General features: G+C 46.9%; 1 protein-coding gene across 3 annotated transcripts; it reads right to left on the reverse strand.

Moving 5' to 3' along the window:
* Positions 1 to 9,077: 9,077 nt before the first annotated feature.
* Positions 9,078 to 42,972, reverse strand: LOC144175164 (uncharacterized). 3 transcript variants are annotated; one of them, XM_077704264.1, is made up of 9 exons: positions 42,486 to 42,969; positions 31,640 to 31,790; positions 30,072 to 30,175; positions 28,744 to 28,946; positions 20,433 to 20,601; positions 18,532 to 18,807; positions 14,635 to 14,779; positions 11,489 to 11,761; positions 9,078 to 9,344 (listed from the first exon to the last, which is right to left on the reverse strand). In XM_077704264.1, the coding sequence occupies exons 1-9, from the start codon at positions 42,609 to 42,611 to the stop codon at positions 9,217 to 9,219; spliced, it is 1,575 nt and encodes a 524-aa protein (XP_077560390.1). In that variant the 5' UTR covers positions 42,612 to 42,969; the 3' UTR covers positions 9,078 to 9,216. The 3 variants fall into 3 exon arrangements, with proteins under 3 accessions (XP_077560390.1, XP_077560389.1, XP_077560391.1); XM_077704263.1 differs by having other exon boundaries at positions 31,640 to 31,841; positions 42,486 to 42,952; XM_077704265.1 differs by lacking the exon at positions 11,489 to 11,761 and having other exon boundaries at positions 31,640 to 31,841; positions 42,486 to 42,972.
* Between the last annotated feature and the right edge of the window lie 24,127 nt (positions 42,973 to 67,099).

Consider the following 67,099-nt stretch of genomic DNA (forward strand, 5'->3'; position numbering starts at 1 on the left):
AATTTCGGACACACGAACGTTTTCGCTTTTCGCTTCCATCAGAGAAGTGGTCGCCGCGGCCGGGAATCTAAATCGCGTCTGTGTGCTCAGCAGCAACGCCTTAGCCACTGAGCCACCGCGGCGAGTTTATCTAAAGTGTTGAAGAGCGCCTTTAACTGTACCTGCAAAATGTTTTCTATGGTAGTGTGACGAGTATGTGGCGCCGACTGCCAAGCGTGGGAGGTGGCATTTAGAGAAATTTCCTTCTGCTCCTCCACATCTTGGCGCGCATGTTGCACAAGGCGAAGCGGGAGCTCGGCGAGGCCGAGGTCCGGAGGCGATTGAACAACAAGTACCTGCCGGCCACCCCACCGGACCCCCTCCCGAGCTACACGGGCACGGCCAACAGCCAGCTAGACGCAGACATCGAGGAGTGGGAGGTCCGCGCGGTGATCCAAACAATCAACGGCAGATCGGCGGCGGGGCCGGACAAGGTGTCGAACAAAGCGCTGCGGAACCTCGGCGACGCGGCGGTGACTGCACTGACGTGCTACTACAATAAGTGCTGGCGCGCAGGCAAGCTGCCCAAGAGTTGGAAGGACGCGCGGACGGTGCTGATCCCGAAACCGGGCAAGCCGCCGCACATTAACAACCTGCGACCGATCTCGCTGACGTCGTGCGTCGGGAAGGTCTTTGAACACGTGCTACTGAACCGCTGGCAGAGGTACCTGGAAGAAGAAGGGCTCTACCCCGACACAATGTTGGGCTTTCGGGCCAAGTTGAGCACGCAAGACGCGATGCTGTTGATCAAGCACGAGGTCCTGGACCAGCACACCCGTTCCTTAGACAACAAGGCGGTGCTGGGCCTGGACTTGCAAAGCGCGTTTGACAAGGTCCATCACTCGGCAATCCTGAAGCAGGTGTCTCGACTGAACATGGGAGAGCGCACGTTTTCTACATCAAAGACTTCCTGACCGACCGCACGACGACGATCGTGGCGGGCGACATCGAACTACCGAGCAAAACGCTGGGGAGCGTGGGCACGCCGCAGGGCGCCGTGATCTCGCCGGTGCTGTTCAATCTGGTAATGATCGGGGTGGCCGAGCGTCTGCAGAGCCTCCCGGGAATCAGCCACACGATATACGCCGATGACATAACGATATGGATGACGGGCGGTAGCGACGGCGAGATCAAGGCATCACTGCAGCGGGCAGTCGACGAGATCGAGGACCAGCTACGGGGCACGGGACTTGTGTGCTCGCCGACAAAGTCGGAGCTGCTGATCGTGCCGCCGCGAGGAGTAAGAAGGAGCAGGACGGCGGAGCCGGACATCACACTACGAACGAGCTACGGAACGACCATCCCGAGGGTGAAAACGCTGCGAGTGCTCGGGCTACACATGGACGCCGGGCGCAGCAACGGACTAACGATTGCAAAGCTGGACGCGAAGGTGTGGGCGGCGATCCGACTCATCCGCAGAGTGTCGACGAGATATGCGGGCATGAAGGAAGCCAGTCTGCTGAAGTTGGTACAATCGTTTGCGGTCAGCCACGTGGCCTACGTCGCAGCTTTCCACGACTGGAAGGCGGCGGAGCGCCAGAAGGTGGACGCGGTTATACGCAGGGCATACAAGGCAGCGTTGGGGCTTTACACGTACACTAGTACGGAGCGACTCTTGGAGCTTGGGGTCCATAACACGCTGGACGAGGTGGCCGAGGCGCAGTGGACGGCGCAGCGGGTCAGGTTAGCGAGCACCAAGACTGGACGCTACATACTGAAAAGAGTGGGATATCGCGGAGGGCTGCAGGGAAGTGCGGGCCGATCGCCGTTGCCGCGCGGGTTGCTCAGCTCGTTGCAGGTGCCGCCGATCCCGCGCCACATACACCCAGAGGTGGATCGAGGGCGACGGCTGGCGAGGGCGAAGGCCCTCACGGCCACGCATGCGACGGACAACGGAGCACGATACGTCGACGTGGCGAGGTACCCGGACAAGCCGGGAGCCTACGCCGTGGCGGTGTGTGCGGCGACTACCGGAGAGCTACTAGCGTCATGCAGCGTGCGGGCGCGAAGCCCGGGACAAGCGGAGGAGCTGGCTATCGCGTTAGCCCTGACGGACCCACACTGTACCACGGTGCTGAGTGATTCGAGGAGCGCGATCATGAACTTTGCAACGGACAATGTGTCCCCGCGCGCGGCCAGGGTGTGCGGGGCCCTAAAATACAGAACGATGCCGGTCACTGTGAAGTGGTTCCCGGCCCACATGGGGCCGGTGAGCACCGGAGAGAACCGCAATGAGGGAGCGGACCGGGCGGCGCGTACGCTCACAAGTCGCGACGCGTGCCCGAGCCCCCGACATGCAGAAGACGAAGACCACGACGAGGTGCTGCCGATCACCTCCTACCGGGAGGTGTTGGAGTGGTACCGGGAGGGCAGGCGAGTGTACCCGCCGCCCCACCGAAAACTCACGAGGCAGGAGGCGACGACGCTACGTCAACTACAGACCCGATCGGTGTGGACACCGGTTGTTGCAAAACACGTGTGCCCTGAGGTGTACGCGAGTGATGTGTGCGCGGTGTGCGGCAAGGGCCGGGCGACCATGGCGCACATACTGTGGAACTGCAAAGTGAGCGAAGGGACTACGGACGCGTTGCCACCGAGACTGGAAAAGGCGGTGGCAAAGGTTGACTACGACGCCCAGCGCGAGGCCGTCCAGCAGACGTTGGTGGCCCTCGAGCGACAGAGGCCGAAAGCGCAGCCCTGCGAAGGGGCGGTGCGAGTAGGCAGCTGAAGCCGAGCGGCCCGCCAACGTGACGTTTAGGCCGCGTCACAACTTGCCGGAAATAAAGATGTTGTTTCTCTCTCTTCTGCTCCTCTTTTATCTGCTAACAGAACTGTTAGAAAGAAAGAATGGATACAAAGACTCATTGGACGGCGTGTATAGGACGGCATTGGATAGGGAAGCACCGGAGATAGGAACTTGCTAATGGCCCTTCAGCGACTGGTGACAGCAATTGGGCTCTAGGAAAGATGATAGCCAAGTGAAGTCACAAGAGAGAGAGAGAGAATGAAGTTTAATTCAATCGAGGCAAAGTTTCAGAGAGGCGACCTCATTCAAGGGGGCTGAATCGACAGCCGTTTCCATCAAGAGCAACTGATCTTCCAGGCCGGAGCTGGCCATGGCTGTCTCCCAATTCTCTATGAAAACGTGGAGATTGGATGGATCTACGGCACACTTGTCGCAGCCGCCTACTATGTGTATGATGTTCCCAGGCTCTCCAGAGAAGCAACAAAATGGGGAGAGTTGTGTCCCGTCAAAGAGGTGAAGTCTGGTGTTGTGTGGGAAGGTGCATGCCCACAGGGTGCGGAGTAATCTTTCCTGGTTAATCGGTAGCAATTTGTGCTGGGAGGAATACGTTCTATGGAAGAGGCCATAGTGCTGAGTAACTTCCTGGTCTATGACTGCAGGATGCATGCACTCGGGCCGGGCTTCATCAGCGCTGGCTAAGCGAGTCAAATCTCGACCCACGAGGTTTGGTGATTTTGTTTGCCGGGGATGCCAGTATGAGCTGGTGCTCATACAATCGTGACTGGTCGCGTTGGTGGTCTCTAATTTATCATCGGAAGTGTTGTAACATGCAATCGACCGTTGGCAAAGTTGGGCCATGCCTGCTAAGAGTCTGTTATGAGAGTTTTGGTGCCGCTTTGGCTAAGCGCACGTGCTATCGCCGCTTCCTCAGCTTAGAGGGGGCTGTGTTCGGGGGTTGAGATGCTACACGTGTGGGAGGCTGCAGAACGGTTACACAAAGAGAAGGTATTAAAGAATGCTATCGGGCGTCTTTGCATCAAACCAGTAGATCGTCCCTCCCTTTTTTTCTTGCAGTTTAGTTTCTTTCCAACTGTCTCCCCTCATATATACACACGTTTCGAAAACCATTTAATGAATATAAAATATGCATTAGGCAATTAGTTAGTAACTTTAGTCCGAGATGTCAATGTTAATATAGCAAAAACCTAATAGCGCAATACGGGCATAAAGAAAGACTTTTATCGCATTCCGGCGTTCGTCACATAACTTTGCGACTACTTTGTGCGTGACAAAATTTCCTGATTTGTCGAGAAGGAGAACGCTGCAAAATTTCTAAATGCCAAGGACCCCAAAGATATCATGTTTGGTCCGACCGTCGAATCCGCCTTAACTGACCCGCTAATTCCTTTATTCCAAATTAATCAACACACCAGTCCCACTAATTCACATTAGCTCATTCACTCACCTAATTCACCCCAGTCTACCCGCTAACCCACACTAATCGACTTCAATCCATCCGCCTCGTAAGTTTAAGGTTGAGCAGATTCAAGATAACATGAAAATGCTATCAAATATACTTTAAAACTGGAAATTAGGATTCCCCATTTTTTTATATCTCACGTTCTCTTAGAGCAGTAACCAAAGGACACAACGGCTCTGTGACGTTAATTTTGAGAACTGCGAGTGTTGGTGTCTCAGTGCTGTTTGTATATAACGGCCCATTCAAACTAGAATAAGTGGAAGATATGGATTTATTGTTGACGGTGTCCCTGAAGGCCTTCACAAGCGGACAGGTATGCCTGCGAATTAACAACACATTGAAAACTTTACACGATTTTAAACACCATGTAGATAGAAACCATGAAGAATATTCCATGATAGGTTGCCTCGCAATATGCGTTATAACTTAAGTTATGCTAAATGTAAAAGATAATTGGGAGAGATGGGCAGTACCTAACGCAAAGTGATTGTATATACGGACAACTTTACATTAAATTGAGGGCAATACCGTAATCACCCGATTCTAACGCGCACCCGATTTTCCTGGCAAAAAAAAAACAAAAACTAAAAAACTTGCACCTTCGATTATAATGAGCACGGAACTTTGTGAGCAAGAAAAACGAATGCGAGAGAAACGGGCGATTTATTTTCCGAAGTAATCTCACTCATCTCACTCCTCGCCGCTCTCCGCTGACCACAACATCTTGTCCTCGGTGCCGTCAAGCGCGTTCGCGACTTCTGAACGAACGTTCAACCATGGTCGATGGGATCGTGGCCCACGCCTCGCACGCCCATCCCGCGAGCTTCTCCAGAGGCGCACGCTTCAGCCGACCGCTCGTTTTAAACGCGTGAGAGCCGCTTCTGCCATTGCTGTTATCAAGCGCGCAAGTGGAACGATTTGACGATTTGTGTGAACGCCGATAGAAAAGCTTAGGCGCCTATGCTTCCTGCGTCCGAAAAATCGTTGCTAAAAGTAGCTTTGGCGCCATCTTGATATGGCGATGGCGATGGGTGGGAAAAAATTTCCGCTGTTTCGGCAGTTTCGGTTTCGTATCCGATTCTAACGCGCATGCGATTTTTCGACCTATTTTTCCGGAAAAAAGTGCGCGTTAGAATCGGGTAATTACGGTAATTAGAAGAGAACATGATGGGCCTTGGGAACTGCAGACTACGCAAAATATTTCATGGTTCTGTCTAGCGAGTGGCAAAATATCTTCAGACGCAAGGTAGGGTTCCGAAATGGAAAACTAGAAGTCGCATTTTTGAGGCCCCGGAACCGGTTCGGAACGGTTCCTTCGATTCCGTTCCGGTTCGGGTTCAGTTCCAAAATGGCGGAAAAAATACGGTTCCGGTTCAGTTCCGGTTCCGGGAGAAAATTCGGGTTCGGTTCCGGTTTTCGGTTCGGTTCCGGTTCCAGTTCGACACCCTGGTTTAGAAGAAACTTTTAATAAAGTGATATTCACCAAGCGACTTGCTTTGCTATTAGAGAGTTTTAGCAGAGCGGGCCAGCGGCCAGCGGAACGGAGCGGACGAGCGCAGCGCCAGCGGAACGACGCGCGAAAAAAAAGAGTTTTAGCTGAGCGATCGGCTGCCGCCTCCAGCGAAGCGTTGTACTGCGCCATCTGTCCGTTAAAAATTGAACTAGTCTGATAGGAATATTGAACTCCGCGGAGTGTCAATTCTCGGCCCACCGCCCGATTCACCGTGGCGACGACGCGAACCCATTTGTGGTCGTCGCCAAAAGGCCTCGTCGCGGCCGCCTCCCGCAAAATGCACAGGTCTTCGTACGCCGTGAAGCACTGCCGGTCTTCTTGACTTGCCGCATTTCGGTTGCGTCCGTGCGCGATGACGACGCACCGCCGCTCGCGCTACAGGCAGCCATTTTGAATGCCGACGCTCGCTCGCCGGGCCGCTGGCGCGCTGCGTTGGGATGACCGAACGAGCGGGCGAGCTCGCAGCGTCGTAAAGCCGCTGGCCGCATCAGCGTACTAACGCATGCGCAGTGGCGACTCCGCTCGTCCGCTCCGTTCCGCTGCCCGCTGGCCCGCTCTGCTAAAACTCTCTATTATCTATCACGCGTAGAAAAAGAAACTAGCGCATGGATAGTGGCCAATGGCCGGCGGCCCTTTTGGTCGAACCTTTTGCGCGATTACGTAACTGCTTCCGGTGATATCGCACCACGTCAAACGACGCGCGATTCTCCCATGCAACTGCTCACGGCTGGAACCGCGCCAGGCAAGTGCTCCTCGTGGCTGGTGGCGTCTGAAAAGTAGACGGACACATGCCAATCGACGACCGGACCGAGCCTGTCCGAGGGGCGCGCATGCGCAGTTGGGAGCTGTCTCCAACCCAGCCGCTATCAGCAGATGTCGCCAGCGTGCTCCGCAGCCGCGCGCTCCTTGCCCTAGAAAAGCCTGACGCGCGCTGTACACGTCTTATTGACAAATGGAAGGAGAAATTTGTGAGGCTTTTATAAGCAGAGAAGGGTAAAGATGCGTCAGTTCACCGTCCTCGACGCTGTCCGCAAATTAAATCTGGTTTTTGGAGAGGGGCAGCCTGGCGTGCATGGGCGATGGGTGAGAGACGCATACACACGTGTATGTTTAATTTAGGTCGTGTGATATCGGCCGGCACTGTGATGTGGCTTTGTGATATGAGCAAGTGTGACATGTGCGAGACCATTTTTTGGATGTATTTTCACCCTTTACAAGTTTCATCTACATATAAACGTTTTGCGCGTTTTCTTCTGCATAAACTGAGCTGAAGTTCTAGCATGTGTTGTGGCTCCTCTTTACCTTTGCCTATGTGGTATTGCTCGTTAGTATGAGGAATTCCTTAGCTTAGCCATGACTGTGGAAGTCTATTTACAGGGCCGGTTTTGCACATCACAGTTTAAATAAAACTAGCATGTCACACTACAGTCATGGACAGCCTAACCGAAAATCGAAAAGTAGGAGATGACACCTACGTTTGGATGTTGAGATGTACGACGCGATAGCATCACTTCGACGCCCAGGGAGTGCTTTGGAATGTAGTTGCGGCTTTTATGATCCTTGATTCGCGAGCACTGAAGGTCATAGTAAGGGTTTTTATCGCAGTGGCCAAAGAAGAGACAGACGGACTCTGCACTTCTGCAGCGTCAGACCTGAGCGAGAAAGGTTGCAGCCGGCTGCGGGGTGTTTGTCAGTCTGAGCGACAAGGAGAGAGTGTCAGTGTTTCAAAGTGTTCATTCTGCACTCTCTTAGACGGACTGAACGTTTTCGCTTTTTTTGCTAGCAGAGAGAGAAATAGGAAATATCTTTGTTCAGAAAGAAATAACTGAGATATGGCAAAAGGAGATCAACAGATGGTACGAAGCTCAAGAGTGCAACCTGAAGTCCAGGGCACCATACGCACAAGCTCCATTCCTTGCGGTCTCGATCAAGACACGTTGAACTTGAGGTAACGAGCTGGTCAAAGCTGCCTCCCATGTCTTGACCGAAGTGAAACATGTAATGTTTCAGTTTTTCTCCCCTTCGAAATAGCTAGCCTCAAGGAAATGCCCCGTGCTCCCACCGAACGTCTTCCTCCGCATAACCTGTAGTGGTTTGTCCTCCACAACGTTTTCAATTCTTCGTCATTCAGAACCCCTTGTTTTTCTAGCGATGTTATTTCCGTGACGGACATGACCTCAGCTAGATCTTGCTGGACCCCGGAATAAAACATTTTCGTGTTAAAAAAACGCCTAATATAGACAGACAAAAATTTCTACGGTGAAGTAGCCCAAGAAAGACTTCAGTATTTAAAACACTATGGATTGATGTGTTTCAACGATAAGAATTTCGCTAAGCCATTCGCTCAACAGCCTTTGTTAGATGCTTGAGTTCAGCTTTTCAAATGAGACCACTCTCGGAAATGCAAGAATTGGAGACTATTTTACAAAAATTGCGTTGGGTCATGTATCTGGAGCGAAATTCGAACCATTTAAGTAAAACGTACTTCTTAGATGCACTTTTGAGCTCTTAGAAACATCCGTATTACAGCGCCAGCAATCCATTTGCACTGGAGCGCCCGACAGATGAGAAGCCGAGAGCGAATTACGGTGATAGCGAAGACAGCACGAGTAGAAAAGCGGAAAAGGGTACAGCGGAAGTGAGACGAAAACATCGATGATGTAGGGTAACGCAGTCGCTCTTCACGTGGGCGACCGGCTGAGGGAAGGTAGCAGTGAGAGGGTGAGCCCATACCACATTTGGAAGCATACGGCAGTAGATGTACAAATTTGTTCGACGACTGCTCTGCAGTGAACAGGGACCTCATCAACGCACCCGCTTCCCCAATAGCCCGATTAGTATAACAGTCGCGCAGTACTTGGTCAGGTTGCACCAAGGGACAATGCAGTTTCTGTGCCAAAAAGGCTTCTCAGTGCATTTACTTAGACATAAAAATTGTTTGCCTAAATATATTACAAAAGAAAAACATTAGCAGCTTGGCTACGATGTCGCCCTACGCAGAGTTGTCCATAATTTTTCCTCCAATCTAGATGCCTGAAACGGGAAAAGAACTGGTGACACCTTTACCACCCGCAGAGACTATCGTACTTGCAAATCGCAAAATCTAATTACTCGGACTTTTAAGGAACACAACCAGTGGAGTTTGCATTCAGCTACGTTTCAATGCGCGGATATTTTCATTTTTTCACAGCTTCGTACTATAGCTGTATACCTACGTTTTGGTGACTTCGTGGATAAATAAAAACAACTGTACGGAGCTCCATACGTAGTCACACCCGACTACAACGTGTCCCTCTTCAAAGTGCTGCAATACAAGTGCAGTCTTTATTATTTCTTCTAACAGACAGAAATACTGTGTACGTTACAAAAAGAAGAAAAGAGCCAGAATGTTTTAATATTGCCACCACAGTGGAAGTAAAAGTAGAATCACTAGTACATCTAGGTGAAAGCTTTCTCTGCGCATGTTTCTGCGAGAAGACTTCGGTTAATTTTTCCAGTTTCCGTTCTTGGCAGTGAGTCCAGGAAGAAAACACCTCCATACAGATGCTTGTGGAGAGCCAAGTTTTCTGCGAAGGACATAAGACAAGATAAGCATCTTTTTTGGTACTCCTATATAATCTTGTACTTCGCGTCGCGAACAACATGCAAGAAAAATAGTGTAAACAAAGCATATTTTTATCACCTCTTTATCCTCAGTTACTTCGTGTGGCTCAAAAACTACGGTGTTGTGCCACTGTTTCTACAGCAGCAACTGTGATATGGTTGAACGATGTTGATACCCTTTAACGGTAGGGTAAAATGATGAAAATCCAGCCTAGATATTCGCTTTCAAGTTGAAAATGCATGAACATGGCCATAACCAACGCGTTTTATTGTGAGCATAACATACCGCCTAAAAGAAGCTAGTGGTCAATGCCATATAAATATCACCATAGGCACCTGTAAATCCTTCGGAAGAGCACAGAAAACAAACAAAAGACGTCCCATTAGTTATATTACTGAGAGAAAAAAGCAAGTGTCATGAAAAAAAAGGAAACGTGCAAGCTGTGGGGAAATCAGGCGACCGTACAGTTAACTCAGACATGTAGCGGCGGTATAAAATATGGAAGCCTGATCAAACTTTTTTACAACGCGCCGCTTTCGAGATGCCCCTACTCCTGTCAAAAATAATAAAAACTGTTGCAGTAATATTGAGAATGATTCTGCAGCCACAGGAAACGCTTGGTTATGGCTGCGGGCTCACCGATCCCAAGAGGTGCTTCCCGCTACCAACAATCACTTCGCATTCATTCTGTAGCTTAGAACTTGCACCTCCATTTGTATTTGTGACGCTATGAAATGCTGCCCATTCCAGTCATGCAAGGTGTTGTGGAGATGTGTATGATAAGCGGATTGGCCGCTTATGTAATGTGTGCTGCCGTCTGTCACAGGAGTTATTTTAAGAGTGTGCTCTTGAGGTACGTATTGCGAGTGTGGTGATGCTTGAATTTTTGCCACCTGCCCACCTCGCCTTACAATATAAATAACAAGTAAGCATTCGCATGACATTTCAGAGCTGCCAGAAACTGAAGATGACACGGTATGAAAATTTCAATTAGGTTTTTAATACGGTGAAAAAACAGTTGTCTAGTCAGAGTTCAGCATACCTCAGCTGCAGCAGCGCTCGTGTGAACTGCCAATATTGTAAAAAAAAGTCCAGTTAAAGCAGAGAACCACAGCGTGGTACAAATGCCGACTGCTCAGTCCATCAAAACTGCTCTCTCAAATGAGTTTGTGCGTGTGAAGGGTGCAATCTAGCAAAACTAGGTGACCTAGAAACTTCAACCGTGTAAAGTGGATTGCTTTGCACGTAAAAGCTCAAACCGGGCAGAAAACTAAACAATCAGGCAGCGTAATTTCAATTAAAAGAGTGAAATATGGGTAAGCTGCCACTCCGGCACCGGAATTGCTTTTGTGTGTAAGTTTTACTAGACATAACCTACAGCACACTGAAAGGCTGAAACCTTTCCAGATATTCATACATGATCGCCAGCGAGTTTATATCTGTCTCTTATACTTGTGAGACATTTCAAAGATGCATCTTTTTCTAAGGAAGTGAGCTGCTAAATTCAGTCATGTCTTTCTATGTACCAGCGCATCTGTGCGGGAATGCAAAGTATATAAAACGAACGTGGAATGGAAATTGTTTCAAGATGGGCATCACGCATATTTTTGTTGATACGGAGGAGAATACATAAGAGACAAAAGAAACGGTGTGAGTTGAGAAACAGAAGGATCAACCCCTCGTACTTCTCAAAAGGACACTAAGATTTGCTGCGGTCAGCTGGGCCTGACTATCTCTATAGAAACACTACTCAACTCCGCCGCTAAAATCACAAGGATGCCCGGGGCATTCGCCAACCTGCATGACTGTTTATGAAAACGCTTACTTAGAATATGTGGCTAAAACAAGACTATGGTCTGAATTGGTCTGCGGGGTGGGTTGGTAGAGCAAATGTAAAAACAGTTTTGATGTGGGCGCGCATTTTGTCATCAGTTCGGCTGTATTACAGCGCTGTTCGAGGGGGCACTTTCTCGGGGGCCGTAACGATGCTCACGTTTGTGGACATTAACACTACCGGCAAACCTTGCAGCTGTTTAACTTGACTAGGAGTTGGACCAGAGTTCGTTTTGCTTAGATGTCTTTCACCGCAGTTACAATAAAACGCACCTTTTATGGTGGTCTTGATTTGCGAGGCGATATCATCTAAGTCTGGTTTAATGCAGCTGCCATCCTTGAGTACAACAGCCGCTGCTGGAGCCTCTCCGTACTGCGGGTGTGGAAGTCCAACAACAGCAACTTCGGATATGACGTCGAAGTGTTTCTCCAGCAGCAAGTGTTCGAGCTCAGCAGGAACCACCTGATTATCCATGCATTTTATCATCTCCTTCAGGCGCTGCACGAAGTGGAACCGCCCATCTCGGTCGTAGTAGCCTGCGTCCCCTGTGGTTAGAAGTAAAACCGTCGGCGCCAGTAGTATACTGCCGCTTGCGGTAAAATGATAAAAATCTACTTAAGCTGATCTCTACAGTGGACACACAAGTAATAGCAGGAGAATAATTTTCCCGGCATCGCCAGAATCACCGTACGATCGAAATGTCAGCATGAGGGCAAGGGTTAAAATGTTGAACAGCCAGCAGAAATGCCTGCAAGCCAAAACGTACAAACAAAATTATCATCATCATCACCACCAGCCTGTCTACGCCCACTGCAGGGCAAAGGCCTATCCTATTATTCTCCAATTACACCGGTCCTGTGCTAACAGCGACCAATTTATCCCCGCAAACTTCTTGATCTCATCTGCCCATCTAACTTTCTGTCACACCCTGCAACGCTTGCCTTCTATAGGGATCCACTCTGTTACCCTTAATGACCAGCGGCCATTTGGTACAAACCAAATGTGCATTGCTAAATATGACGCTAGAACAGCACTCGCACATACGTAACCTATCTTGAGCTCCGGCTACAAAAGTCGATAATATTCAGCTCGGGTGCTCGTTCCGATTTCTATATGCGTCGTGATTATTAAAACGGGGGAGGCATTCCCACCGCCAGTGAAGCTCGAGGTCCCTCCATGGTTATGGGTGATTAGATTTGTTTTGTGGAGCTCTTTTTAAGCGCGGAAAATTGGCTAATTTCTTCTACAGTTCTTTTCTTGAGCCATTTTCTTCTACGTCTTGCTTCGCCAATGAAACGTTGGTTCGATCATAAACGAAGTCGCACAGCAGGAACCGACTATTCTGCCGCAACACTTGCAGTGGTGTCTGTGTCGTATTCAAAAATATGTCGGTTAATGGGTTCGTTATCGCTAAAGAAAGGGTTAGTTTCTTCACTACAAACACGTTTTTAGTAGCACGAAACTTTGTCTTTGCTGTAATAGGGGTAGTCGTTGCCGTACCTGTAACTTCTCAAGCTACCATGAACGTGGAAAACGCCTTCAACGGAATCGCGACTTATTTTAGTACGATACCTGATCCGTTCAACACTGAAAGGTCGGCCATCGAATTTTACTGTTTTATAGTTCCCCTTGCCCTCATTCCATGTCACTTAGGGGGCATACGACAAGGTAAAATTTCAATTTCTTTACCCGACGTGAAACTTTGTGCTGAGCTGCATTTTGAGCGTTTTCATTGCAAACAAATCCCCTTGGAAGCGACTGGAAGTCACCCGTCGTCCTTAGCCAACTTCTGACATGCCGACAAAGCAACCCAGCTATTTTGCAATGGCATTATATTTGAGTAATGCCAGCTGTTCGTTCTTAAAAAAAACTAATGACGATCAGCAATGAAATCACTTCCCGACAAGCTGATTATCGATGAGAAATCTTCCGAACAGTACAAAATTGGTTACATTCAGCATCGTTTGAACGAACGCATGCCCTAGTTTAAAAATAGTGACTGCTGACAGGAATGAAAGCGCAAAGCTAAGCCGTATCGCAATGGCCGTGAATAAAGGCCAGTTATGGAGGTACTGGCCACTTATGATACTTATGATACTGCCCACTTACAAGCAGAAGCCTGGGGTGAAGTGATATAAATGTGTGCAACGCTCTATTTTTATGAGGGAGAAGCCGCCAGCCGATAAGACAGTTAAGAAGGTGAGTAAAGAACTCATTCAAATTTAAATGCTTAGATCTGAGCGACCTTACTTTTTTGGGTGGCAACATGTACGAACAAAGATGTTCGATATCAAGCAAGAAAGTAATAAAAGGACACAACATACTGTAAGGTAAAAAACCGCAACGCAAAACAGCTATTATTTTCAACACGTTCCTAAAGATATACTTGCAGATATTTGCCACCAAACCGTATATCGCCTGCATTATTGATATTTTTGTACGTGACTGCCCTTGCCACACGTGTAGATCAATATTGCTTGCCTTCTCATAATGGGGTTAATATCAGCACTCCAACGGAAGCCTAGACATAAAAAAATACTGTCGATAGTACGCACGGTCTCATAATCGTATCTCGACCCTGTTCACACCAAGGTAAAATTGCGTTCGGTTCTATAGTTGTTACCATGAAAATTGCTTACCATCTGGTAAGTTGGCAGAAGTAGGAAGATTGTCTTACGGCGCATGAGATGCAAGCATTAGGGGTTGAGATGAAATTGCTGAATACTATCACAAAATGAAACTCCTGTGGTGGTCCTAATAGCCTAATGGTGCTAATGGTGCCTAATGGTCCTAATATGGTGGTCCTAATGGTGGTCCTGTGGTGGTCCTAATTTATAGCGACGTCACATTGCAAGGTGAGCAACCTATTTGTGCAAATAATCTTCTGTTTATTTGTTGCAAAATATTTATGAGCTTTAATTTAGTACTTCGTTATTTTACTGGTTCGTGATTTGTTCCGCGTCATTGGTATGACATTTCATTTATTTGGACATGGTATACCATAGATACGACCAGAAATCCGGCCAAGTGCAGCAGAGAAATACTATTCGGCAAATCATCCCGGTAGCACATTAGTACCATACTAACGTGAACCTCGTTCAAAAGAGATATCGCCGACAGACCCAGGCTCACAATACAAAGACCTTTCACGTAAAAAAACATGTGACTATTCGACGTTTATGCGGAAAACGAACTATATTTCTCGGTAGAGCCAAGGCGAATACTTTTAATGGGAAGCTCAAGTTGAAATCAATCGCAGATACATCATGCACCGAGGAAGGTGGCGTGATAAACTGTTGGCGAGTATTCTGAGCTCGAACTACCCCGAATATTTTCTGGGCCATGTTTAGTTAAAAATAAAGAGTATATACAGGCATAAACGTACCTCGACTGCAGGGTAAACTATACGCGCACATACCTGACCTGCACCAGCCATCGTCTCCGAAAAACTCCGAGGTTTCTTTTGGCCTTTTGTAGTATCCTCGCATGACCGTCGGAATGCGGAAGCAGAGCTCGCCGATCTCATTGGGTCCCAACTTCTCTCCCGACTCCGGGTGTACCACCTACGAACGAAGCGTCCAGTTTGCTACAATGCACACAAACACTCGGCTGCCCTCGCGATGACGACAGCAAGGCGGCCAATACAAACGCTTTGTTTGTATTACACATAATGTACACCTCGTCCTGTGCAATCTAAGGCCTCATGAACACCAACAATGTATCCTGGCAGATTACAGATTTCAACAGACGAACTACGCACCTGAACGTTCTACGACGTAGCTGGGCAGCTCTATTTTCAGTGAAAATCAAAATGTTCAATACATTAACATGGAAAAGTGGGCGTGTTATGCCTGTGCTACACGGCTGTTGCAAAGGCCTTCCGAAGGCCGTTGAACCAGTTTTCTATCGAGAGCCCCATTGTAAATACTGAAGGCGAGTAGTGGACATGAGTCCAATTGTCAATTAAAAGTTATCGTGTAGCACTGGCATTATTCCGCCCAGTCCTTGTCGTCCTCGCTCTGGCTGTCTTTTTCGCACTTTTGTTCTGAGATTCAACACAAGGTCAAGAATCGTTTTTTGCGATTCTTTTTGCGCCTTTACGGTGCCTTCTATATTCAATATCGCCTTACTGTACCACTACGAAAAAAATACCATGTAGACTTCTCTTTCGACCTTCGCTAGTTTCTGTTAAAAAGTGTACCCTGTAACCACTACATTAAAAGAGTACTGGATTTCCAGGTGGCTACTGATTGGTGGCGCCTCTCCTGGCGCACACATTTTAGATCATGGAGACAGCGCACCGCTGTTGGAATTGGTGAAAACTGCAGCCATTGCACAAAAAAGTGTTTGCCCTAGTGTCGCGCGCCGATTAATATGTAGACACTCATCATGCACACGTACAGACGTACTTGCAAGCAGTTTTATCTGGATTTTATGTTTTTCAAGGGAATATCGAAGAACAATTGTACACCAGAAATCACGTGTACGTTTTAGGAAAACTGTAAATTTACAAACCTCTAACAATACAAGTTTTTCGTGCAGGTGGCTAACAAAGGGAGCTCTCACGCTGTTTTTGTGACTTAAAGAGCGATTTATGTTTCCCTACATTTATAGTACTCACCAAGCCACTAAAGGAAGTCGGTAGAAGTAATTCTAGGACTAACTGTTAGGGAAAAATGTTAGCGCGATGTGCAGACTTCTACCGGTATGTTCGCTGCACCGCACGTTAGCTCAGGCACGTTAGCGTCATCGTGCATCACACCTCCTCTCGTATATATACGCACAATCTTACATGAGTGTTTACGCACGTGTGCCTCCCTTACGCACTCTGGTACTTTCGAGATCTAGGCCAATGTGCGCAAGGTCAATTTCCGCATTGTAAGTTCGCTCGCGCAAGGCGACGTGTGATGTTACCTTGTTACGTTCCTGAAGTGAAATGCCTTTGTGGTTGTTTAAATCACATTTGTTGCAGTTTAGCTTGCAAGATAGACGCTTTTCATAGGGAAGTAGGGGACACAACAAAAAATTCAACCAACGGATGAATCTTACTGCATCACACTCTTCCCATTTATTTGTGGTTAAACTGCGCTTGTAGTAGTATAAACGGGCAGTCCAACCACTTTTACAAAAAAATCAGGCAGACACAAGAGACTTGCTATGCCTGGGAAAGTGAAATAGTTAAATTGTATACCAGCTATGTGGTACATGTCTAATGCCGATTCAGTCGCGGTTATATCATCTTCTGCTGCGACACTGTCTACGTAAAAGGGAAAAGATACATCTGTAGAGAAATTTTTACGCCGTAACTGTAGGGTTTCTCGTCAGCAGACGCGAGCGGCTGCCTCTTTTCTCGACGTGCGGCGTTTCTGGCTTTCTACTGTATTCTGAGGCGTACTTCCGTGGAAGACCATGTTTCACAGCTGCCCCAGTCGAGAATGCTCGGACCGCCAAGAAGTGTCCCGTGGTGCGATTATGTCCTCTCACTACCGCAATCATGGGGTTTTTCTTATTTCGCTGTACTCTTGCCTTCTTATTTCGCTGTACTATCACTTGAAAGGCTTGGCCTATAGCCTTTGTTAGCCCCAGTGTTAATACCGGTTGTCCCATCTATTCCTCTTTTGTGTCCCAATTTCAGCACTAACAATATATCTTACGATGCACGGAAGAGCCGGTGTGGAGGAGGCACGTGCTTGACTCGCCCTTCATAGGCCCTGCGTTTAAATACCTGCACAAACTTCGCTAAATTTGCGTTTTCATTTTATTCTTCTCGCGGCGTCAACCATTTCTTGGAGCCGCCGCTCATTTACATTGCTGTGGGTTGGGGCATTCGATGCTTTAAGATTTAAATGCAGATAAAAGATATTGCAGGTAATTCATTTTCAACGGTTAGATACGATGTAAGTATAAATAATTGTATCGGTAGCGAAAAAAGTTAAACTCTAATAAATAAAGGGCAGGCGAAAAAATATCGTTTTAGGAATGTGTAAATCATCATAAAAAATGTTCTTTAGCCGTTCCTTTGCTGCAATTTCCTCGTGATTTTTTCTCACATTGTAGAGGAAGCACTTTAAATCAAGGAGAGAAAATGTCTCATTCTACGTAGACTGCGCGCGCCAAGAGCAGCTCTCTCGGGTGCTCAAGAGTGGACTGGCAGAACAAACACTTTGCGAGGATTAAGAGAAATGCACTGTTAACTATGCTCGTCGGGAGGCAACTTGGCGGCATCACTCTGCGATGCCTTGAGCTATTGCTGATAGCCCAAGTATGAAGACTCTTGTATCTCAACGCCATGTTTATTCGCATCTTCGGCGTTCATGCGCACGCACACGCCTGAGAGCACAGCTACGGCTGCGGGCAAGGGACATATTGGGATGATGGTTGGTATTACTGGCATTTTTTTCTGTCGTAGAAAAATATATTGCTTAATTCAGCAGCGTGTAAAAGCTATGAAACTACATATTTTTGGAACACTCTGAAATTGATAATTTTTCTTGTTTTGAACAGGGTAACTGCTGCCCCAATGTCCTCATTAGGTTTAGAAAGAAATACAGACGGTTTGGCTGTTCAACCTCACCTAATACTCGCTTGGCACCAAATTTCCTCCAAAGGTAATCAGACAAAACCGGCCACTGCAGCCGCTTTTCTGGTGGAGGCAAAAAGCGAAAACGCCCGTGTTTTCGAGATTTCGGCGCACGTTAAAGATCCTCTGCAGGTCGGCGAAATTAATCTGGAGCCTTTCGCTACAGCGTGCGTCGTCACCTGTGTTGCGTTGGCGCGTTAAACCAACAATCAATCAATCAATCAATCAATCAATCGATCAATCAATCAATCAATCAATCAACCAATCAATCAATCAATCAATCAATCAATCAATCAATCAATCAATCAATCAATCAATCAATCAATCAATCCAATCAATCAATCATCAATCAATCAAAACCTAAAAAAAACAGGCAAATAAGTTGGGGTATAATACGTTTTTAACGGCTGTGCATTGTTGCAAACAAATTGTGTCATATATTAGAAGTATTGAGTCCCAAATTTCTTTTTACATTACCTGCACTGAAAATCTAAGACAATACAGTCAGCACAATGCACAAGTCGGAATTGAAAGCACACATTTGGAAGATATACGTCCGGTTGGGACGTGAAAAATGAGAAATACATATACACTCCAATCACCCCTGCAGAAAATGGAGATCCGACGTTTCGAAGCCGGCTTGGGTCCTTCTTCGGGGGTGACTGGGGCCCCCGTGGAGTGTAATAATATTTCTAATTTCTGACAAGTCGGAATGCATGGTGTGTTTTTAAGCACCTTAAGCTGCACGTTGGTGCCAGGAAACCCCATGTCTGTGCCGCTGGCACCTTCCATGGTCGGAGAGCAGATGATGCCGCCACTCTCCGTCATGCAGTACATGTTCATGAGGCACTCCAGGCCGCCGAACACTTTGAAAGCCTCGTCATAGGTGGCTCGTTGGAGCGGCTGCCCGGCGACAGCTATTCTCTTCATGGTTGGAAGGCGCTCTCCGGTGCGCCGCATTTCCTCAATCAGGGTGCGCAGATATGTCGCGAAAAAGAACGTGGATGTCACCTGTAAATGAAATAGAACGGGAGGCGAAATGTATGCGAGCTTCAACTATAGGGGACAGCAACGCCGATTTGGACCCTATGCCCCTGCCTACATAATCATATCGGCGTCTATGTCGCACCACCACGAACAAAATCTAATTGGGCCATTATGACAAGCTGTTACATGAAGATATGGTGGTTGTGTTTTTCGTTTCTACCAAAAAAAGAGCTGGCTAATCAGAAGCTGAAACCGCAAAGCGTAATTACTAACGCAAGGCTTGGACTTGCATTACTAAGGCAACAAAACTAACCACAGCGGTGTTTTGTGTTGGTTAAAGGCACGAAATAGCGAAGAAAAATTTGACAACTCTGGCGAGTTGGTGCCTGTCTCCATCTCTTTCTCTTTATGTTTTTTTTTTCTTCCCGAGTGTCTGCAACCATCCCGTTTCATTTCAAGGAGGTGGTGTTTTGCAAGAACTATAATACCCCACTCTGAAAGCACCGGCCAGCTAAACGAGCACTCGGAATTTGCGTGATCGGAATTTACGGCTAGTTTCTTTCAACGGGGCTTTCTCACAAGTGTGGCAGCCTCCAAGCGCTCGGTACTACCCCACTATTTTGCATTTTAATGTAGAAATCATAACCCTAGGACTGTCGATTTGAGCTTCCCCCACATTAAACGTAATGTAGCTAACTAGAATCATGGTCAAGCTGTGAGGGTAAATGGCAAAGCCTGCTTTATACAGCTGTATTTTTGAAGTTTTCTTTATTAGTGGCAGACAGAAACTTATTTATGGTCCATTTTTCTGCAGGATTTCAAAGAATAACGCACTTGGGCCAGTGCGGTACTGTATATTACAAAACTGGGCATTTTATTCGGTCAAGTTGGGGTTTACTGCGGGTCTAAAACTAAGGAAGACGTCTACGCGGCTTTGTTGAACAATAATAGGTCACGCAGCGACAACCTCTACGCAGGGCACCCTGTTATGGATATCGTTTATTTCTCAGGAACAGGATTGTCGTTCTGAGAGCTTTGGCTGCATGCATATTTAGCCCCGACCTGTCAAAATGACCGTGTATCTGCTTGCTTCAATGAGCATGCGAAAGATGACAGCGTTCCTGGTGCCGCTGCCCCATGACTCCCTGTTTAGTCCCTCACGCTCCTCACGTCCTCTTTCGTTCCTTGCATGCGAATCACATTGAGAGTGGTGGCGTTACGGTGGTTGTTTAGCGCGCTCAGTTGCCTCCGCGCACCGCGCACGTTTGCGCTAGTGTTGAACGGCATTTTAACCCCAAAGAGCCACTTGGGTGAGTATCCAAAAACGCGCATCCCTAAACGTCAGAAAAAGCCGTGCACGGAAGGCATCATATTTCTCTCCTATAGGGAAGCGTTCCATATTTCACATTTCCCTAGCTGTTAAGTCAGGCTTTGTTGATTTCCCAAACGCGGAGTTAGTACAAAATTCTTTAATAATGTGGTTGGGCGGCCATTATTTCCTTGAAAACCATTTCCATGGCCTAAGAGTAGGGTACATTGGCTAAATGCTCCCATGCCACCAGAGTGATATTCTTATATACATCCTCAACCAAAAACTTAGCAAAAAGCATTACGAAAGCGCTCCTAGCTTGTTTTAAATTCTTGCTTACCTTGTGCTTTTGGATCACTGCCGCGAGCTCTTCCAAAGTGAGTCGTGGCGGAGCGATGACGCACACAGACCCGTCGAGCACTGTCATCAGGGCGAGCGTGAGTCCGGACGCGTGGGCTATCGGACTCATGGAAAGTACCACGTCGGTCTCGTCTGACGACATGCATGGTCTGAAATGGGAAGAAAGCCAGCGGGCCCAGCTTCATTGGTTTCCTCCGCCCTTAATAAATACCAATGCTTCGGGAGGCCGGACTTTCACAGTTACAACTGAAAACATGCATGTCACCTTGCCACCTTGTCACGTAACAAGAACTAAACTGTGTGATTGGTGGATGCCAAGCAAGATTTTTTGCCACTGAACATGACAGCAACTTTGTAACTCTGTCGGGTTCGTTTTATTGCGCCGCACTTTTGCTCCATGTGGTTCAACGTGTATGGCGTAGAGATGTTATTTTGTGGCAACAAGGTGAGCTTTGTGAATGCTTGTGACTTTTATCAGTACTAACGAAAATTGATTGATTGATTGTAGGGTTTACCGCACCAACGCAACGCAGGCGATGAGGCGCGCCGTAGTGGAGCGCTTCGGATTAAATTTGACCACCTGGGGATTTTTAAAGGAGCCATGAAGACAAAACACAAGTTTGGTTCATTCAAAAGATTGCGTCGTTAGAATCATACTGACACCACTTTTCACGTAAACTTCACTCAAAGAAGCTACATAATTAGGGGTAAATGGAATGACCATGCGACCCACTAGCTCATTTCCCGCAACATTACCTATGATGTCATACCAGACAGCTCTGCGATGGGCGGAGGGCGGCAAAAGCAAACGCAAATCAGGCAGAGCTGATAAGCTTGCAAACGAGATATGTGCGCTTAAATTTCGGGCACATCCTTTTTAAAGCTTTAAGAATGGTGGGAGAAACAGTGGAAGTTACGAAAGCACACGTAAACATAGAAGTACCGATGCGTTCTCTTGGTACTGAGAGCACTGTGCTTGGTTTAGCTACACAGGACTGCGGGGCTTTGGGGTTGTTTCAGACGACACTGCCCGATTGACGCAAGCGGCGATGTCCTACGTGACCGTATTTGTCGAGCGAGCACCATGTTTCACAAAACGATTGCCTCAATGAACCTAAACACCAAGGTACATATACGTTTACAAACAAACCAAAGGCAGAAAACGGCTTGCCGCGGTGTGGTGGTGCCATCTAGGTTCACTAACAGTAACCAGGGCCCTGTCATGTCATTGCAGAGCACGGGAAACCAGGATGCAGTGGGAAAATCAAAATTTTAACAAATTAATTTCTCAGTGAATAAAGCATCGTTTGCATTCGGACAAGCGCTGGGGGCACCATAAAACACGAATTCTTTTGAATAACACAAACTTGTGTTTTTTCTTCATGGCTCCTTTACGTGCGCCGAAATCTCGTACACACCGGCGTTTTTGCTTTTCGCCTCAATCAGAAAAGCGACCGCCACGGCCGGGAATCAAACCCGCGACCTCGTGCTCAGCAGCGCAACGCCTTAGCCACTGAGCCACCTCGGCGGGTTATCAACAGAAATGGATTATGAAACTGTCGCTACCTTTTCAGCATATCATACAAAATAAGAATGAATGCATCGTTACTGCCTCTTTTACCATAAATATACTTTTTTGCATGTTTTTGTTGTCACCATGAAAGCTTTGGTTGCTTTTGAATCGACGCTTAAATTTCGGAGATGCGGCCTACATGAAGTCCCATGTGCTAACAAAAGCAGCAGCTGAAATACATGAAAACAAAACAAATCAATAATCTGAACGCCTTTTTAAAAGTCTTTGATACGTTTTGAAGACGGTACCCTTTGCTTCGGAGGTTTGTGGCAGTTGAAATGTGCACTGTAGCATTTCATACACCATGCTGAAAGCGTCTCGAGCACCAGAAATTATCTGGGCCCATGTATATTACCGCTGTTGTACTGAGTGCCGGCTAAAGGTTATCAGTGAGGCACTGTTTACGGTTGCTGCGGTTACATGAAACTGCAGAATTTGCACACGTATTGCCACTCGTTTCAAGACAGAGGCTCAAACTTGTTCACTTTCACCGCAGAGAAGAAAAAAAACGCTGCAACAAAGACGCTGTAGTTTATCTCTAAGCAAGATTAAACCGTTGCGCCTGACAGGTACGAACAACTACTGGCAGCGCGGCTAAGCCCCTAATTGGGGTTGATAGCTCTATGCGTCAGGAGCAGGGCCAACAAAAGACCCGCTGTACGGCTTAGCAAATGGCTCATCCTGTAATAAAGTTTTTGTCAGAATTTGCTAACCGCAGCAGTTACGTTCGACGCATATTTTCTTCGTCCTGGCAACATATTTTTATGTCTTTATGGATGCATACTTAAAGCGCCTACGGATGTATGGCAGGTGGATCGTGAGTGTTTGGCGAGACGGCTGATATAATCGAGTTCAGGCGAGGCAAGCGCTTCGAAGACGGCTACCGCACCAATCGCAGATGAAAATACCCCTACACAATGTCTCCTGCTTTAAAGAAGCTGCGTTCAAGCCATAGGGCTGTCTACAACACGAGGCAGGTGCCCTCCATCACGGCAAATGCACAATGTTTGTATTTCTCATATTTCTCCACTGTCGCCTCTGCTGGCGCTACCGCGGCAGGGTGGCTGCAAGAAGCAGACGGTAGCACGTTCCGGAAAGGCTCTAGTAACCGCCGCCAAATCTCCGTTTCCGGCGCCGCCAACTCAAGTCACAACCGCATCACAACTCAAGGTTGGAGACACCTACAAGGCCATTGCGTCGACTTCGTTCTGCGTGAAAACCCACTGAGCTGAACTAGGAGTGCCCATTTGCGAGAATTTCATGCTAACGCAAAAATAATCTATGTTACTGCCGTAGTCTTCGTCAAAGCAGGCGATTTATCAAGGAGCTGTAAACCACCATTACTGCCTTTATTAGAGAAAGATTAGGGAAGGATTTTTTTGCACAGTATATTTATTAAGGGCAGCACTTGTGCTTGTAATTACTTGTAAAAATTGTGAATGAACCCTCTTTCATGGGAACCGGCAAAACACAAAAGTGAAAGGGGCCTTCACAGGAGCAGTTGAATGTTAAAGAAACCTCCTTCATGTGCGAAGGGTTTGAGAGCCTGGGCCCACCACACGAAGTGACGCCGACACGCAAGAAACAACAAACAGTGGATGGTGCCTCAATTCACGCGCGTACCCCGCAGACGAAGGCGCTGGCATCGAGGCGCCCACTGTCGGCGCTTCTTAGCGTCATGATGCGCTACTTCGCTTCGCCTCTCCTAGATGGCAGCACCATCTGAATAAGTCATAGGGAAGTACATAGATCGTGTTTGTGAAGCTGCTCATGTCTGTGTTTATATCTCAGTGGGTAGAGCGCCACGTACCTCCCGTTGTGGCGAGAAAGTTCGTGAGCTCGAAACCTGGCGCCGTCGAGCTAGTAGCACTTTTTCTGGCCATGTCACTTCCGTGACGGATATGACATCACTGAGAACTTGGTGTACCCGGGAATAAAACACTCTCGTGTTAAAAAATCAGCCGTGTATCCTGTTCAATCGCTGCCAAAACACTAAATTAATATACCACCCCTGACACCTAAAAAAATTTGTTCTGTTTTTACCCACCTTTCACACTCCTGCCCTCCCGCTGCGTTTCACGATGAAGACGGTGGGGGGTTGCGCCAGTCAATTCAATGGACATTTTTCCAGTACCGGTCCCTCAAGCGGCCACCACGGCGAACTAAAAATGGCAGTAAGGCACGCCCCCAACAATGTTAAGTTTTCGGAGACCTCGTGCACAAAATATCCTGGCGCTGCAGTCTCTCCCGCACTCACCCGTCACCCCTACCTTTCACACGAATGTCATGAAAGCAGGCGCACGTTCTCGTGACTAATATGCACTGTTCCAAGCGCCCCTTTGCTGGATTTTTTTTTTTTCATTTTCGTTACCCCCTCACTGGCAGCCATGTGCTGGCAGCGTGGTCAGCCTCAAATGTCTTTGCCCCTTTTCTTAGAAAGCCATTATTGTGTGCACGTCCGAACCCATCACGAGGTGTCGAAAGAGAGAGAAAAAAAGAAAACCTGCAGCCGCTCCCTAGGCAGAGAACTGAGGGGCGCCCTTTTGTTTATTTTGCCCGAGGCGCCTGCCAAGAATGGCACACCGGCAGCCCGCGCATGCGCAGATCGGTACTGGAAAAAGGTCCATTTGACCGCCTGCCACTGCTCGTACGCCATATATTGGATGCTCTTGCTATTGTCGGACATGAAGTGCTGCCAAGAGGTCCTGTATCAGGCGTGAGCTCTTTTCTGATTGTTGTGTCAAAATTTAGTTTTCGACGCACATACTTCCAATCACAAAGCAAATATGAAGGCCACAGCTATTTTAAAATACAGGAACACTGCCTATTACCAGGTATGTCTTGATGTTGTTAATAAATATGTTTAATTCATTGATTGTGCTGAGCACTGTAGACAAGTATGAAGTTCGGTACAAGATTTAGCCCTTGGAAAAAGACTGTTACAGGATAGTTGGTTCTTCCCAGGCAGACAGGTTTTGCCTAAAAAAATTGTTTCAGGATTCTTTCTAGAGGGACACGCAGATATCCCTTGCCGAATAGAACTGCCTGTTTGCCTGTCTAAAGATACAGCCAGATAGGCAAACCGACCAACCAAATTATTGTATTTAAGTAGCCCAAGGAAGGCTGTCATCATTAAAAACGTAATTTGCGTATCAGAAAAGTCATTGCCGGCCCTACGACACCGAATGTCCGGCTGAACTACACTATATGGTGGCACCCATGGTGGCATGAAGCGCTTAGTAGAATGGTGTCGACACGGCCACTATAGACAGATTCCACTCTAGGTAAACTATTCAGAAACTGTATGGTCAAAGCAGATGTCGGTGTTGCAGTGCCAATGTGATTACATTAATCTGTATAAAACAAACTGCGATTACATTGGTCGTGGGACTAGCGCGTGGGGACAGTAAAGCATGAGGATGGAGATTGGGAAATGCGACGCTCCTACGTGGCAGCGACAGCAGAGCGTACTTCCGTTCTACATTTGCAGTAAAACTAGCCGATACGTGGCCAATTATTTCTCTGCCCTCTGCCATGAGTCTAAATAAAAGATCTTGTCAATTACATTCGCAAAGCATTCTCGCAAGAATTGAAAGGAACAAAACGACCTGTATCCATTTCATGAGGGAATTTCAGCCACAGAAATTAACAACCTGTGCAGAGAACAAGATGGGAACACAGGAGTATATTTCCGGGCTTGTCTTTTAAACGAAGCTGTTGCATCATGGGTTTCCACCTATTGTTTACCCCAAAAATAGGCGTACGACAAACATTTTTAACAAAGTGCTATTTTTCTGTTGCCTTCTTGAATGGCTTGTGGGGGAAGGAGGGGAGTGTACGTTACAGCTGGCGTTTTTCTTGCCCGGCTTCAACAGCTTCCGGTGTTACATTTGGACCAGTGTCTGACGTCTGAGCCCGCGCACATCATTCGTCGCTGCTTTATCCGTGCACATAAACATGTGCAGCTTTCCCGCTCATGGCAGTCCTTTCAACAGTGATTACTCTGCAATGTTTTACCGAAATGAAAAGTTTTGCACAGCTAATATTTGGGGTGAATACTTGCTTTGTGCACAGTTTCAAGTCACGCACGTTGCGCGACTAGGTTCCTGAGCCATGGAAACTATCCCATAGAAATGCATGGGGAGTAAGATTTGACAGCGAATTACACAAACAGTGTTCAGTATCCTGGAAACTTCTTTTAGCCTTTTCATCTTCACGTGGACTTCTGACCTTATGCCAAATATCGCTTTCCTAAAATGGTTTCGCTAGGTTCCTTAGAGGTTCGAATTTTGAGCGAGAAAGCTGGGAATGATGGGGAGCGAACGCGCGGCAAGCCTTCACGTACTCACCAATGACATGCCCGTTGTGCAGGTGGGATATCTAAACTTGCACGTATCACGCCACGGCGTGACCTGACTGCTGCTCGCAGTGATAGAGTGGGTGCGGTTTCACAGTTGCACAGAGATTAATATGCCTACAATGCGGTAGGGATATGAGCAGTCCAACGTTCTTCCACCAGAGTTCTTCTACCAATTCGAGTTCTTCAAAGTTTCATTCAGCTAATTACTCAGGATAAGTACTTATTCGCAAATACCAAACAACCGACTTTTGTACGTGCAGTCGTTGGCCTGCGCCCAGTTTCACTGGTATTTGTTCTTCGCAGAGATGAGGGGCACAGAATTTCGTTCATATCCTCCAGTGTTTCAGAGCCATGCATATTGTGAAGACCTAAAAATTCCGTTCGCCGAGACTCAGGGAGACACGAAAGCGTCTTGTCGTTAACCGACACTTACGTCTTTTCGCCAAAATAGAGGAACTGCAGAATCCTCGCCCAAGTTGCCTAAGGTAATAAATTTCGCAAGGAATTCATTGCTGTTGCTTCTCAGTAAAGTGGACCAGTCACTGCTCGCCCTAGCAAAGGAGCACAAATATAAAGAAATGGATGACGATTACAATACCCTTCAATGCGAATTCGAACGCAGTGGGAACTGTTATCTTCTCAGTAACAGCGCGCTGCTGCTGCGCCTCAGGAAGTGAAAGTCTCATCCGCGAATGCACGAAGGCCCGCCCTATACTCTGGCTTCCTCTCGTAGTGTGTCGTTGTCGGGGAGCATCCCTCACGCCACCAATCCATTCCGCCCTCCCCCTCACGCTTTCGCCAATACTTTCATCATCCGCTTTTAACGCTCTATCTTCGGTGGCCTCTCCCTTCTCTCCGTTATCTTGTATGGCGTCTCTGCCGGGGACGAGGTCCCGGATGGCCTCAACCGCCTCCCTCTCACACCTTCGAAATTCTTTTTTTCCCCGCTTTACTGCTCTATGTATCTTCTGGGGCACCTTCATCCTCTCGGTTACGACGAGGCTGAGCCCAAAAGGTGACGCGAAAACACAGGAGCGTGCGCAATATAAAAACTTCAGGTAGGGTGGAAGGTAGGTGGCTTTCTTCGGAGCATAATACTCTCCACACGCGGTAGCGGCGAAATGAAACGAGCCACTATTGCACCTATTCTCACTTAAGACACCTTATATTTACTGATTGTAATGTTGGAAGAAGGATTACTTTTTCATCTAACGTGGGATCACGTTTTCGAGGTTACTGTTGAGCAAAACATTACAGTTTGCGTGTCCCTAGCGTGGCTAGTATAAATACTGCGAACTGGGACGCCCTGGTGTGTGACTATAATATGTCGAATATATATATATATATATATATATATATATATATATATATATATATATATATATATATATATATTTATATATTCCTAGTCAAGTTATTCTAGTTAAGGAGTTAAGTTCTAGTTAACCTAGTTATTCCTAAGCAGTCCTAGTTAAGCTCACATCTGCTGCCGCCATGGCAGCCTGTGAGTGTATCCTCGTTTATTTAGAAGGAAGGTTTCTGGTGGCGGCCAGTGCTTCGTGCAATGAACAGGTGGGCAGGGCGCCTCATACGCATCGTCATTACCACCAGCCTGTTAGTTTTTACTGCATAGGGAAAGCCTTCCTATGTTCTCCCAGACGTTCCTGTCTGGCAATGTTCTGGTTCATTCATCGCCTCTGATTTTTATGGTGTCATTCTCTCCGTGGTCATATTGGCCTTATACGTCTATTCTTGCCTCCAGGGAGCGCCTCTGTTACCACGATGGCCTACCGGTTGTCAGTATTCTGCATTACATACACAGCTCACGCGCAGGTCTTACTTATAATTTGTGCTCTGATGTCTTCCTTCAACGTTATGTCTATCATTATTTGCATTGCTGGTTGGGATGACGTAAGATTTCTTTGACCGGACTTAGTAAGGTGTGGCGTTTCTGCCTCATACGTCATCACTGACAGTACGCGAAGTTGTATATCTTTCTTTTCAGCGATAAAGGGCGCTCGATGTTTCTTGTTTGAGCGGAAATGTGCTTGCGAATATCGCTCGCTCACGCGAGTATATTTGAAACAGTGAAGAATGTGCCTGCGCAGTCAAAGATTTGCTCGTATTAAGTCACCATTCAGCTATTTCAGCTATGTTCCTTGTGACCGTCTTATATTTGACGATATCCAGGAAAATCGTAAAATGGCTGCCATGAACGCTCTTTAAAAACATTCCTTAAAACTGTCCAATTATCAAACAGTCGACTGAATGCACGTTTATATATTTTCCGTACATGCGGAAATCTAGATTGCGAAAAATGTTGCTACAAACATTATAAATACAGAAATATCTACGAACCTAGAAATGTGGTGATTTCCAACAAACCCGTAGTGCGTGTGCTCAACTCCCTTCGGGAGGCCAGTAGTACCAGACGTGTAGACGACAAACATGACATTGTTGCGGGGATCCTCGATGGGACACTCTTGGAAGGCGTCTTCGGCAAGGTCTTTAAAGGAAGCTGCCGACACAAACCCCTCCGCCGTGCCCATCGAAAACAGTCCCTGGGGAACGGTGAGCACATGATTCACTTGGGCGGGAACAGCAGGGCTTCTTGAATGTCAGTTGGTGCCGATACTACGAATTGAATCATCGCGAAAACATTTCAGGATATACGTTTGCTATGCGTCACTAAATATTTGTATCGATGTTTTACCCTCAAATTTGAAACTAATTAACAATAAAATGTTACGCATGCGAACATCTGTATTAAATCGTTGTACTTGAGCTCCTCTAGGAGGAAATGTTTGTTCAGCCGTGAACTGTGTCTTCACTCCTTCCCGCCGCCTACCTTTCGTTTCGAGAAGCTTTCTTCGGAAGTTTATTGTTGAGAGAAACGTCTCGCGTTCGCGGCATTTTGGCAACTATTTCTGCACTGCCGCATTATCACGCACATTAACCACCGGGTCCTCCTTCGCTACAGAAAAGACAGCAGCACCAACCTCATGCAGCTGTCTGGTGCTGCGCCCTTTTCCGCCCGTGACTAACACCCGTGGCCTAGTCGCTCAAAAGCAGCGCGAGTGGAAACAGAACACAACACAGCCGCCGGCTCAAGTAACCCGAACCCACGCCGAGGCTGCAGAGCATGTGAAAGAGAACCTTGAACGGCGCAAGAGGTCGAAGCGCGCATTGCACTATCCAGACAACTGTGTAGAGACCCCTGAAAAGGACAGTTGCTGAAATGCGCTTTGAGTGAAAGTAACAAAGCTATGGTTTTCCAGATGTGTACGAACGGGCCCGACACCGAGCATTTTACCTTCGGGGTAGTCATCGCAACAGTAAGTCGGAGACAATACTTTTCCTTGAGCGGCTCAGGCGGAGGTATCGAAAACCGTTGCTAGATGGCTGCTAAGACAACCATTTGAATGAAGCCCATTGACGATGAACACAAGCATGCACATTGGCGATTTTTTTGCTTCTCTTCTGCTACATAATACAGATAATATATAAACGGTATGGGGAATATCCCGTAAAATCGGAGCAGGGGACATCGTACGGCCGGTTACTGACGAAGTTACACCTAACTAACCTAAACGATAATATGTGTGTTAGATCGGCGTCTGTGAAAATGGTACTACCAGGGCGATAAGCACGGCCATGCATATGATAAAGATTCGCTGTGAACTTACTTTGATGCTTAGAGAAGAAGTTGCATTCTTCACTTTTGACGCAAACTGTACGTCGGTCAAAACATGTGTGCAGTCGCTGTCACTGAGTTGGTATTGCAGCTCCCCTAAGGAAACGCCCCAACAATAAGGACACCAAACAAAACAAAATACCTGCAACGCCGAATTAGGAGCACGAAATAGAAAAACTGCGTACATTTAGTTGTAAATAAATATATTTAAAGTCCATTATGCCCCCGCTCCGAGATAAAACTGGGATTATAAATCTGCCGGATATTACTAGGCCGGTAGTGTAACCAAGAGGCTGGGATTTAACTTTTTCCAATTCGATGGTAAAACGAACACTTTCAGGCCAATATAACTAAGGGAAAAAATACTAGCTTTGTTGTAGGGCTAGCCACCTTACAGTGGCATGAGACACACGGCAATGAAACAAAGCCTTGTGTGGTAAAATTTAAATTTCAAATCCCAAAAATCCCACTTTCAAAGCAGCAACAAGTCATCATAGCCGTTTTTTGTGTTTGCACGTGCGTAATAAACTCAACTCAACCTAAGGCATTCTTTTTGTGTGTACGGAGGGTTGTCTTAGTACATAGTTAAGTGGAACAATAAAAGAGAACCCACAGTAGTTTACTCATTTTGTGCTACGTTTTAGCACAACGATTTTAAATATTGATGGAAGCTATGCCGAAGTCCCAACCAGGCGCGGGGAAATTTTGCTTTTATTTTTCTTTGCAAACACACTGAAAGCTGAATCATTAGGCATAAAAATTGGCCCCGCTATTTCTGGCGAGGCCTGCATCAAGAAAACCAAGTTTAGAGATGTAAAGCTTCTAAAACTTGCTTGCCTGAGAATAACTTTGCTTTTGAAATATCTTTGCCCTATCGGTATTGGTGCAGTGAACGACCGTGCTTGCGTATATATGACCGCACTTCGAATTAGCATAGTGAGGCTGAATAAAATGAGTTCAGGCCCCGTTGAAATGGTGGCTGTTTGTCTCACCCCGGTGGCACAAATTATTACACCAAGGAGGATCGGTGCTACAATACTGGCAATCACTGACCTGCTTATCAATACTAACAAGTTTATTTGGACGCAGTTGTGTCAGATTCGGCTGCTATTTCAAAAGATTTAAAACTTGTTTCAAGAACGTTTCTGCAATGATCGAGAACTGGCCGCCGTATTCTTTTTTCGAGAGCGATAAGACTGTGTGTGAAGCTCAGCGGGTGAAGTCAGAAAAAATAACAACACAATTTACAATATTGAAACAATAATAAATTTTACGTCCGTATATGTGCTCGCTTATGTAGAAGAGTTTTAGTTCTTTTAAGGAACCCGTTGGATATGAGGCAAGCAGCGTAATTACCTTTTCAGAGAAGGAATCAAGTGTGCCGTTTTTCGAAATTGGCTGTCAGATTTCACCTTTTCGAGATTTCGAGCCTCGGCACTCTAAAGCATGCCACGAAGAAAGCCTGTGAAATATTCACTGATCCTTTTTCATTCCTACAATTACAACACTGTACAACACCACTAAATTCAGACCAGTTCAAATCTTGTGAATCAAACATACTTTCCGTTAGTGAAGGCTTTGCTAAGACCAAAGTTGCTCCAGCAAAGATGCAGCCGTACGCTGCTGCCAAGTTTTCGACACTGTTACCAAGGTGGATGCAGACTCGGTCACCCGGGCGCACACCGTGTTGCTGAAAGCCGGCTCCGAAACGCTGCATGAGTACGAAGAATTCGCGTCGCGTAAGGCTGACTGTGTCATCCACCTGAAAAAAATGAGCAAAATTTGGGCACTGCATGATGCACTGCAATACGCTACTGCCCTTTCTACCCTCTGTTTCTAGGTATGTTGTCTATTGTTATGAATTCCTGCATCTTCTACTAAGTGAATCTTTATAAATGGACGGACAAGAAGGATTTTTTACATCCCAAAATCGTAGGGCGACCGCTGTTTGTACTACGTGGATACTGCCTCCATCAACGCAGACCAAATAGCGAGCCCATACGAACGTGCACGAATTAGCTTGATGGCAAACATTCTCACCGTGGTAGCAGGCTAGATTGGCAATTCACAAACTGCTCGTACGAGCGTACCGGTGCGTTCCAGCGCTCTAAATAAAAAATCTCACCTGTGAGAAAAACCTTAAAAAATGTAACACCCCTCCATTTAACGACGACTATTGTTGAAACGCGAAGCTTTCTTACGTGCGAAAATGAAAAGGCGAAGAGCCAAACTGAAAGGCCTTGCAATTAAAGGCAAAGCGTCGACGATCAAAGTGCAAACTGCCTGCGACACAAAAGTGCAAACTCAGACGAGAGCAAGAAAAAAATCCTCGCGAGAAAGCTGAGCGCCTCCACCCACCACCCGTCGTCGCAATCCAAAATTCAAGAAGTTCAAAGCCAAAGTCAACTTAGCCAAAGCCCAACACGAACACCCGCTCAACGACCCCTAACAAAATTCTGAGCGACCCGAATATGATGATGGCGCAATTGGATAGACGTCACCTTCATAACACGAGGGACCCAGGCAAGATTGCGACCAAGGGAAGCGTTTATTTTTTGTGTCATCATCATGACCTAGTGCCACCCATTCTGTAAAGTTGGCTTCCCTGCAGTGTGTTTTTGTTCCAACACCGCCATCAGTGACCAACACAGCTTCGCTTCTAATATTCCACACGTGTACTGTCGGTGCTACAGTCGACGGAAAATGGTCGCTGTAGAGCGAGTCCCAAACTTTATGCTAAACGCAGAGTGCAAGTACCAAGGGCTACGGGACGAACCAATGCAACGGGTTTATTCTAAGCGTCGAGAAAGATTGAACAGGATGCCAGCAATAGTGCAAAAGATACTATCACAATAGTTGCTTGAGTCTTGCACATATTTCAAAAAACGTTACACTTAGCAACGCAGTGCTTTTCCTCCGAACCATCCACTGACTTTGTTAAAACGGCAGCGTGCAGAACTCATTCGATTTTTTTCTTGTCTTTCTTCTTTTCACTAAAACACGAAGACCAAACGCGCCCGCTTAAACCCGGGGTGATGAAGTAATTAACACTAGGTGCATTATTTTGATCTATTCACTGCAGTTCATCATTTTCCACAAAAACTTCAATTGAAATTTGGTGATGTAGCGGCGACGCTAACTTAAGCGTCAGCATTCATCCTCAATTGCGTGTGAACCTCACATCATTAGTTGGACCTACACGCACATGCGTACGCACAAGCTGGGACTCTTGGTGTAATTGGGAGGAGCGGTGTATACTGTGTATACCTAGCGGGGGATTTTGAGACAAAAGCCTCAACGGCAGTACATCTGCTGGATGACATCGTCTCCGGCACCTGCTTTACCGCCATCCTTGCAGGAGATAACAAGGACGGCAACCACTGACTAGATGCTGGCTTGCCATCTCCTGCAAACGGTGACTCAGAGACCTGCTCCTTTTTCTAAGGGCAGTCGTGTACCTCCATGGCGCACTAGTTCCTGCCTATCCCTTGAACTTCGTTCTTACAACCACTGAAGAGCGTTTGGCCACATCCAAGTGCGTCATACGGCATCCCATGCAGCCATTCAAGCACTTTATATCCTGGCCTTGCAATTCTACTGCTCTTCAACATTTTGTGTCTACATAGTGCGGCAACCCGGTAGTTTGGTCTGAAGATTTGCCTCAAGGATTCCGTGGGGTGAGCTACCAACAGCATAATGCGGAGTACTTCATTTGACATTCTTAATAAAGAAATATGCGGGAAACGCCCTCAACAAAAAGGAAACGAGCATGAAAGACAAGGCACGTTGTCTGTCGAGATCACTTTTTTCAGCGTTTTAGTTAATTTAACCTTAACTCCATGCGTGTGTGGAGGTTGCGTTCTTATGTTTATCGTTTGCCTCTGTCTGTTGACGTGCCTCACCGTTTCCTAAATTTCATAGGGAGTGGAAAGGCTACCTGGGTGCTAATGTGCCCCCACTGTGTCAACAAATCTTGACATCTTAGCTTACATTTAACATCTACCGTTCTTTGCCCAACCGCCCCACCCGGGCCAATGGCGTAGCGCCCTGTATTTGGACAAACATGCATAGTTAGTGAAAATAAGTCATTAAATAGCAAAATTACGTGTTAAAAAAGAGCATTGCTCAAATGCAACTTAACAATACAAAAATGCAAGAAATATTTAAATTTGAAAGTTTGTAAGAGTGAACTTGTGAAAACAAAATATGCTTCCTTCTCACCTACCCCAAACAATGAAGGCGAAAATAAGAGGGAAATAACGGAAGGGGGAATAAAAAATTGTGAAAACGGACAAACCTTATAAAAATGTGCATTTGCACCGAAATGCATTGTCGCTGGAGTTAACACCGTAATTGCTCTAATAACGTAAAAACAAAAAAATAACAAATCGACCATTAAAGAAATGGAAAGAGTAAATGGAAAAATATAAAAACACAAAAGAAAACTTACAAAATCAGCTGCTGATTTTATACGAAGACGGAAAGTAAAAATGCCCGAAAAAGAATGAAGCAAACGAAACTCGTGAACACGGAGGAACGGTGTAACACCCTACATTTGCACAAAAATGCGCAATTGACGGAGTTATTGCAGTTATTTATCGTATTTACTCGCATAATGATCGCACTCGCGTAATGATCGCACCCCTGAAGTTCGTCGTCAAAATACGATTTTTTTATTTCCCGCGCAATGATCGCACCCTGAACTTGCCGCAGCCATTTGCTGTGTGTGTGCCAAGTGCAGCTGACGATGATCTGTGCTTACCTATGTTTCCCCCTCTTCCAAAGCATACATGGCTACGTCATTGCCGCAGACTTGCCAATATTAGCGATAGCGGCACGCATGAGTTCATTATTGGTACGGAAGAAACTCGCACTAAATGCACATAATGTACTCCCAAGACAAAAAAGAAAACGCGCTCAGCTTGCTGCGTCGGTAGCCGTGTCCCGCACTGTGACAGCAGCAGCCACTTATTGGTCGAGTTGTTCACACCTTGCAGAAAACTAGTTCCAGCGCGTTCCGTAATTCATGAAAACACTACAATCTGAGTTACTTTGCAACGCGGCTGGCGGTGGTCCGTGGAGTTTTTATAATGTTTTTATTGATTACGCTTATTATGTTCATGAGACCTACCGCAAAAAATTGTGACCTCCAACTTGTTTGCGTTTTCTGCACTGAAACTTTTTTCGCGAAAAATTTACCTCGCGTAATGATCGCACCCCTAAATTTGCGTCATATTTTTGGGAAAAAATTGCGATCATTACGCAAATAAATACGGTACTATATTGGTGTAAAACTACACCATTAGCGGGAGGAAATAATTGAAAACTATAAACTAATGCAATAACGTAGTCAACGACTCATAGCCAAATCTGTTTATAAAAATCCGCGGTCACAAACGACGTATGAATGCTGTGCATTAGTACAGAATTGTCTCGATTAGTGTACAGTTTTAGGCAGCCTCTGGTCTATCTCTTGTCTCAGGCGAAGTTCCCTCATTGCTCTTTTTATTCTGTATTTTACATTTCTGTGTATTGTTATGATTGATTGATTGTGGGGTTTAACGCGCCGATGTTTCATAGGCGATGAGGCACACCGTATTAGAGAGATCCAGATTAATTGTGAGCGCCTGGGGATCTTTAACGTGTGCCAAAATCAAGAACGCACGGGGTTTTTGCTTTTGGGCTCTATCGGAAAAGCAGCCGCCGGGGACGGGAATCGAACCCGCGTCCTCGTGCTCAGCAGCAGAACGGCTTAGCCACGCAGCCACCGCGGCGGGTGTGTGTGTTGTGAGCTCACTCTACTATGTAATGCCTTCGGGTATTACAGAAGCGAGTTATTGAAGTAAATAAATAGTCAATAAATAAACAACAACGAAGTTCGAGGTGACATCTACGTATGTGCCTTAAAATATAAGACGCGATAGCGTTACTTTGACTCCCAGGGAGTGTTTCCGAACGCATCTGCTGCATTTACGACGCATGCTTCATGAGTCCTGAAGGTCTGCGAAGCGAGACCTTCAGGACTCATCAGGGAGGGTTTTGAGTCGCCGTGGCCCTGGAGAGAGATAGTCCCTGCGCGTTTCTGGGGCTTATGGTGTAAGCGTAAAAGGTTGCGGTTGCGGATTGATTGTTGGCTAGTTTGAGCAAGGAGGAGTCAGTGTCAGTATTTCAATGTGTTTATTCTGAACTGTACATTTTTTGCTTTTTCGCTGAGAGAGAGAGTATGAAGATCTTTGTTAAGGAAGAAATAGTTGAGCTTGAGGAAAATGGGGCATAGAGGTTGCAATGAGCTCAATGGTGGAACCTGAAGTCCAGGGTGGCAGATACAACAGCTCCTTCCCTTGCCCTCTCATCAGCTCTCACTGACCTTGAGGTAACAATGTGATTAAAACTGTATCCCATGTCTTGATAGGCATGAAACATGCAATGTTTGAGCTCTTCTGCGTATATTCTTGGACATGCCTAGGCTGCGTGGAAGAAAATGGAGGTATTTCGATTTTAGCAGAGTTTTAGTTCATGTCTGCTGTGCCCATCGAACATCTTCGGCCACATATATTTGTAGATACTGGCATTGGTTTATGCTCCACAGAGTTTGCTATTCTTCGGCATTAAGACCACCCTTGTTGCAAGAGAACAATTGTGTTCCTAGGCGTAGTAGCAGCAGACATTCTACGCTTTTTTCTGTAGGGGAGAGTAGTCTTGGTATCAAGTACCACGGTATATAAGTTCACTTGTGCACCTTGGTCGGTGCCTCGTTTTCTTCCAGACCCTTGTATGTAGGCGTCCAGGTGACGTTATTAATTTTCTGAATTGCGGAAGGGAGGATCTCACAGATGCATTTCGGCATTCTGCCTGCAGCCAGCCGTGTAACGCCCTTTGAGAGATTGTAATGATGTTTAAGCATCTATTGGACACTTCCGCTAGTCGTATAGACAAGATTACGTCTCTAACATCCGTTCTCTTGTTCCTGTACGTGCAAGGGGCATGCAGTCGCAAACAAACGGCAAGGAGCATGCAGTCGTTTCTTTTCAGAGGAGTAACCTAGGCTCTATACGACGTTGGCCCTTCCGGATTTTGTTTTCCCAGACGCCCTCTTGGTGCTAAGAGAGTAATTTCTCTGACTTCTTCTAGAGCGTTATAAAGACACAATCTGAGGGCCTATTCATTGTCATCATCATCAACATTCTATTTAGGTCGACTGCAGGATGCAGGCAAACAAACCCATTGACGTTCATCGATCTTTTCCTGCGCTGTCGGAGTCCAATCTTTGCCTCCGTATGGTTTTTATTCCTCCGTCGAGTTAATGTCCTTTCCCATTTTCTACACACATTCTGCAACCCTGGTGGACCACCGATTGTCAGTTCGTCTCAAGGTCAAAATTCCGAGGTTGAGGATTGGCTTATATGCTGTCCCGATAATGATGTTTGTTTTTTTCGGTGGAGGGAAATTTGTGATACGGTAAGCCCTGCAATATCGAGCTGATGATGAGTGGCTGAATGAGTGGTACCACTTCATTTTTTTTCCTGCTCTTCTCTCGGTTAGGCGTTTCATAACGTGGGTAATTGGTAAAGGATTTTTTCTTATTTGGCGATTGTAAGACTCTGCCATATTACTCCACGGCGATGCCGAGTATCCCCAACCGACGGTTTTCTGGGAGGACACTCGCGCCTATTTCAGGGTGATTTTTAACTTGGCCGCGTGACGACCTCCCTAGTTTGCCAAATGGTGCTTGCAGCGGAGACAGAACGACGGAATTATTCGAAAGGAGTTCGAAAATTAATGTGATTAGAATATTGTGTTTTATTTTATTTCGTTTGTGCTCATAATCAATGCCTTCCGTGAGTTTTTTCAGAAGTGTTAATCCTTTGCCCCCTATTTCAGTTAGGTGACCCAATGCTGGTGCCGGCCTCATCCGGTAGAAACACGCCGGGGTGGCTGAGTGGGTAAGGTGTCGCGCTGCTGGGCAAAAGGACAAGGGTTAGATTTCCAGCCGCGGTGGCCGTCTTTGTGCTGGAAGCAGAAAACTGACACGCCCGTGTGTCGACACTTTGGCCAACATTAAAAATACTCAGGTGATCAACAATATTGAGGACACTTCCACTACCGCGTGCCTCATGGCCCAGGTGTAGCATCAGGTCATGAATTACCGGAAGTTCATTTTTACCTTGCATTAGAAAGACGGTTTGGTGTGGTGGCATCATTTGCGGGCATGGCTGGTGACCGTGTCTGTCGAGTGTTCTGCCATGACTTCAAAGCGCAGGGGCGGCACCTGCTGAGTACGCGTGTCTTTTCTTTCGTCTCCGCTGAAGTATCATTCATACAGTTCCTTAGTAAGTATATTAGAGAGGAAACTGCTCCTGGTAAGCCATGTCGTCGGGGGGGTTCATGGCAAGACCCCCCTTTTTGGCTTGGGCTTGGCATGGCAATTGAATTCTTAGGCGGTTTTTGGGGTTTGCTTTCTTCACTATGCATTAACACGTTTGCGAGCTACAAGGAAGCCGAAACCCTGCCTGTTCTGCGGCAGCCGTGTTCGGTGAAACAGCAGGCAGTACGTGATTGCACCTGACGTTGCTCATGCCGCAGTCCAAGGACGTATGACTGAGCGGGTGATATGCCGCCGCGAAATTTGCAGGCGACGAAAAAAAGAAACAAAACGTACTTCGACGAAGACAAGATACGACAGATACGGGCGCTTGTATGCGTCCTACCTTGTCATCGCCGACGACTGTTTAACGCCACGGTTTCTTTTTTCTTGTTAAACTAGCTTACGGTCGCTGCACCGGTTCACCCCGAAGGCAATGTTTTCATAGCCACGCTCAAAAAACTTTCCAAAGTTGTCAAAGAATTTCTTAGTTGAAATAATGGTAAAATTAATAAAATCAGTCTTTAGTGAGTTCCCCCCCAAATAATAACATTGTTCGTAATTAAAACCTTGGCCTGCGGAATAGCACGCACAACCGTTCAGGGATAAAATACGCTTTACTTCCTTTTTCCTTAGTTCAAAACAACCTGTTTTTATTTTGCACATACATAATTGCACACTATTCTTCGCGTTTTTGAGGCACTTTGTTTAAATCTGCGGTCACTAAAACGTTTCAATCCAAGCTAATGAGTAAACTAAGGCGAGCGCAATGTATAATGGGTGCCCATGACCACAGAGACGGCCTTGACGTGAGCCGCAGAGACGCTAGCGCCAAATTACTCTCTAGTGTATATTGGAAGAAACTTTATGGTATCATTGTCTTCCTTTATTCACTTCAGTTGCCCCAATTCAGACCACCCCTCGAATCGTGCTGCCTCAGTCGTACGTGCCGGCTGCCAGTGGTGACGTATTTCCGTGGACACGACGAGCACGGCTGATAGCGGACGGCTAGCATCCACGGGGAAATCGAAAAATGATCCTAATAACGCTTTCGGGTTAATAAGTAAAATGCGTGTTAATGCTTTCGTGTGCACATTTACCAAGAACATGAAAGGTGTCTTGTGATTTCTTTTTCCAGTCCAACCATAAATTGTCGCCACCGGCTGGCTTAAAGTAGGTATATTAGTCCATAGATTATAGGGAGTGGCTAGTCTGCCGGCAGCCGGGAGAAATACGTTTTCGAAATTCTCCCGGCAGTGGAATCTCATTGGCTGATGCAGTCACGTGACAAACGCGTGACTTCACGCGTAATCTTGGCGCACTCCACACGGGCAACAAGTTCTCATTGGCATGGTCGGCGGAACACATGGCTGATCAAAGTGGGGCGAAGATTGTTTGAGACAGTGTTAGAGGTTTTATCCATGGATGAGATTATCTCTGAGTCGCTCCCTGAATAGGGAGCTACGCGATAGTCACCACTGCAAGAGACGAGCAATGCTGCCACGGAAATTTCTGCTAGCCGACCCCTCGCTGTCCGTGAGAAGTTCGCAACGTTCGCGCAGTTGGATGAAAGAATGTCGAGGTACAGCGTAGAAAACTATGTGCAGCTTTAGAAACGCGAAGCTCGGACCATCGAGGCAGCAAGAAAAGGAGTGGTTAGGTTAGGTTAGGCTAGGTTAGGTTAGGTTAGGTCAGTTTAGGTTCGGTTAGGTTAGGTTATGTTATGTTAGGTAAGGTAAGGTTTTCTTGCGTTTTTCGAAAACGTATTTCTCCCGGCTACACCCTAGATTATACGCATACGAAACAATACTTACGTAACGTGGGAATAGCATGGGTGGAAACAAATCTTTGAATGACAGGTGAACAGCACGGGGGAAAAAACTGCAGTCCCCAGTGCTATAGTCAAGCAAGATTCCTCATACAATCATAGAATTTAAACGTTGCACAAAATGTAATGCAGAGGAGCCCGTGGTGACGTCAAGAAAGCTGTTAAAAGAGCATCATTTATTTTTGCAACCCCCAACAAAAACAAAGTTAAAACGCGGTTAACATTTTGGTTCTGTAGTTATCGTTGCCCTAGTTTGGCGTCTGCACAACAAGGGAAAAAATTGTTATATGAACGTTATTTTGTTTCTACAGCTTCAAAGCATAGTCACTACGCCGCGCGGTAAAATGTATGTCACGGCTGTGGCCGTGGGCTTGGTGAACAAACTTTTGAACAAGCACTTCACGCCGCGGAACCCCTCCTCCTGTACTCTCGACAGTGTTGGTAGTAACTTCTGGAGTACCCTAGTCTTATCTGAATGATACGCTTCGTCTTGTTGATTCAATTTATCTGGCAACCACTTCAAATTAAATGAGCAATGTTAGGAAGTGTCTCGGTATGTTCTCGAAAATTTACTACTAATCCTCAAGAATACAGCGGCAAAATGCTAACGTTTTTACGTTCGTCACCTGAAACATATACAATAATTGTGTAGCAATCGATATATTGCAGGGGGTTTTTAATTGCTCTGTACCCAAGTTTTCAAAACGCGTGAAGCTTTCAACTCTTAAGACACATACGCGTAATAGACATAGGTTGTGTGTGTTTGTAAAGTAAGCAGGAAATTTATTTTTCACCGGAAATACTAGCGTACTCAGGCTGCCTGTGCTCACCGAAAAATCCCTGGCTCGTGGGTAATCATTTACAATTGAAAACTGATGATGGGCAAGTATATTTGTTCGCAGGGCATATCGAGTTTATAAGCAATGTGACTTCCACCTTTGAAGATTTCATGGCGAGCAGGGATGCTATGGTTAGGGTAAAATAGAGTAGGTAAAGTTACTTTTGTCCTCGGAACATGTTTTCAAGCGTTCGACATAGTAATTTGGAATGTATCCCCCCAGCACTTACTTTGGATTGGTGATTCAGTCTTAGTTGAATATTGTCGTTGTCACAGAGTCCTACAGCCCGTTTCCTGCTCCTAACGGTGGGACGCGTTACGGGCAGAGAAAGGGCTATATTTTTTGGGTAAATAAGACGTGAACTGGCGCACCAAGTAGCAATACAGATGGAGCTCAATATAAAGTATAGATAAATTATAAAATATAGTATGTACACTATATACTGTACTAATTATATTAATACATACTTTTTACTGTATACAATAAACAGCATAAAGTATTGATAAAGTATATATCAGAGATAAAGTGGAGATATTATAACCGAATCCAACACGCTGTTTTCTAGCAGTCGTTCCAGCAAAATTTTATCTAGAACATTGGAGCCACCGGCAATGAATCTATTTCCTTACGACCAACCGCGAAGAAATAGACCTTCAGCCGCAAAGCTAAGAAACCCTTTAAATGCCGTGCAGGTTAAGGAAAGTAGGCGGTGCTGCTGGGATAGCCATGAGCAATAAACACCGCACTGAACTATCTCTGGGTCTCATGTGAAAAACGGTAGTTCTTCTTAGGTTACTGAAACGCGAAAATTTCGTTCTGTCTCTCTGTCTGCATGCCTGTGCGTGTCCCCTTGATTCAGCCCTCCGGCCTAAAGTTGAAGCAGTTTGACAAAAAAGCATGTATAGGTAGAGCTGTTCCAAACTGATATAATTCCTACTCTTACACTTTTGGGGCACACAAAACCTCACGCACATTGAGGCAAAATGCAACTATGTAACTACTCGTTCCCAAGAAACCACCCCCCAAAAAACATGTTAGGGTGGTTTTGAAATAGCGAGTGAAAAGGAAGACAATGCGTTAAGAGGACACAGGTCGGCTTCACCAGCGTCGAGATAGAAAGTCGAACAAAAAATAGAGCTCTCGTCATGCTGTCCCAGAAGATGAAACAAATAACAAATAGAAAGAATCGCGCTGTCTTGAAAGATGGTGCGTGAACCGTGCGAACGTGATAAAATTGAATTTAATCTAACACACCTGCATTCAAATTACAGCGAAAGTAGCGAGATGGCAGAGGAAAAAATACGTACACAACGGAAAGCTCAATACACAGCGGATAACAAAACCCGGTTTCGAATCATGAAACTGTTGTCACCTTACCAAAGCCAGTCGTTCTGGAAACTTGGCCAGGCCATCCCTGATCGTGGTGTACGCAGAGCAAACGGGAATGTCGACACTGGGGAACGGCGAATACACAACACCGTCTTCTACGCGGGCCTTTAGCATTGTTCCGCACGGCTGTCACTCTGCGTTATTCCACGGAGCGGGAAGCTAAAGCTCACCGCAGATGCAAGTCAGGGAGCGCGAAAATGCTACAGTTCACCGCCTGTGATACCTTCGCCGAAGCACACACCGGGCAGGAAGCACACGCCTAAACAGGGTAGCACCAAAACTTGTAATACAAGGAAGCAAAGCGGTCACCCGTGTTCCTGCCAGTTAGAACCGTCATAGGAAGCTGAAGTGCCCTAGGCGCGAGGGGGTAGGAGAGGGGGGTCAGTTGCGATGATTAGATAACGCCACACACATGAAAGCCTACGCGCCAAGGAGGAAGGAGGAATGCAAACATTGGTGGCTGAAGTTGCGGCGACTCCTTGCGGCCCGTAAGGCAAGCGAGAGCGTAAAAACGTGGCCTCCGAGATCGGCTGCCGGCGGCGCGCCGTTGCTCCGGCCGTCCCATTCGGCGCGGAGGAAGGCGGAGCGGTGTAATTTTGTTAACTCCTATTACCGCCGCGAGGTGGCGAACTTAGCCTAAGGTTGAAGAGACGCTCGTCTGGCCGACGCTGCCTGCGCTTTGAGTTGTAAACCAGCCTTCGTTGTCGCGTCTTCATGCCAGAAAACTCTTAATATGTGGTCAATGTATTTTGACTCGATCCTACGAGTACAAAGTTGTTTAACGTACGTTGTTTAACACCCATGATTGCCTTTGCACGCAGCTTTAGTGGTCATTTGTTTAAAAGGCGAATGCCATAGCCCAGGGTTCTGTCATCTCGGGCAGAGTGAATGCCAGCGTGCTGAATTCTTTCCTCGGTGTTGCAGCATTTTCGCGGGATATCGCAGCGCGAAAATATGTTTTTTTTGCCTTTGAAGTTGTTTCGAACGCTCTAGGTATGCCCTGTGTGTGTGTGTGTGGGGGGGGGGGGGGTGTTTGCGTGCGTGCGTACGTGTGCGTGCGCGTGCGCGCGTGTGTGTGTGCGTGCGTGCGTGTGTGCGAGTTCGCGTGCGCGAAAACAGCGTAATACCGATAAGCTCTCCTGTATTGTTTATAGGCAGGCGACTACGATAGTCAAATAATCTGTTAGGCCTCCACGAGTACAGTCAAGTTCTTCCCTTCTCTTCTTTACGTTCGCCTTGCTGGTTGAGTGGCAGATGGATGCCGCTGACATGGGGAATGAGGACGAACTCGTTATCTGCTGGCACCTTGAGGATCAGACAAACACGACATCTGAGAGAAGAGAGTGTTTAATGCGTCTCCTGCTCTGTTTACAATGTATTTACAAGAGGTTATATAGGCTTTCTAAACACAAAGGATTCCCTGTAGCCCAATCAAAGAACACCACTTTCCCTTTCGTGAACTTCCCATTCACTGCAGACGAAATGTCCGGCCCGTGTTCCTTCCGGCCACGGAAGGAACACGAACCGCCTTTCTCAAGGTGATCATTCGTCGCTTGCGGTCTTGCACGGTCCTTGCCTGATTCTTCGTAATTCTCAGGGTCACCTCGAGTTGAATGGATCCTCCGCAATGTGGTGCGCCTTCCTATTGTGGTGCAAACATCACGCCACCAGCGAAGGCGTCATAACACACACTTGCGTGCGCTGGCATTGTCGGCCACGTAGCTCCGCGCTATCCGTTGGGATATCGTATGTCCACAGCCGCTCGCCCGAGTTCCTCGCAGAGCGAAAACACTTCATGTGATGCCAGGTTCAGCGTGGTTCGGCTCTGATCTCCGCCTCGTGGTCGCCGCCGCTTGGCCGACCAGGGTGCAATGTAGAAGCAATGATGAAACCGCACATTCTTCAAGTGATTGCGGATGTTTTCGGACCCAACAGGTACGAATTAATTATTTTTGGGTTTTAATTTAATATGCTTAGGGGTTTCCAGTACCTAAGCAATCTCGGTACCAAATTATTTGCCGTGAGTGAAAAAGTGATGGTTTTCCGCGATGCGTTTGGCACCGCTATGGACTCTACATGTGTATTTTATCGAAAGGCTGTTTCTGAATTTTTAGATTGCTCGAATAATATTCTGCACATAATTTGTTGGCATGACATATTAAGAGCATTATTTTTTTTCGGTGAGCAGTTAAGGTGATCACTAACATCTGTATGCACAACATCGGCTGTAAGTAAATTGTTCGGGATATAAGTGAATAAACACATCAAGTGGAGAACTACCCACCGTAACTCGGGTAGAGATTGTTATGACATTACTTAGACCACCTCCATTTATGGTAGAGTGGAAGTCTCTCTGTGCGTTTGTATATGCAAGCATGCATGCCAATAAACGGCACCAGCACGTTTACCCTGCCCATTGCGGAAGAAATACCAATAGCCATTTGGACAGTATACACTGATTCTTAAGTATACCACGTCTCTGTTAATAGTATCGCGGTAAAAGTTGTTCCAAACGTTTCAAGTAATGTTGCCATGTCATCTACTTTATCTGTCAAAGACCGCACGTTTAAAGAAAAAAAAGGAAACGACATAGGGGGTATTTTTGTGTTTACTAATGGTTGGATGAACGTCGGTGGAATTCCCATAATTTAGTTTTTGCTCAGAACGCACGGAATATGCGTTCCGACAACATGTGCGAGATTTTCAGAAATAAAACCGGAAAACGTGTATTTTCGGAACCATGCGTGACTACAAAAAATAATATTGCTGTGCAACGAATTCACTTATGCGTCACCCCAGGCATAGTCTATGTCGAAAATTCCAAGGCACCAGTAACTACTTCTACCTTTCTCGTTCATTAGTGTGCGGTAAGTTTTTTAGATTAAACGTTACACACAAGCTGCGAAGGCTGAGTTTTCGTCCTCTGCGCCCGCCCGCGCCAGGACGGGCCCCCTTTTCAACTTACGCTCTCTCCGGGCGATTGGGACGGCCGGAACAACGGCGCGCCGCCGGTAGCCAATCGCGGAGGCCACGCTAAAAACAGCGAAAATGAAATTGCGCCGCTCACTCGCCCTTTCATCGGTTCGAGCACACGAAACGGGCGCTCGCTTCAGTTGCCACTCGCCCAGTTTGCACGCTTCAGTATGCAAAACCAAAACACCCCGTTGATTCATTGCTCTCGCTTAAACGCAGAAAATTAGAAGCATATTTATAGCGTATCGATCTCAATCGCTTTCCGCACACAAATCAGAGACACGCCAGCGTTGTCCCACAAAGTCGACGGGTGCTGGTTTCTAGTAGACGGATTTCTCTTGTCGGCTGCGACAACGAACAAATACCTTGAGGCTGCCTTTATTGAATGTTGCCATGTTCGCGCCTTGTGCGAACAATTGTAATATGTGGATGGATGGGTGGGAAAGCGTTTCCTAGAAAGTGGAAGGAGTGGAATGGGGAACGGGTGAAGAAAAAGCATGCATCGGTGGAATCAGGAGTTTCGCGCCCCCGATGCATCAGCTCCTGCCTAAGCCCTCGCGATCAGTGAACGCTGTCATGAAGAGTCGAGCTGGCCAGAGCTGCCTCTTATGTCTTTGTTAAAATGATATGGGTGGCCTTTGAGTCGTCTTTCCAAATCCGAGAACAAGCCCAGAATGCATTAAATAACGCGGATACTTCTCCGCACTGCTGACAATTTCAACGTGACGATGTCACGTGGTTCGGAAGGTCACGCAACGTGGAGGAGAGTGGATTGGATTGGAAAAGACTTTATTGTGGAGGAGAGTGAGAGTTGGTGAATTTAAATTGAAGTGAGCAACGCGGAGGACGCTGCAGGACCTATTTCTGTGCATTACGCAGCGACTGCTCGGCTTCTGTGGCGCTGCCTCAGAATACCGCGCTCCCTTCACATTGACGCCTCATTTTCCTCCTCCGTTTTCCTTCGGTTTTAGGTATTTGCTTCCTTTTCTCGTTTACCAGGCCGACGAAGCCGCGAATCTACAGAACTAAACCAAACTAGAATGCGGAATAAAAAGAAAGACCAAGAAGGAAAAGCATGATACCATCAGCGATCCAGATGCTGAGGGGCAAGCCCGTACCGTGATTGAGCGAGTGTTTTGCTTGAGCCCCCTTTGTTATCCTTATAACAGAACTGCCGCGGCATCTTTTCCTACTGTTTGCTTTTATGTTGCTCCTATTCGACACCATTTTAATGCGTAGTTTGTGCAAGTACTGTAGCCGAAGTTATTTCAATGTACACGTTTAATTATACACCGGTTGTACTTTCGTTGACATATTTACATTTTCCGTCGTATAGGGCTTATGTTTCCAAACTTATGCGCCTATGAATTAAACATGACACCAGTTTTCGAAGTTTTGAAGGGTCCTTCTACTACCTGTTTAGTATTCAAGCATTGCTACACTTTCGCGGTTTGCAGTGGCCGAGTGACTGGCAGGGAGAAAATCACAAATACAAATATTTTGCGTTAAGAAAGGTCGGGAAAGGATGTCTTTGGAAACGCCTCAGCGTTCGACACTCCTCGGCTTCCCACACGCCAGGGGAGACCGGGAATACGATAGCGTGGTCAAAGCCACCGCCGACAGGGCTCACTGCGGTGTAAATGGCATCGGTTACGAGGAGCCTTCGAGAGTGACGGTATCTTGGTACAACAACGCCGCCACGTTTTTTTCAGAACCCATAAACCGTGTGCCCCTCCGTACCGTTGGACATTATCATAAGTGTAATATCTAGAAAACATGTATTGCATGTTATCTACTTTCCGCGGATTATACTGATGTCCTCCATTTAAGGGGGCAAAAATGAGGCATGAATGAATACAAAACTTCTACACACCTATTGCGTACAAGGGACTCCTCGTCTCGTCACCATCGTCAAGGAAGCGGAATCCTCGCGGAAAGTGAAGCAGAGGGAGAAGTAGCAACAATGTTTGGTAACCGCATGAATATATATATATATATATATATATATATATATATATATATAAATATATATATATATTTATATATATATATATATATATATATATATATATATATATATATATATATATATATATATATATATATATATATATATATATATATATATATATATATACAGATTCAGAATGTCAGATGGTAGGCTCGTTGGAATAATACAGAAATAAGGATAAGCAGTCAAGAATGTCAAGGACAGCAAAGGGAAGGACGCGGTAGGTTACTGAAGCAGATCAAGAATTTTGGAAGAAAGAAAGAAAGTGGATGAAAAATTCTCGCCGGGTGGGATCCAAACCCACGACCTCCAGTATACGCGTCTGGTGCGAAGACCACCACGCTAGCGGGGATGTTTTTCCGCTCCACTTTCTCTGGTAGTTATGTTAAGGGATTTGTTGCCTGCGATTGAGGGTGGTAGCCAGCGTCACTCGGACTACTCAGGGTGATGGGGACCTTCTTTTTTATCCCCGGGCCGTGATTCGACCATTACGACATATCGAGAGTGGTCGACCAGCGTTGAACCCTCTTAAGCTACCTATGGCACCAAGACTGCCAGAACAGGGGCCCTCGCTATGCATGTAGCGAATCAGAATGGGAGAAGAGAGGCTCGTTTAAATAATACAGAAATAAGGATGGGCAGTCAAGAATGCCAAGGACAGCAGAGGGAAGGACGCGGTAGGTTATTGAACCAGATAAAGAATTTTCGAAATTACGTCTTGCAGCCCTAGCGAAGCAATGAATTATAACCGAATATGGAGCCCCTCTTACGCGACAGTCAGCGTACCGCGTCTCTTCACACGAGCGGTAATCCATCCGGACTCAAGTCGACGACATGCTCAGTGACGACATTATACAGCCATTGAAAAGCCCCTGGGCGGCGCCGGTCGTACTCGTGTAGAAAAAAATTCTCCCGCACCTCCAAGAGGGGGATTGTGAGGATGCAGAAATGCATTGGGTGCATCGAAGTGATCGAGCCGACTCCAATCGACGCGAACGTTGATGGCGCGGTACAGCGGGGTGTGTTCGAGGTGCTTGAGCCAAGCCAGGATGTTGCCGCGCTTCACCAACCCGCGCTTGTACGTTGCCGGACTCATCAGCCTCCGCTTGATGTGAACGTCGAACGCAACATCCTCGGGTACCATGCGAGGAAAGCACCGCACAACCTTCGATACGTCGATGGGCACGTTCACCGCCTGTCCCTTGATTTCAAACTGCCCGTTGCCTAGAGTCAGCCGCCTGATGCTCATGAAGGGGAGTCGAGGCGCGATGAGCCGCTCTTCGACCGGGTTCAATCGGGAAGATGCACCGGCCGAGGAGGATAACGGTAGCCAAAACTCACGCAGCCTTCCTCTTCGCAGCTTTGTCTTCTTCTTCTTCTTCAGCGGTTCCCCTACGGGAAGATCACGATGGTGGTTGAACGCGAAGCTATCTCGTGATGGATTGTTTGGTTGGCCAATCCCTAGGGGCATCATGCCACAATCATCATCAGACGCGCTGCGGACGCCGGCCAAGGGACGCACGACAACCTCCGACTATAATGCATTTCTGCATAAAACACGGCACATTAAGGTTCTGCGTTGACTACCGCCGACTGAACAAAATCACCAAACAGGATGTGTACCCCCTACCACGAATCGATGACGCCCTGGACCACCTCTGCCAAGCGAAGTACTTCTAATCGATGGATCTGAAGACCGGCTACTGGCAAATTGAAGTGGACGAGAGAGACCACGAGAAGACTGCATTCATAAATCCGGGCTGCCTAAACGAGTTCAGGGTGATGCCTTTTGGGCTGTGCACGGCGCCAGCAACGTTTCAAAAGGTCATGGCCACTGCGCTAGCTGGCCTGAAGTGGCACACTGCCTGGTATACCTCGACGACGTTGTGGTATTCGCCCGGACGTTCGACGAACATCTTGCAAGGTTGCAGTCCGTAGTCGGGGCCATTCGTACGTCGGGGATAACGCTGAAGCCTGAAAAGTGCCGTTTCGCGTACGAGGAACTCAAGTTCTTGGTCCACGTTGTCAACGCCGCGGGAGTCCTACCTGATCCGGCAAAAACTTCAGCCATTGCGAACTTCCCATGGCCGAAAGACAAGAAGGGCCTGCGAAGATTTCTCGGGCTGTGCGCATACTACCGGCGCTTCGTCGCAAACTTCGCACGCATTGCAGAGCCACTCACGCGCTTGACGAAAGATAGCACCCCTTTCAGCTGGGAAAACGACCAAGAAAAATCATTCTGCGAGCTGCAAAAACACTTGCAAAGTCCGCCCGTGCTCGCTCATTTCGACGAAAACACCGAAACGGAAATGCACAGACGCCAGTGATAAGGGCTTGGGTGCCGTCCTCGTCCAAAAGCAAAGCGTTTGCGAAAAGGTAATCGCCTATGCCAGCCGTGGTCTGCCGAAGGAGGAGAAAACTACTCTGCCAACAAAAAAGAGTGCCTGGATATCATATGGGCCATTTCAAAATTTCACCCATACGTGTATGGGAGACCGTTCAAGGTTGTGACAGACCACCATGCGCTGTGTTGGCTCGCCAATTTGAAGGATCCCTCTCGCCGTCTTGGGCAGTGGAGTTTGAATCGCCTATAAATCCGGCAGGAAACACTCCGACGCCGACTGCCTGTCCCGCGTCCCCGTCGATCCACCACCACAACACTCACATGAAGACAGCGCGTTCTTCGAAGTCGTGAAGGAGAGCGAACTAGCCGCCCAGCAGCGTGCCGACCCCGACTTACGCGTCATAATCGACTACCTCAAAGGACGCAACGTCGCCGTGCCTAAAGTATTCAAACGCAACTTATCAGCTTTCAGCATGAAAAACGCCGTCATCGTGAATAAGAACTTCAGCCCCGGAACGAGAACAAATTACCTTCTTGTCATCCCCGCGGACCTTCATGACAAAAAAAATCCGCGCCAATCCACCCCGTGAATGTGGTTGGAAAGCAAAGCTGTAAACGGCACCCATAACGATTACTCATGCGACGTCACTTAAAATCACTCACATCGCTCTACAAATAGTGAAACCAGAGAGAAGTGAAATGCACTTCACCACACCATTTATTACTTCAAAGAGATATTCTTGGTAAGGTTAAATGAATGCATGATGCATGAACGGTGTTTGGCTGAGTTGCATTGGTGTAGCACAAGAGGGGAAACTTTTTTTTATAAAATCAAAGTAAGCTCCAACCCGGTGTTAGACGATCTGACTTCTCCTTCTTTGCGCCGCGGACGGAGGCGACGAGACTTGCGGCTGAGAAGGAGGAGGAAGAAATACTTCTGTTCAGATTTCTGCCCAGAGTGCAGCCCTGGGGAGTGATTCCTTCTTCTGTGGGGCCCATATGCAGTCCGCGCGGCCTGTGTTCTGTCCACCCGCTGAAGCTGGGTAGGTAGAGAGGGCCTGGACAGCAGCATCTCCCATTGCTCTTTTTGGGTAGTTGACGGAAAGAGAGGAGGGTGCTTAGGGCTAAAGTCACACACGCCGATTACGGGGCAGAGTATTCCTACTTCTGAGAAAAATTTACATTCAGCGTCGTAGCGATTCGGATGCATTACGTGAATACTCGTAGGCTGGGGGAAGGAGCCCGGATTGTAAGAGCCGTACGGTAGTTTGTTTTTCTCTGGAAAGGTCAGGGTAAGGCGAAGGTACGGTCTGTCTCAGAAGGCGATAATGCTGATTATCTCCCTGGACGTGACAAGCGGGTGACTGTCCTCGTACAGCTCCATAGCACGGGAGGTAAAAGCGCAGGCTTGTTCGGTGGGCGTAGTTGTTGCCCTCCATTGAAGCCTGATGCGGTGTCCAGATGAGCTGAATGGAACCGTTTGGGGAGTGATTTGTTAGCACGCACAGTGCAGGTCAGGACACCCAGCTCGACTGGTGATTCCAGTAGGCTTGCTGGGAATCGCTGACTACCCTCCGAACCCCTGGTTGAGTGAGAGCCAAGGTGATGGCTGCCTCTTCTGCTGCCGTCATTTGTTGGGTCCTAAGCGAGGTACACGCAACGAGGTTGGTTCTGGAGGTAGCCACGATGATGGCGGGTTGCTGCCCTCGATGTTTTGAGAAGTCTGTGTAGATAACTGCATGAGCCCCACCGGGGGTGGTGTTTAGCTCTTGAGCCCGTGCTTTTCGTTGACCCTCGTCATGTGAGGGGCTCATATTTCTAAGCAAAGGGAGCATCTTTAGTTTTAGTCGCCAAGAGACTGGGAGTACGTCAAGCGGAGTGACATTCTGGGCTGCCCAGCCAATCTGGTGAAGCATGCGGTTACCCACCGCAGTTCTGAGTAGGACCTTCTGGTTAAAAAGATGGCCTTCTATCAGCTCTTCCCCCGTGTTGTGGAGCCCGTGCTAATAGCCTCAATTTGGACGCACTCATGATAACACCAATGGCCTGCTCAACCGCCTTTCTAATCATTATATAAAGCATCTCTATGTCTTCCTCGTCGAGAAGAAGATAGGGGTTTGTCGTAGGTAACTCTCAAGAGGACAAAAGCTTCAAATAATCGAAAGGCACCGGAATCTTTTAGGCCTCGCTTCTTGGTGGCAACTCGCCTAATCATGTGTATGATTAGATTAATGCTGTTTTTGAGGCGCTGCAAGGAGACGTCACTCTTGGTGTTGGCCTGGAGATGTAGGCCCAGGATCTTGATGCTGGGGCTTGGAATGATGGCCTCGCCGTCAAGGAGTATTTGAATGTGTTCCTCTATGTGTCGTTTTGCGTGAGGGCGGACGACAAGGAGCTGTGATTTTTTACGTGAACACTGGAGGCCACAGGCTTTAGCACATTGGCGTACTAAAAGTGAGATTCCATGGATTGGTGTGAGCTTCCTTTAATTCTTGTAACTCTTAGCACATGAGCAAGGTGCGCACAGGGCCGCTAGACGGGCGTGAGTCATCGTGTGACGCTTTCACGTGGCATTGAGCGAGAAGGCAGGGGGTAAACCCGTAGATGTGCTTGGTCAGTACACCATTTGTCTTCCCGTGTTCGCGTGGGCTCGTAGCTAAATCGGTAAGACAACGGGCTCTCGCTTTGTTAGTCTATTAGTTCCAGGTTCGATTCCCGGTAGTGCCAGTTGATTCGTTTATTTGTTCGCTCAGTTTTCTGGTGACACCAACGGTCGCGAAAGAACCCTTGAGGGGTAGAGGTAGAAAGCTTTGCTTTATTATTGGAAGCGTGCCACGACGAACCGTCTTCCGGACATCTGGGCACAGTTCGCACTATTCGAAAAACCAAGGCGAGGTACTACTGGCCCTGCCTTATCTCTGACGTCACCCACTACGTCCGGAGCTACCGTGACAGCCAGCGGAGAAAAACGTCCCCGACGACACCCGCCGGACCTCTTCAGCCAATCGCCGTCCCATCGCAGACCTTCCAAGATATTGGAATGGAACTTGTGGGCCCGTTCCCTACGTCACAATCCGAGAACAAGTGGATTGTCGTAGCGACAGACTACATGACGCGCTAGGCCGAGACGGCCGCTCTTCCGAGGGGGACGGCACAAAAAGTCGCGAAGTTTTTCATAAACCAAGTTGTGCTGCGACATGGAACCCCTGAAATTCTAATCAGGGACCGCGGAAGGGCCTTTACTGCGGAGCTTATAAAAGTAATCCTACACTACAGCAACGCAGATCACCAACGAACGACGGCGTACCACCCCCGAACGAATGAACTTACGGAACGTCTGAACAAGACGATCGCGGATAGGCTGTCTATGTACGTCGACGTTGAACATAAGACGTGGGACGAAGTCCTCCCGTATGTCACGATTGCGTGCAACAAAGCGACCCAGGAAAAGACGCAAATGACGCCGTTCGAGCTTGTCTACGGAAGACGGCCGGCTACGATGCTAGACGCTATGTTTCCGCACGTAGAAGACGAAGACCTCAACGGCGACGTCCAAGGACACCTCGAACGTACGGAGGAGGCGCGCCAGCTAGCTTGACTTCGTATAACGGACCAGCAGCTGGTGGATGCCGGCCGCTACAACCTTCGACGACGAGACGCCGAGTAACACCCTGGGGACCGTCTGTGGGTTTGGACTCCCATCCGAATGAGTGAGAAGCTTTTGCGACTGTATTTCCGACCATAACGGACTCTACATCGTGCTGGCCAACTTACCTACGAACTCATCCCCGATAGTGATTCCGGCACACCACGAAGGCGCACTCGACCCGAAGTCGTCCACGTGGTTTGTCTCAAACCTCAGTTGGCAAGATGACGGACTTTTTTTGTTTTTGTCGTTTGTTCAGACTGTAGTATTATTTTAGCATCAGGTCGATGCACTCTGAGAGGGGGAGTAATGCCCCGAACTATGCATTTGGTTTGTTTATGTTTTCTTTTTACTGCCCCGCCGCGCTTGGATATATGTTAACTGTGTCCCAAGCGAGCGCGGGTTCCACTCTTTTTTTTTATACTGCACTAAGTATCTCATTTTGATAGTATATAACTTCACTTGCCTAGAATAGTCTTCTTTGATATACAATGTTCCGGATGTAAATCGACGTTTCTAGAAACACTCGCACCGAAAAATAAAAGCCTCCAGAGCAGACGCCGCGGCATTCGAACCGCCGACGCTTGCTTACGCACGTCACTTCGTTGACTGCTGCTTCGCAGCCTCTGTACTTTTTGAGTTGTTAGGGGAGCACAAGTTCGCTCCAATAAACTTGGTTTTCATTCAAAATAAGTGTGTCATCTTGAACTTCGTGACAATATATATATATATATATATATATATATATATATATATATATATATATATATATATATATATATATATAGTATAAGTAAAGAGTCGGATACACAGCAAGAACAATAACAAACAATGTTTACTTACGTAGCGGCAACGGGACTTGCCTTCATCAGAGTAAAGTTACATGGTTTTGCTGTCGCAAACATTTTGAACACATTTCTTATATAGGTTTGCATAAAACTGTGAGAAAGAGCGGGAAATGTTTCGGAAATCGGGAGTGCGCATACAGTCAGGCTACGCCTATGTTACAACATCAACAAACAAACAAGAAAAATAAAAAGGGGCGGGGGGAGGAGCGAGAGAGAGAAAAAGTGGTCGTGTTAACAATGCAGCGTTCAAGATTGCACCATGACGGGTCAACGTATGCCGCGCGGGCTGCAAGTTCAGACAATGGGGGAAACTGGACAACCGCCGTTTGAAAAGAAAGGGAAGAGTATGCAGTAACGTATTCAGTGGCTGGGGAGACTGGTTCGGGGGGAAGCGAACATGGGTGTGCCCCCCGCGGGTGAAGAGAATAGATAGGGGGCACAAAAGAGCATTTCACAGAAGCTAGCAATTTAACAGGAAATAGGTGGGGTCACAAAAGGTTAAACATGAATAGATCACAAAGAGTTAAACATTCTTAAGTGGTGGTGGGAACGAGGCCTCCTTTCCCAGGACAAATGGCATTGTTGAGCCGCATTAGGCTAATAAAGCTGCTGTATTAGGAGAGTTTCTGCGAATTCTGATGGCAAACTCGAGGGTAGGAATAATGAACATCGTTATAAAAATTATGAAGCCGCTAATTTTATTCGAGGGATAAGCACGTTAGTTTTCCGTAACTTTCATTAATTCCAAGCGTGGCTGACCCAAACTTATAAATGAGATAAGATTCCCGAACCTCGCGGTCGTGGTGCGTTTTGAAGGCGGATTCTAAAATGGTTGCTTTCAGATGTTCAAATGCATGCCCGGGACTGTTCACATGTCTTGACAGGGGCAAATAAGGGCAGCTTTTTGCATGAGAGCGGTGATTATTGAACCGTATTCGGAAGGGCGTTTCAGTTTGGCCGATATATTGTTGCCTACAAACAATGCACTCTAGAAGATATACGACATTAGCGGAGTCACAGTTAAAGTTACCTTTTATATTTACGTAGTAGTCTGAAGCCGTGCTGGTGGCGCGCTGTGTAGTGGTCATGTGTGGGCATACTTTACATCGGGGTTTATTGCAGGGCATGCAGCCAGTAGTTGCCGGTCGGTTGATACGAGAGTTAGTAAGAAAGTCACCTAAATTCTTATTACGCCGGTAGACAACGCGTGGTGGTTCGGGGAATATTCTTTTTAAGCGGTCACTTTGCATTAGGATATTGTGATGTTTTTTTAGCACGGTTGACACTCTTGGAGCGGAGGATGAGTGGGTTAAAACTAAGTTAGTTTGCGGGTTCCCGTTCGGGGCTTTTGTGTTACAGATTTCGTTACGGTCTAATTGGTTGGCTCGCACAATAGCGTCGTCGATAACTTTTTCAGGGTATTTTTTATTCAGGAGGGCGGTCTTGAGTTCTCGACAGTTTGAGTCAAAGTCGGCTTGGTTTGAGCAAATTCTCCTAAATCGGTGGGCTTGGCTGTAAGGTATTGCTGTCTTGCAGTGTCTGACATGGCTGCTTCGGAAGTGCAAATACTGCCGCGTGTCTGTCGGTTTTCTATACAGCTTAGTTTGAAGCCGACCTTGGAAGGTAGTAACGGTGACGTCCAGAAAGTTTACACTGTGTTCCGAATAGGAATGAGCAAGGGAAATACTAGGATGGGCTAGGTTAAATGCCTCAATGAAGGTGAGGAGCTCCGCCTCACCGTGTTGCCAGATCATGAATATGTCATCACTATACCTTTTATAGTACATTGGCTTTAAATTTTGGGTGTCAAGAAAGTTTGATTCGAGGTGAGCCATAAAGATATTAGCGTAGTTAGGTCCGCCCGCTTAGGAACCCCCGCTTTTGTTTCTCAGCCTGGCGCATGCATTGCTGACGCACGCTCACTGATCGACTTTATCCCTGCCTCTGCCACTACAGTTTTTCTGCATGTTGGTACTAATGATCTCAGCTCTACTTCCGCTGAACATGCTTTCTCTGACTACCGCTCACTGACTGACCTCATTCTGGAATCTCGACCGAACATTTCCACTCTTAACGCCAGTCTCATTCTTCCCCGCTCCGCTAACCGCCGCCGCGACTACCGCATCTCTCACTTCGCTCGCTGCTGCAACGAAAGGCACGCCGTTTCAACTCACTTCTCCGCGAATTTTGCCGCCACTCACGCTTTGTCCGCTTCGTCCATCATGGCTTTGAGCACCTTCCAGCGTGCCGAGTACTCGCTGCGGACGGCTTACACCCGAGCTTCGAGGGTGTGGCCTTGCTGGCCGGCCACATTCGTGCACTCTGCTTCATGCAACAGCGCTGCAATCCTCTGGGCTGGCGCGACTTCGCATGCACCGCCGACCCAGTTGCAGCCCCGGCTATATTGCCAAATGACAGCGACTTTCCACCACTGCCTCCAATTCTATCCAGTGTAAGGACCCCGGAGCAGTGTCGTGCCAGCAGCCCACCGCCACCGCCCCCCAGATCCACCACAACAACGGCGCCCCGGGCGAGCGCCAGCGCCCCAGCCCCGGAGTCCACGGACGAGCGTCGCGCCAGCGACATGCCAACCCCTACTGGCAAACCTACAGCGGCCACAACGCCCCGAGGGAACGTTCGCGGCGACACTAAGAAGCTCCCTGACCGGCGCCGCACCAACAGCATGCCACGCCCAACCTCCGCATCTTCAGCGACCGCCGAGCCCACGAAAAGCAACAGCAGCGCGTCCGCCGGACCTTCCGGGGTCCAAAATCCAGCCCTCCGTGCCACATGCCCTTACAACCTTCTAAAGAATCGGCATAGCAGCAACTGACTACAACACAAAAAAACAGGTAACGCGGCCTCCTTCCCCGTTTCAAGACAGTTTTTAAAGCTAAGAAAAATCACCGAAAAGCGCATACGTTCCGAATTGCACGTTTCCGCTCTTGCACAGTACTTGACTGCCGCGGTCGCTCCCAGGGGTCTTAGGATTAGAATAAAACCTGCTACTACCGAACTCTCCCCGTCCAACATGAATAAGTGGCAACAGGTACTCGATAAAGCATCCTTACAATTAACTGAAATAATCCTCAATCACTACGAAACTACGGCCCATTCTCACCGAAAGAAAGAGGAACTACTTAGTCATGAACTAAGCAAAAGAGAGTTGAACCTTTTAACCAACTACGAATCTAAGACGGCCTCCGCCATATCCCGAACAAAAGACCGAAAGTTTAACCGAGATAAGATTTCTAACACTGGCCACATGCGTAAGAACCTAACAAGCTCCGGCACTAGTAACTGCCACAACTCTGACAATACGGCCGATAATATCACTACGACTGTAATAAATGCTTCGACTACTGCATCCCAAACAGTTCAGTTAAATCCCTGTACTAATATTCCTCCCTCGCCTGCCGTCACAAAAGAAAACCTTACCGGGAATGTAATGAACCTTTCAAGTATAACCCTCTCCCCAGCTCAGATAAACGTCTTGTCAAAGGGCCTAAACTTTTGCCCGGCTACTGGTGGTTTTGATGAATTTCAACTTTTTAAGGACTTAGATAACTTCGCCAGAAACATGAGACTACGAGAATACTTCTACGATCACCCCGCGACGGAAGAAGCCCGCAGAACCCTACCTAGCTATAAGCACTGGACCCCTCCCACACAGCGTGATAGTTGCCTCGACATGTACATCAAAGCTGTCCAACGCGATGTGCGAAAAGCTTACCAAACACAAATTTCTTTCCAACACAACATGACTACCAACGAAAAGAAAGCCCTAGAGGAACTCGCAAGCTGTACCGACATAATTATTAAACCTGCCGACAAGGGAGGCGCAATCGTAATCCTTGACAAAACCGACTATGTTAACGAGGCCAATAAGCAACTATCAGTATCGACGTTCTATAAAGCACTACCCAATGATCCCACTCAAGATTATAAGCAAATTGTCAAAGATAAACTTGCTGAGCTTGTTAAAAATAAAACAATAAATGAAACCACGGCTCGTTCCCTGATCCCCTTAAGCCCAGTAGCCGGTAAATTCTATCTTCTCCCAAAGATTCACAAGGTGAACAACCCAGGGCGCCCCATTGTTTCTGGCATTGGCACTGTTACCGAAAACCTCCCGCGCTATGTGGATAATCTCATTTGCGACATTCCACCCAGCTTTCCCTCCTTCATTAAGGATCATCATCATCACCAGCCTGTCTACGCCCACTGCAGGGCAAAGGCCTCTCCCATTATTCTCCAATTACCTCGGTCCTGTGCCAACTGTGACCAATTTATCCCCGCACACTTCTTGATCTCATCTGCCCATCTAACTTTCTGCCGCCCCCTGCAGCGCTTGCCTTCTCTAGGGATCCACTCTGTTACCCTTAATGACCAGCGGTTATCTTGCCTTCGCATTACATGCCCTGCCCAAGTCCATTTCTTCTTCTTAATTTCTACTAATATGTCTTTAACACCAGTTTGCTCCCTGACCCACTCCGCTCTCTTCTTGTCCCTTAATGCTACACCTATCATTTTCCGCTCCATTGCCCGCTGAGTCGTTCTCAATTTAAGTTGAACCCTCTTAGTGAGCCTCCAAGTTTCTGCCCCGTAGGTGAGTACCGGTAAGATGCAGCTGTCATACACTTTCTTCTTCAACGACAATGGTAGGCTGCTATTCATTATTTGATAATGTCTGCCATATGCACCCCACCCCATTCTGATCCTTCTAATTATCTCTGCCTCATGGTTGGGATCTGGGGTCACAACTTGGCCTAAGTATATATATTCGCTTACCACTTCCACTGCCTCGCCATCTATCTCAAACTGCTGTGCTGTCCCGAGGTTATTGATCATTACTTTAGTTTTCTGCATATTAATTTTCAGGCCCACGGTTCTACTCTGTTCGCCCAGTGCGGAAAGCATGCTTTGCAATTCGTCCCCCGAGTTACTTACCTTAAGTTACATTAAGGATACCAATGACTTTCTCTCAGACATCTCAAAAATTGAAATTCCTGATAACTGCCTTCTAGTCACCCTTGATGTTGCGTCACTGTATACTAACATCCCCCATGAAGATGGCATCGCCGCTGTATCCCTTGCGTATGAGCAGTCATCGTGCGACAAACCTATCGATTCTTCTGCTCTCCAAACATTCCTTAGGCTTATTCTTGAACTTAACAATTTTGAGTTCGACGGAGTTCATTACGTGCAAGTCAGCCGAACGTCAATGGGAACTCGAATCGGACCTAACTACGCTAATATCTTTATGGCTCACCTCGAATCAAACTTTCTTGACACCAAAAATGTAAAGCCAATGTACTATAAAAGGTATATTGATGACATATTCATGATCTGGCAACACGGTGAGGCGGAGCTCCTCACCTTCATTGAGGCATTTAACCTAGCCCATCCTAGTATTTCCCTTGCTCATTCCTATTCGGAACACAGTGTAAACTTTCTGGACGTCACCGTTACTACCTTCCAAGGTCGGCTTCAAACTAAGCTGTATAGAAAACCGACAGACACGCGGCAGTATTTGCACTTCCGAAGCAGCCATGTCAGACACTGCAAGACAGCAATACATTACAGCCAAGCCCACCGATTTAGGAGAATTTGCTCAAACCAAGCCGACTTTAACTCAAACTGTCGAGAACTCAAGACCGCCCTCCTGAATAAAAAATACCCGGAAAAAGTTATGGACGACGCTATTGTGCGAGCCAACCAATTAGACCGTAACGAAATCTGTAACAAAAAAGCCCCGAACGGGAACCCGCGAACTTACTTAGTTTTAACCCACCCATCCTCCGCTCCAAGAGTGTCAACCGTGCTAAAAAAACATCACAATATCCTGATGCAAAGTGACCGCTTAAAAAGCATATTCCCCGAACCACCACGCGTTGTCTACCGGCGTAATAAGAATTTAGGTGACTTTCTTACTAACTCTCGTATCAACCGACCGGCAACTACTGGCTGCATGCCCTGCAATAAACCCTGATGTAAAGTATGCCCACACATGACCACTACACAGCGCGCCACCAGCACGGCTTCAGACTACTACGTAAATATCAAAGGTAACTTTAACTGTGACTCCGCTAATGTCGTATATCTTCTAGAGTGCACTGTTTGTAGGCAACAATATATCGGCCAAACTGAAACGCCCTTCCGAATACGGTTCAATAATCACCGCTCTCATGCAAAAAGCTGCCCTTATTTGCCCCTGTCAAGACATGTGAACAGTCGCGGGCATGCATTTGAACATCTGAAAGCAACCATTTTAGAATCCGCCTTCAAAACGCACCACGACCGCGAGGTTCGGGAATCTTATCTCATTTATAAGTTTGGGTCAGCCACGCTTGGAATTAATGAAAGTTACGGAAAACTAACGTGCTTATCCCTCGAATAAAATTAGCGGCTTCATAATTTTTATAACGATGTTCATTATTCCTAACCTCGAGTTTGCCATCAGAATTCGCAGAAACTCTCCTAATACAGCAGCTTTATTAGCCTAATGCGGCTCAACAATGCCATTTGTCCTTGGAAAGGAGGCCTCGTTGCCACCACCACTTAAGAATGTTTAACTCTTTGTGATCTATTCATGTTTAACCTTTTGTGACCCCACCTATTTCCTGTTCAATTGCTAGCTTCTGTGAAATGTCCTTTTGTGCCCCCTATCTATTCTCTTCACCCGCGGGGGGCACACCCATCTTCGCTTCCCCCCGAACTAGTCGCCCCAGCCACTAAATACGTTACTGTATACTCTTCCCGTTCATTTCAAACGGCGGTTGTCCAGTTTCCCCCATTGTCTGAACTTGCAGCCCGCGCGGCATACGTTGACCCGTCATGGTGCAATCTTGAACGCTGCATTGTTAACACGACCACTTTTTCTCTCTCTCTCTCCCCCCCCCCTTTTTTATTTTTCTTGTTTGTTTGTTGATGTTGTAACACAGGCGTAGCCTGACTGTATGCACACTCCCCATTTCCGAAACATTTTCCGCTCTTTCTCACAGTTTTATGCAAACCTATATAAGAAATGTGTTCAAAATGTTTGCGACAGCAAAATCATGCACCTTTACTCTGATGAAGGCAAGTCCCGTTGCCGCTACGTAAGTAAACATTGTTTGTTATTGTTCTTGCTGTGTATCCGACTCTTTACTTATACTATTTCTGCGCGCTTTGTGAGTTTATCTTTCACTAGATTTATATATATATATATGTATATATATATATATATATATATATATATATATAAGGTTAGTAGAGACAGAGACAAACGAGAAAGACTTAGAAAATAAAAATAAGTTTACTGACGTAGAAAGGGAGTCCTCTACCTGAAACGTCAGTAAACTTATTTTCTAAGTCTTTCTCGTTTGTCTCTGTCTCTACTAACCTTATTTTTTTCGCGCTCTGTGTGAGTTTTTATCTTTTCAGTCTATATATATATATATATATATATATATATATATATATATATATATATTGGGAGCTGATATTGTTGTCTTTCGCTGACTCATAGAAGATATTTGTCCCCATCTGCAACAATCATCATCACCAGTAGCTTAAGGCTACCGGATCATCCGCTGTACATACTCATCATCCCCGGCACAACCTTTTCTTCGGTTGATCATCATCAGAAAGGACGCTGAGTCGCCATCTTGGTTCTTCCCCGCCTGACGCCTCCGAATAAAGGAGCTGAGAAAGGAACGGTCCCGTCTTTTTCCAACCAGGGCCCCACAATATATATATATATATAACCCGCCGGGGTGGCTCAGTGGCTAAGGCGTTGCGCTGCTGAGCACGAGGTCGCTGGTTCGATTCCCGGCCGCGGCGGCCGCTTTTCTGATGGAGGCGAAAAGTAAAAACGCCCGTGTGTACGAGATTTCTGCGCACGATAAAGATCCCCAGGTTGTCAAAATTAATCCGGAGCCCTCCACTACGGCGCGCCTCATCGCTTGCGTTGCGTCGGCGCTTTAAACCCCAGAATCAATCAATCAATTATATATATATATCATTACCAGCGTATCTACGCCCACTGCAGGGCAAAGGCCTCTCCCATTATTCTCCCATTATTCTACAATTACCCGGTCTTGTGCCATCTGTGACCAATTTATCCGTGCAAACTTCTTGATCTCATGTGCCCATCTAATAATTTCTGCCGCCCCCTGCATCGCTTGCCTTCTATACATATATCAAGCGAATAAAAATGGGAAATGAGGGGCTCGTTGAATCAAGACAGAAATAAAAGTTGACAGTCAAGAAAGCCTCAGAAAGCAAGGGGGAGAATGTGGTACGTCTTTGTAAGAGATCAAGCTTTCTTGACTGGCAACCCTTAATTATATATATATATATGTCAGATGTATATTTATATATATATATATATATATATCAGATGTATGCACTTGAGTATAAGCAAGGCAATGTCATCACAAATAGGGATAAAACAGTCACAGTGGCCGAGGAGTTCTATAGGGATCTGTACAGTAGCCGGGACAAACAGGATAATGCCGAACGAGACAGTAGCTCAGAGGAGATAGACATCCAACCAGTAACGACCGAAGAAGTAAGGAGGGGTTTGAAAGAAATGAAAGGGGGCAAAGCACCTGGTGAGGATCAGATAACAGCAGACCTCTTGAAGGGTTGCGGCGAAATTTTACTTCAAAAACTGGCAAACCTGTATACGCAATGCCTAATGACCGCAATGGTACCGGAATCTTGGAAGAATGCGAACATCATCCTAATCCATAAGAAAGGCGACATGAAGGACTTGAAAAATTACAGGCCGATCAGCTTACTGTCAGTCGTCTACAAGGTATTTACCAAGGTAATCGCTAACCGAATCTCTGCAACCTTAGATTTCAGTCAACCTAAAGAACAAGCAGGGTTCTGTAAAGGTTATTCAACAATGGATCTTATTCACACGATCAATCAGGTGATAGAGAAGTGCGCTGAGTATACTGAAGCAACATATATAGCCTTCATAGGTTATGAGAAAGCATTTGACTCGGTCGAAATCCTAGCAGTCATTCAGGCATTACGGAACCAGGGGGTAGATGAGCATTATGTAAGAATACTAGAGGATATCTACAATGGGTCTACAGCTATCATCATCCTCCATAGGGAGAGCAGTAAAATACCCATAAGGAAGGGTGTCAGACAGGGAGATACAATCTCTCCAATGTTATTCACAGCATGCTTACAAGAAGTATTCAGAACGTTGGATCGGGAACAGGTGGGAGTAAGGGTTAATGGAGAATACCTCAGTAACCTCAGATTTGCTGATGACGTTGCCTTGCTAAGTAACTCGGGGGACGAATTGCAAAGCATGCTTTCCGCACTGGGCGAACAGAGTAGAACCGTGGGCCTGAAAATTAATATGCAGAAAACTAAAGTAATGATCAATAACCTCGGGACAGCACAGCAGTTTGAGATAGGTGGCGAGGCAGTGGAAGTAGTGAGCGCACATATCTACTTAGGCCAAGTTGTGACCCCAAATCCCAACCATGAGGCAGAGATAATTAGAAGGATCAGAATGGGGTGGGGTGCATATGGCAGACATTCTCAGATAATGAATAGCAGCCTACCATTGTCGCTGAAGAAGAAAGTGTATGACAGCTGCATCTTACCGGTACTCACCTACGCGGCAGAAACTTGGAGGCTGACTAAGAGGGTTCTACTTAAATTGAGAACGACTCAGCGGGCAATGGAGCGGAAAATGATAGGTGTAACATTAAGGGACAAGAAGAGAGCGGAGTGGGTCAGGGAGCGAACTGGTGTTAAAGACATATTAGTAGAAATTAAGAAGAAATGGACGTGGGCAGGGCATGTAATGCGAAGGCAAGATAACCGCTGGTCATTAAGGGTAACAGAGTGGATCCCTAGAGAAGGCAAGCGTTGCAGGGGGCGGCAGAAAGTTAGATGGCCAGATGAGATCAAGAAGTTTGCGGGGATAAATTGGTCACAGTTTGCACAGGACCGAGGTAATTGGAGAATAATGGGAGAGGCCTTTGCCCTGCAGTGGGCGTAGATAGGCTGGTGATGATGATGATATATATAATTGAAAAATAAATCTTTTTTGGACACCGGCGATTATCAAGAAAAAGAAAAGACACACGTCGAAAGAGGAATAGTGTTGACGTTTCGGGCGAGGGACCGGCATTCGTCATATACATGTTGTGCAAGCTATCATGCACCAAGTTTTAAAAAAAGAGTAAGGACGTAACTCGAAGAAAACCTAGTGCATAATGTTTGCCGTACTGTGGAGAAGTGGGGAGCAGTTTTTCCTTAATGAGAATTAACTAATTATTTGTAATTAATTATAAAACTCGAGAAGTACCGTCCCATTCACTCAATTGTCAATCAGGCACTTGTAGGTACTCACTTGGATCATCTAACTGCGGTATTTTCAGCGACGAACTTATTGCGTACACATTTATTCTGACTGTTAAAGAACCCCGCGAAATATGAAAAATACCACGTGACAGCGCCTCCGCGCGCATCGTAAAGCAAATGACCTCACACATGCTGCCAAGGTAACTATAAATGGTAGGGAAGCTTCGGGCGAAAAGCGGTTCAGAACCTTTTGCCAGCGACATCAAATGGGGGTAATGGAAGTGGCGATTGAAGCGCGACTAGGTGAGTGTGACGAATGGCCACGAGAGTGATTGGCCATGCGAGTGAGCCAGCAGAACGACAACGACGATGACAAAGAAGAGGAGCCGCGCGTAAGTGATCGCGGAGGCTGGAACGGCAGCGACTGGAAGCGAAGCGGCGGAACAGGGCGCAGTCCGTGGGAACTACCCCGTGAGACGCCTCGGCCACCCTAGACGGGACCGCGCTACCCTCCGCCAAGGCTCGAGACCTCGTCTGGGCGCCGTCATCGAGGTGCTGGTGCGCCGACTTCTGACGCGCCATTCCGGCTGTTGGGCGCTGCCGTTCCTGCTGTTGGAGCGCCTAGAAACACGTCGTGATCGACTGAGAGTGAGCGGACTGGCCTATTAGGCATTGCTCTCGGCCCTTGTGAACTCCGAGGTTACTTTGTGTATCTTTGAACTGTAGACTGTGTGTACGTGTGACCGAAACCCATCCTCTCTGTTACATCCCGACCTCTACTATGCTCACGTCCTGTGCTTGTCCTCCGTCCTCTTAAATAGTCTTCGACGTGTTAAGCAGTGTTCGTCTACTGCCTGCCTGCGTGGTCCTTGGCCCATTCATAACAGTGAGGAGGGAACAAACACTAATAACAGAAAATCAAGTTTTATTCAACAATAAAAGAATATTTATATTTTACGAACGATATTTCTTTCTTAGTCACATTTATTTAAGCACAGGGTGCAAAGAAGTTATGAAAATGTTGGTCATTCTCTAAAGCTTTTTTTGCAGCCACCTCTGAATAATGGCAGATTTCATTGCTGTGTGAGGCAGTCCTTGTAGTGTTCGGAAAGGCGCGCCTAATGTTCGTCTGCTAGGAAACGCCCCTCACTTGTTTTGGTGGTGCGTATTTGCATTCGTTTTTTCTTGTCAATTTGGTGCGCAATTAATTCTTGCTGTGCGCGGACTTGCGAGTTGCGTTGTACCGTGGGTGAACATGTTTAGTACCGTGCCCGGCGGGCACGGTGTCTTTTGGGACGATGCTGCCAACTGTTGGAGAGGAGCGCTTCCCTCAGTACCTAAGGAAACGATGTGCTGTACAAGGTTGCAAGAGCAACTCCCGTACGCCTGGCGTTTCACTGCACCATTTTCCTCTCATTTCCACAGGTAACGCGAAAATATAGCAGTGTAATACGTGCATGGGAAGTTGTGTAAGGGGATGTGGGGGTGCTTCCAAAAAAAATGGTTCTGAAGCTTTGCTATATCACAGTTATCCCTTAATTTCAACTCAGGTTGGCTCGGAGCAAGTGGTGTCAATTACTCTAGGACTTCTCAACGTATTCAAATAGCGCAAATATTCTGCGCCAATTGAATTCAGACGATTTGCTTTAATTGTCTATCTCAGTGCCTTCTCTATTGCATTACAACGCTTGTAGTGATCTCTGCTTCCCGCGCTTGCATGCGCAAGCAATATTTCCATCGCAGTACTGTGTTGTGCTGCTCCTTGCTGCGCTGCTGCCAGAACTTTCCTGCTAGAAGTTTTTACTTACTGCCGTCGCTTTCTTTTGCATTGATCTATTTTTGTCTTTTTACTCATCTGTTGCGACACTTACCTAAACAATGCAAACAGAAAATTGCAGGCGTGTCTCCTGGATGAAGTTGTGTACAAACCCATGTCTACTTGATAAGACGCTGGGACAGCTGCGGTGTGCTCGCTGCACTTTCATGAATCGACGTTCCTGCGACCCGGTTTTCTGCGTCAAGATGCAGTGTCTGGTTCTTTCTCTTCTTTCGAAGTAGTTCTGCTGTTGAGGCTTTCATCGCTCATAATGCTATGTGTTAGGGGTAAAGTAAATTTTTCGTCGCGTAAAGAAAATGATAATGCATGTAGTGCCCAAGAACATTTTGTACTTATTTGTATACGTGCTGATTTTGTTCAGTGTGGTAAAGTTATAATAAAGTAAAGTAATAAAATTCAAATGTCTTGATTATAGCTTGACTATGCGGTATTTCTTCTCTTAGAACTGGAGCACACAAACCGGGCAAGCATTACATAACCTTGATATATTGTTAAGGCGCGCATGCAACCTGCGTATGTGCGACGCAGTTAAACAACCCAGCAGTGGCGTTGGTGGAAATTTATATCGCGGTGAGGAGGGGACACGATTTAGATAAGTGGGGGGGGTCTGCAGAGTGGTC

The sequence above is a fragment of the Haemaphysalis longicornis genome, unplaced genomic scaffold (assembly GCF_048455015.1).
Source record: "Haemaphysalis longicornis isolate Haplotype H1 unplaced genomic scaffold, Haemaphysalis longicornis Haplotype H1 scaffold_3, whole genome shotgun sequence".
Taxonomy (NCBI): Eukaryota; Metazoa; Arthropoda; class Arachnida; order Ixodida; family Ixodidae; genus Haemaphysalis; species Haemaphysalis longicornis.

Excerpts from the sequence above, each read along its gene's own strand:
- LOC144175164 (XM_077704263.1), bottom strand. The coding sequence starts at position 42,611 with ATGCTAAAGGCCCGCGTAGAAGACGGTGTTGTGTATTCGCCGTTCCCC. Across the intron at positions 11,762-14,634 it reads CGATGGCTGGTGCAGGTCAG|GGGACGCAGGCTACTACGAC; the intron begins GTATGTGCGCGT and ends TTCTAACCACAG. Across the intron at positions 9,345-11,488 it reads AATCAAGACCACCATAAAAG|AAAACTTGGCTCTCCACAAG; the intron begins GTGCGTTTTATT and ends TGTCCTTCGCAG.